We start from the raw sequence: 72,089 nt of genomic DNA, 5'->3' as shown, positions 1-72,089 counted from the left end.
TATTACTGATACCAGGTCACTCGAAAGTGTATCATTATTACGTTTAGTGATCAAAACGTGTAGCATTAGACCATGGTTCAGATCAAAGGAATTCTTCATCTCGTAAAACCTAAAAAAATAAAAATTCAGAATGGGGGAAGAAGACTAGTTCTTTAGGGTCTGCTAGGGAAAGACTCGGATTCCATTCTCGAGAACTACACGAAAACAGAATATCTAACTCTAACAGAAATACATTTTACCCTAAAAAGACTTTGTGATGCCCCGTACTAAATCAACATGTACGGACCATCAACAATAGGATCATTACAAGGTCAAACACTATATGCTGTTTCAAAAGAGTTTGCATTCATAATAAAAGTGATATCTTAACCAACATTAAATGTTTAACAACCCAAAGTATGCTTCTACGAATAGCAAGCATAGGTAATAGTATGTGACCCATAGGTCGTTACAAATATATCGTTTCAAAAGTATCATGTTTGAATGCAAAATAACGTTTCATGCGGTGATATCTCTAATAAGCGCAGCGGGTGTCTACAAAGCATGACTAGTACAGCGGAAGCAAGCAAACCTTAAGCACCTGAGAAAAACATGCTTAAAAACGTCAACACGAATGTTGGTGAGCTATAGTTTAAGTATAACAGTAATGTAAGGTAGGCCACGAGATTTCAGTGCTACAAAGAGCGTTTCAAAACAGTAATCCAAATTCGTATGTTTAAGTATATGCTCAACCGTGGGCACTCGGTAACTAACTTAACGTTTATACCCCCTGAAAGTGCACTTGGCAAGTGCGTATGTTTACGAAGTATTAAACACTCGTTAAATGCTAGCGCTAATAGCCCGAGTGGGGATGTCAAACCCTATGGATCCATATCTAAGATTCTCGTTCACTGGTTCAAAAACCAATGACTAAACGTTACCGAGCTAAAGGGAATGTTTCTGCCGTTATATAACCCACACATATATAAAGTTTAAGTACTCGTGCCTAGTATGTAAAACATAAAATCCGCATGTATTCTCAGTTCCCAAAATAAGTTAAAGTAAAAAGGGAATGCTATAACTCACAATGATTAAGTAGCGGTAAAGTATGACTCGGGAAATGAGCAAGTATGTAGGTTGTCCAAATGGGTCCTCAACCTAAGTCAAATATCACTAAGTCAGTAAATCGTCCCAATAGGTTTATAAGTACGTAAATAAGGTCTTAGGGGTCATCATCATTCATCATCAAACGAAAGTATAAAGTAAGTTTTGTTCAAAGAAAGAGTTTAAAACAAGGGCTGATTTCGGTCAGTCACCACGGCCTCTACACAAACTTAACAGAGGTGAGACCAGTGGCCATGGCTCCGTATAAGAGTCCTTTAAGTGTGGTAAAATTTACAGAAGCAAACTCGTCGTATTTTAACCATGGTGACGGTTTAAGTGCGAGTAGGTCAGAAATTTCTGCACAACGTTAAAAGGACATTGTGACGATCGGAGGGCCATAAATCCTAAACCGTAACTCGGATGAAGACGAGTCTTATATGAAAAGTTATCTAAATGAACTGAGCTATCTGAAAATCAAGGTTACAGTAGCCCAGGTCGTTCTTATCAGACCCAGAATATAGAAAACAGACAGGTCAGTAGGTTCCGGTGGTTCTTGGTGTTCGATGCTTATCACGGTTCTCATCCTTGATGCATATAGCTTCAAGTGTACAACTTTTTGATGTGTTTGCATCATTTTCACCAAGATTTGACCATCATAACCCAAATGCAAGTCTAAGTCATGAAGCACAACTCACTTAAGTGTTGCAAGTGTTTTGATGAACCAAAGTTACATCAAGTCTTAGATTTAACATATACATGAAATATAAAAGTAATTTAGAACTATAAACTTGAAAGTAAACTAACTAATCAAGATTATAAGTTGTAGAACATAGTTCTTAGTTTGATCTTGAAGATCCAAGACTCAAAAGTCTTGATCTAAAGTTATTAAGTTACATCCTAAGTATTAACACATGAATCTTTACTTTAATGAAACCAAAAGTTACAAAACTTAGATTACCATCTTGTAAAGTGTAAGTAAACTTGAAAGCTCCTGTTCATGACAAAATAAGAAGATCATAAGCTATATAACTTAGATCTTACAAAATTATTTGAAGTTATAACTAGTAAGTTAAACTTCTATGTTCTTGAACTCTTAAAGTTAACTTTTAGTTCAAGATTAATGAGATCAAAGTTAACTAGTAACACTTGACCATAATCAACCAAAATCACGACTTGAAAAGTGTAAAGAATGAAGTAATAAACTAATTAAACAAGTAATAAGTTCATGGGTTTAATACTTTTAAAGATTCAAGCCTAAGTCTTGATCTTTAGAAAGTAAACTTTAAGTTTACTTCATGAACACAAGTATGCTTTCAACACATGAACTTTGATCTTTAAGCAAGTATTACGTGTAGATCATAAACTAGAAAGTTAATGTCTTCTATGTCTTGTAAGAACAAGATGATATGAAGAATCAAACTAAAGAGTTTGATTCTTACAACACAACAACAAACTAACAAAGTAAGTGATTAAACAACAACAAGTAATCAAACACAAACAAAGAATGATGATGACGGAGTGTTTTAGGTTCGGTCTTGTTAAAGAAAAGAAGAGAAGAAAAGCTTTAAGTCACTTACAAGAAAGAAGAGAAAATGGGAGAAAAGTTGAGAGGAATTTCAAGTATTTTGTGTGTGTAAATGGGAAATGAGGTTACAAGTGAATATGTTAATCAAATTTGAAAGCAAAAAAATCCATTCCCAAGGCCATATGGTCGACGGCCAACAAGGGAAACAAGGGGAGGGTTTAATCCACTAGATTATGCATGTAAAAGTTTTATAAAGTTGGTTATTAGATGGTTGTTCATGGGGAAGATGTCTAACTAGATTCCAAGTGGCTTAAACTAACTAGTTATGTTCTAAATAATACTTACAAGTGTTAGTGGGCTAACTAGTCCACTAAGAAAGTAGGGTGGGCTTATAAGCCCAAGTATGTATGTAAGTAACAAGTTAAATGAATAAGCCCAAGTCCAAAAATAATAATCCAATAAAAGCCCAAGTAATTAACTAGTAACTTTAGTTAATTAAAATGATTAATAAAACTTAATCATGAATGTAAATAATACTCTAAAAATATTATTCGTGAAAGTTTCGTGTGTCACAAAGACGTTTCGGGCAATTAAAGTTAAGTACGGGCAATCATGGCAACATGTAAATGTAATAACATACATTTGTTTAATCACAAGTATTAATAATAATAATTATTAATAAATGACGTTGAAAAATCCAGGGTCGTTACATTACCCACCTGTTAAAGAAAATTTCGTCCCGAAATTTTAAGGAATGACCAATCAATGGTACCGTATTCGAATAAGAAGGGCGTATCAGAGTTCCGTGAGACCCGTGGGCTCAGAAGTGAGTTATTTACCTTGAAAGGTACTTCGGCGTATGAAAGTGAGAATAGGTATATGCCGTTAATTAAGTCTCTTGTCCGAAGAGATCAACAAATTAATTTCGTTTCTGATTGACATGAGTATGTCATCTGAATGTATATCCACAAAAGGAAAGATGGTGTGTTTAGCCTTACAGGCATCTTCAGTGAGCTGGATGCGTGAAATGCATCATGAATGTTTATAAACTCATTTAAAACATTGAGCGTTTATGTCGTAATAATAATCTGACAGGTAGGATGGAAATCATGGTGATCACAACCATGTGTTTTGAAGTCTGGATAGTGTTAGCCACGGATTGTACTAATCCCTTGATTTTGAAAGGAGGCCAGAGGCATAAAGAACTCGATATTTAAGAATGTTTCATTTGAATAAGTGAATCGAAATTTTAGCTGAAAGTGACCAATCGGACTTGCAAGCCATAATTATTCATAGTGTCTTCAGGACGGTCTGAACGAGCAATGAAAGACATCACCTAATTTACCATACCGCAGGTGAACCTATCCTTGGATGAAATGAAAACACAGTTCTATAATGTAACTTCATCCTTTCAGTTACATGTTGAAGTTAGGGTTAACGTTAACTAGAGCAACATACAGTTGCAACCAAAGAAGGAAGAATTATATAGAGTATTCACATCAGTGTCGTAAATGTGTTAAGCAGTCCTATCCTAAGGGATAACAAGATTCATAGGTTCTCAAAGTATCTTATATTACATTTCTGAAAGAAAGTCGCGCGAAAGGTGTGGTCTTGAACGATAGTGAACTCTTCGAGTGGTTCGTTTTGAATTTATCCGTGTACTTAAGGGGATGTGCGGATGAGGAGATACGTGAACCCTCGGTCCTAAAGAATGGTTTACTCCGAGTGAAAAGTTTCTCCAAAATGATTCTTGTATCTCAACATACTGATTCATAGGGATGATGTTTTACGGGGGTGTTGCGTTTAGCCGTGAAATTTTGAGAGTAGAAGCTCGCCTAATGATTTTTCCTACAATGGGGTGACCAATGAGTGTACTCTGAAAAACTAATTCATCAGTTCGCGTTTTTATCAGGTCTAACTTTAAAAAAAAAAAGAGCATTTTATGGGTGCAAAGATTTTCTAACAGATTTTATAATACCGCCAACCAAAGTGGCTCAAGAGTTTTTAACAAAGTTCTTAATAGTAAGTTTCATCTCTTAACAGAGGGCGAGAAAAAGTGTGGTCCACACATGGTGTAATCTGATACGAAAACCTTTAATAAAATCAACTAAGGGAGTTTTGAAAAACAAAACCTTTAAACGTTTGTTGTGACAACATAAACGGAACGAAATTCCGAGTAAATTTAGAAGTAGGTACAACGTGTACCATTTTGCACAAAACTATTTGACTTAAGTTGAATAACTCGGTAAAGGAGCGGTTTTTAAATAATTTGAAGATATAACTTAGTATCAAAATAAGTAAGTATAAATTTATACATATACGATTTTACAAATCGTATAAGTGACAGAAAAGTTTTTAGTATTTTCATTGTCTGTAAATCTTGTGAGGACCGCACAAATAAACAACGTGTAAAAATTTTGATAAACATAGTTTTTCGTATTTCAAAGGTCATGAGTTGAAAAAGATTGAGTGGAAAAGCTTTGAATCATTGGGTGACCAGTTTCTAGGTAATGAAAACTAATGACATAAATGTAGTTTTGGTAATTATCGGGACACAACTCTTTGGGCCAAAAATATTTACGTGCGAAGCCGTTGCTAAAAGTGAGGTACGAAGGATAGAGCACGAGGATGAGAAGTTAATTGCTTCTTGAATTTGCGAAGTGCCAAACAGGTTATGACTAGTATTAAAGTCAGAATAATGCCGGTATTAATACCACTTAATGAGAATCCCTTGGAATAAGTCAGGACTTAGAGTTATGTAAGAAAGAGCATTTTTTTTTCAACAGGTGTGGTGAAATAAATCCATGGGGTAACGCAATAGTTTTGAATGGCTTAAGTGTTAGCGGATGCCCGAAGGCCTTGCATGACGTGGTAGTCTGTGCCCTTATCACATACGCATGAATCTCTCGATTTCGACGGTTATAAAGCCTTTATGATGACTTGGATACAAATAACACGAAAAGTTTTATACAATAAGCAACGAAGGTTTTATAGAAATTGTTTATGGTGAGAAGAAGAAACGAAGTTCTTAGTAAATTAGGTTTATGTACAACACGTACCGTCAAAGTAAAATATATCTTAAACAAAAGGTTTGATTTGTAAGAGTGAAAGTAAAATTCTACATGTATTTGTCAAAAATAAGGAATCGTTTACTTTATTTTATATAACGTATAGGATTTAAAAAAAAAAATTTGCGCGACTGACGAACAAAATAAATTTATTTTTATAAAGCTTTGAGAGGATAGCATAGTAAAATAATGTGTGTAAAATTTTGGCAAACAAAATTTTTATATTGCGGAGTTTACAAGTTGGAAAAGACTGATGAGAATCTAGTAAAAGACTTTTGAAAATTTCGAGTGATATTTGAGGTAGTAAAAACCATTGAATTTATATGTGATTGATGACTATTAGTAAGGCATAAGTCCTTTGACCAAAAACGCTTAAGTGTGAAGTTGTTGCTAATAGTGAGATACGAATGGAAGAGTATGAGGATGAGAATGAACCACTCATTGATTTTTGGAAAATTTCGAACTGTTATGACTAATATCGAAGTAAAAAGGATGGTGGTGTGGTTATCATCGAATGAGAAATTCCTCATAACAATTTAGGATTTAGAGTTGCGTAAGAATGAGTATCAAATGAGATTCTTGAGTAACCCTCAATATAGAATTTGAATTGCTGAAGTGACGGGATACAATTTCCTTTAAGTATCGTTGTGCAAGTTTGTCCATTGTATCGGTTTCTTTCATGGCTAGAAAGTGAGCAGTTTTGGCGAGATGGTCAATAATAACCCAGATGATGTCCTAACCGCATACCGTCTCTGGTAGTTAATGATGAATTTCTTCCCATTTCCATTGTGGAATTTCGGGTTGTTGTCATGTAACTAATAAGGTCCAGTTTTCGGGCTACATCCCTCCCCATAATAGTTTCACAATTCTTGCGAGGTATACAAATAAATTTTTCCCATTATAAATAAATTCCACTTTCATCCTTGAAAGTCAGTTCGTTCCAACTATTTCATCAAAGCTTCCTAGCTCGATGAGTATTAGGTTAATCTTAAAGTTCATCCCAAATGAAATCTTACTGTACTACTGTGAAAAATTCTATCAATCTTCTCAAATAACATATGTCTGTACGTAGGTAACTAATCCTTTTCAACTACTACATTAAAACTCCTAAGTTTGGTTAATATGAGGTCATCTCCAAATGACCCACCTGTTAATCTTAAAATACTACCTTAAATTATTCCTCTATCTTCCTCAGTTTACCATTTGCTTGTGTCCTATAGAATACTTAATTCCCATGGTTGTTGATGATTTATTATTCATGATAATGCGAAGGTTCTTAGATGTAAGGTTTCTATCATTCTAGTATTAAACAACTCCGAAACAATAAAATGTTGTGCCGAAACATACCCTAACAAGAATCAGGATCCATGCAAGTTTCCATAATGATTTCTTTACCGCAGGTAAGTTTAAAGTTTTTCCTATATGAGAACTTTCTCCTTAAATGTCCAGGGTGTCGATATTTATAACAAATTTTCGGGTTATCAGTTCTGCAATCAAGCCCTTCTTGTATTGTATCTGGGCTACGTGGTTATTCCTTCCCTACTTTTAACAGACTATAATACGTATACTCAAATGATCCCTGCCAAAATTTTCCCTGGATCACCCCATATTCCTCATGTAGTAACATTGGAACTTCTGCATGATTTACTTCAATATAATCACGCTGGCCTGGCGTCATTATATTGTACTAAATCTGTGATGACCCTGGAAATTTCTGACCAAATTTCAACTTAATCTTTAACGTTTCCGACACGATAAGCAAAGTCTATGAAGTTGAATCTCAAAATTTTGAACTGTTCAATTACCCTTCGATTGTTCTCAACGATTCACGAACAATTATATGTAAATAGTGATAATGCTAAAAACGAACATATATTTCATAGCATTATTCCTCAAGAAAGACAAGCTTTTAGTTGCAATAGTTCTATTTACAAGTGATATTCGTTTAAATAATAAAAGGTGAAGACAAAAGACAGATTCGATGAATTGAAGACGCAAAGGTCCAAAAAGCTCAAAAGTACAAATTACAATCAAAGAGGTTCCAATTATTGATAAGAAACGTCTCGAAATTACAAGAGTACAAGATTCAAAACGCAAAGTACAAAATATAAAATTGTACGCAAGGACGTTCGAAAATTCGGAACCGGGACATGAGTCAACTCTCAACGCTCGACGCAATGGACTAAAAATAACGAGTCAACTATGTACATAAATATAATATAATATATAATTAATTCTTAAAATTAATATATATATTATAATATATTTATAAATCGTCGGCAAGAAAGAAGCCAAAGGAGGGTGAGCTGTATTTTCAAACTCCGCGACTCGCGGAGTTTGAAGGCAAAAATTGCCGCGAGTCGCGGAGTACCCCTGAACTCAATTCCCTATAAAGCCAAACGAATTCTGATCATTTTGATCATAAAAAATTCAATCTCTCTCTCTATATATGTATACGTAAATATATTTATATTTATATTTTAATTTTAATTTTAATTATAATTCTAATAATAAGGGTATGTTAGCTAATGTTGTAAGGGTGTAAGTCGAAATTCTGTCCGTGTAACGCTACGCTATTTTTAATCATTGTAAGTTATGTTCAACCTTTTTACATTAATGTCTAGTAGCTAAGTTATTATTATGCTTATTTAATCCGAAGTAATCATGATGTTGGGCTAATTACTAAAATTGGGTAATTGGGCTTTGTACCATAATTGGGGTTTGGACAAAAGAACGACACTTGTGGAAATTAGACTATGGGCTATTAATGGGCTTTATATTTGTTTAACTAAATGATAGTTTGTTAATGTTAATATAAAGATTTACAATTGGGCGTCCCTATAAATTACCATATACACTCGATCGGACACGATGGGCGGGGTATTTATATGTACAAATAATCGTTCATTTAACCGGACACGGGAATGGATTAATAGCCACTAGAATTATTAAAACAGGGGTGAAATTATGTACAAGGACACTTGGCATAATTGATAACAAAGTATTAAAACCTTGGGTTACACTCAGTCGACATTCTGGTGTAATTATTAAACAAAGTAATAAAACGTTGTTACAGTTTAAGTCCCCAATTAGTTGGAATATTTAACTTCGGGTATAAGGATAATTTGACGAGGACACTCGCACTTTATATTTATGACTGATGGACTGTTATGGACAATAACCAGACGGACATATTAAATAATCCAGGACAAAGGACAATTAACCCATGGGCATAAAACTAAAATCAACACGTCAAACATCATGGTTACGGAAGTTTAAATAAGCATAATTCTTTTATTTCATATTTAATTTCCTTTATTTTATATTTAATTGCACTTCTAATTATCGCATTTTTATTGTTATTGTATTTAATTGCACTTTTAATTATCGTACTTTTTAATTATCGCAAGTTTATTTTATCGCACTTTTATTATTCGCAATTTCATTATCGTTATTTACTTTACGCTTTAAATTAAGTCTTGTATTTATTTATTATTTTACATTTGGTTTTAACTGCGACTAAAGTTTTAAAATCGACAAACCGGTCATTAAACGGTAAAAACCCCCCTTTATAATAATAATATTACTTATATATATATTTGTATTTTTATAAAAGTAAACTAATATAGCGTTAAGCTTTGTTTAAAGATTTTCCCTGTGGAACGAACCGGACTTACTAAAAACTACACTACTGTACGATTAGGTACACTGCCTATAAGTGTTGTAGCAAGGTTTAAGTATATCCATTCTCTAAATAAATAAATATCTTGTGTAAAATTGTATCGTATTTAATAGTATTTCCTGCTAAAATATAAAGCTATTTTATATACACCTCGCATAACATCAAGTTATTTTTGGCGCCACTGCCGGGGAACAATCTAGCTTAAAAGCCGGAAGCGCAACGCTACATAAAAAAAAAGCTTTTTTTTAGTTTACTTTTATTAAAATTCACTTTTGTAAAAATACGTTTTTAATTATTCAAAAATATAAAAAGAAAAACAAAAATTTATATATTTTTAAGATTTTATTAAATATTTAAGTTTTATAAAGTTTCTTTATTTTTATTTTATAAAAATATAAGTTTTTATTATATAAATATTTTATATTTTAAAACAGAAAACAGAAAAAAATATAAAATAAAAAAATAAAAAACGCGTCAAATTTTAAACTGTACCTGAGTTTAAAATTGGAACCCCGCGACTCGCGGAGTTTGCTGCTTGGAATACCACAACTCGCGGAGCTACCCTGACACCGACAGAAACCCTAATCAGCATTTATTACGGGTAATTATTAATTATTATTATTAATAAACCCTAATTACTTAATTAATTAGTTTAAGTTTTTAAATTAAATTGTATTTTAAATTTTAATTAGTTTTATTATATATATAAATTAATAGTTTTATAAAATAAATAATATAAAAATAATATTTTTATAAAAATTGTACTTTTTACAACTTTTAGTTTATTTTTATATTTTGTCCCTTTTTAATCGTTTTAGCGTAATATTTGTATTTTTAGCTCATATTTAGTTTTAAACTTAGTTTTTGCCATAGTTATTTTTACTTCTAGATTTTTAGGCTTTGCCATAGAATTCCTTAAGTGCTTTTTCTTTAGACTAAGATTTAGGTATTTTAGAATTTTGCGACGCCTTTTTAAGTTTTAGTTTCTTTTTAAGTTATTTCCATTTGGGATTTAGTTTTTCCTGTAAGCTTTAATATTTTTAGACGACTTTTACCTATGTATCAATTATCATTCCAATTAGTAATCTCAATTTGCGATTATAATTTTAAGTTAGTTGCAGTAATAAGGTTAGGTTAGTCAAGTGTTTTTAAGTGTTATAAGTTTCTTTTATTTTTCCGTCACCTTTTATTTTTCAACCATTTTTCTTTTTCGACCTTTTTCGACGAACTCTTTTTCTTTCTTATTTCTCGCTATTCTAGTTTTAGGACATAGATTTTTATTCTACTTCTTATCTAAATTTCTTAAAATTACGAAAATTTATTTTAAGTGGTTAAATTGATAGACATCAAAATTTTCTGGTTCGTAGTAATAGTTGGATTTGTATGTGGACCGGGTTATTGGAGCCAAACAGTCCTCAATTATATTGAGACCAAACGAATCCTGCCCCTCTGCTGCATCTTTTGGCTATTCGAAACGTGGACAAAATCAGAAAAGTTTATTGATTGGATAACTTATTATAATTTTTCTTTCCTTTTAAAAACTAATAGGATATTCAGTGAATGCACCGAGCAAGACGTTCACCACCTTTTGTACGTTCACCACCTGTAACTAGATCAAGACATTTAGAAAATATTACTGCCGTTGATTTTTCTTTAGAATCGTCATCCAGTCGACCAAGTACTCCAGTTCAAATTTCCGATAATCCATTTTTTGAACCCGACCTCACAATTGAGAATTCGGAGAATATTCAGGGACGATTCATAGATCCTGAACCATTAAATTTTCCTCCGGAACCACCAATCATTCAAACAGAGATTGTTGAGGAACGAACCATTAAATCAGAATCCTCTAGTGATTCCGATTCAACAAATTCAATTATGGAGAATCTGGAACCTTTAAGTATGGAAGACCGAATGAGAGCAAAACGCACTGGCCAAGGTCACGCAATTACTCATCCAGACATTAATGCGCCAGATTATGAAATCAAAGGACAAATTCTACACATGGTGACTAATCAATGCCAATTTAGTGGTGCGCCGAAGGAAGATCCAAATGAACATTTACGTACCTTTAATAGGATCTGCACACTATTTAATATCCGAGAAGTAGAGGATGAACAGATATATCTCATGTTATTTCCCTGGACTTTAAAGGGAGAAGCCAAAGATTGGTTGGAATCGTTGCCTGAAGGGGCGATCGATACATGGGATGTTTTAGTTGAAAAATTTCTTAAACAATTCTTTCCTGCATCTAAAGCCGTAAGACTTCAAGGAGAAATTGTTACATTCACACAGAAGCCAAATGAAACTCTATATGAGGCTTGGACAAGATTTGGAAAGTTATTGAGAGGATGTCCGCAACATGGTTTAGACACCTGTCAAATAGTACAAATATTCTACCAAGGATGCGACATCACTACAAGGAAAGACATAGATATAGCAGCTGGTGGTTCCATTATAAAGAAAACCACAACTGAAGCTTACAAAATAATTGATAACACTGCTTCCCACTCACATGAGTGGCACCAAGAAAAAGATATCGTTAGATCATCTAAAGCAGCTAGAGCCGATTCTAGCCATGACTTAGATTCCATTTCCGCAAAGATAGATGCTGTCGAGAGACGGATGGAAAAGATGACTAAAGATATTCACTCAATACGAATTAGTTGTGAGCAGTGTGGAGGACCACATTTGACAAAATATTGTCTCAGTATTGAATTAACAATGGAACAAAGAGAGAATATTTCATACATAAACCAAAGGCCTGGAAATAATTATCAGAATAATTATCAACCGCCAAGACCGATTTACAATCAAAACCAGAATTATAACCGAAATATTCCATACAACAACCAACAAGGTGCTAGCAATCAACAAGTATCCAATAATACTTACAACCAGCAAAGACCTAATTTTCAAAACAAACCACCACAACAAACTGATGATAAAAAGCCGAATTTAGAAGATATGATGACGAAGCTAGTTGAAACTCAAACGCAGTTTTTCACATCTCAGAAACAAACTAATGAACAAAATGCTCAAGCATTTAGAAATCAACAAGCTTCTATTCAAAATCTGGAATAAGAAGTAAGTAACCTAGCAAGGTTAATAGGTGAAAGAAAACCGGGAAGTCTACCTAGTGATACAAATGCTAACCCCCGGAATGAAACAGCTAAAGCCATTACCACAAGAAGTGGTACAACACTTAAACCACCTGAAATACTTGTAACTTCTGATGAAGCTATTCCTACTCCACAAGAACCACAACCTGAACAAGATAAGGAAAAAGAACCGGTAGTTGAAAAGGTTAATGAAGATAACACAGTTAAGGCTAAACCTTATGTTAAACCATACCAACCACCACTTCCTTACCCGAGTAAAATGAAGAAAGAGAAACTTGAAGCCGAGAAATCCAAATTCTTGGATATGTTTAAACAGATAAATGTAAATCTTCCTTTCATTGATGTGATTTCAGGAATGCCTAGATATGCAAAATTCTTGAAAGATCTGATCACGAATAGAAAGAAAATGGAAGAACTCTCGGTCGTTACTATGAATGCTAATTGTTCAGCAGTACTGTTGAATAAGATACCAGAAAAACTATCTGATCCAGGAAGTTTCACAATTCCATGTTTTCTGGGTAGTCTTAGTTCAATAGAACCATTGGCAGACTTAGGTGCTAGTATAAATTTAATGTCGTATTCACTATACGCTAAACTAGACCTTGGAGAATTGAAACTAACTAGAATAAGTATACAACTAGCTGATCGATCAATAAAATATCCTAGAGGGATAATGGAGAACATGCTAGTTAAAGTTGGTACTTTAGTATTTCCAGTAGATTTTGTTGTTCTGGACATGGAAGAAGATTCTCAAGTTCCTCTCATATTAGGAAGACCATTCTTAAACACGGCTAAAGCAATGATAGACGTATTCGGTAAGAAACTGACCCTAAGTATAGAGGACGAGAGTGTTGCCTTTTCAGTTGATAAAGCAATGCAACACTTATTTACATGGTGAATCTGAATTACCTTATTTACATGGTGATAAAGCCACTTCCAAACCATTTGGAATACGCTTATTTACATGGTGAATCTGAATTACCTGTAATAATATCGTCTTCTCTTACTGAAAATGAGAAATCACAACTCATTTCTGTGTTGAAAGCTCATAAACCAGCCATTGCATGGAAGATTCATGATATTAAAGGAATAAGTCCTTCGTATTGCACACATAAAATCCTTATGGAAGAAGGTCATAAAACGTATGTGCAACGCCAACGAAGACTAAATCCTAATATGCAAGATGTAGTTAAGAAAGAGATTATTAAACTGCTAGATGCAGGTTTGATATATCCAATCTCTGATAGTCCATGGGTAAGCCCAGTTCAATGCGTGCCTAAGAAGGGTGGCATGACTGTCATTACAAATGAGAAAAATGAGCTTATTCCTACTAGGACTGTAACAGGATGGCGTGTGTGTATTGATTATAGAAAATTAAATGACGCCACCAGAAAAGATCACTTTCCCTTACCTTTCATTGATCAAATGTTGGAAAGATTAGCCGGAAATAGTTACTATTGTTTTCTAGATGGATTTTCCGGATATTTTCAAATTCCAATAGCACCCGAAGATCAAGAGAAAACCACATTCACGTGCCCTTATGGTACTTTTGCTTACAAACGCATGCCATTTGGACTTTGCAACGCCCCTGCAACCTTTCAAAGGTGTATGATGGCGATTTTTCATGACATGATAGAAGAATGCATGGAAGTTTTCATGGATGACTTTTTAGTTTTCGGTGATACATTTGAATCATGTCTAGCTAATCTGGAACGAATGCTTATTAGATGCGAACAATCAAATCTAGTACTTAATTGGGAGAAATGCCATTTCATGGTTAAAGAAGGCATCGTTCTTGGACATAAAATTTCAAAAGAAGGAATTGAAGTGGATAGAGCTAAAGTAGATGTAATTGCTAAACTTCCACATCCCACCAATGTTAGAGGAGTTAGGAGTTTTCTAGGGCATGCCGGTTTTTACCGACGTTTCATAAAAGATTTTTCTAAAATTGCCACTCCTATGAATAAACTCCTAGAAAAGGATGCTCCATTCATCTTTTCAGATGAATGTATCAAATCTTTTAATATTCTTAAAGAGAAACTCACTAATGCGCCAATCATGATAACACCAAATTGGAATCTACCATTTGAACTAATGTGCGATGCAAGTGATTTTGCAATGGGAGCCGTTTTAGGACAAAGGATTGAAAAACGATTTCAACCTATATATTATGCTAGTAAGACGTTACAAGGAGCACAAACGAACTATACAACTACTGAAAAAGAACTCCTTGCTATTGTCTTTGCTTTTGACAAATTTTGATCATATCTCGTTCTAGCAAAAACGGTGGTTTATACCGACCATTCTGCTCTTAGATACCTATTTTCGAAACAAGATGCTAAACCAAGATTAATCCGTTGGATCTTACTCTTACAAGAGTTCGATATTGAAATCCGAGATAAAAGAGGAGCAGAAAATCTCGCCGCTGATCATCTTTCTCGACTTGAAAATCCCGCATTAGAAGTTCTAAATGAATCGGCCATACAAGACAACTTTCCTGATGAATATCTATTGAAGATAGATTATAAAGAAATTCCATGGTTTGCAGACTATGCAAATTACTTAGTTTGTGGATTCCTTGAAAAAGGATTATCGTACCAAAAACGAAAAAAATTCTTCAGTGATATAAAACACTATTTCTGGGAAGATCCACATTTGTTTAAAAGTTGTCCAGATGGAATAATACGCCGATGTGTATTCGGAGATGAAGCCAGTAAAATATTAAACCATTGTCACACAGGACCAACAGGAGGGCATTATGGGCCTCAAATAACAGCAAGAAAAGTTTATGATGCTGGATTCTATTGGCCTACAATTTACAAAGTCGCACACCTTCTTTGCAAATCCTGTGATGCTTGTCAAAGGGCCGGAAAAATAAGTCAACGTGATGAAATGCCACAAAATGTCATCCAAGTATGTGAAGTATTTGACATTTGGGGTATTGACTTTATGGGTCCATTTCCAAAATCTCATAATAATCTCTATATTCTCGTAGCCATTGATTATGTATCTAAATGGGCGGAAGCACAAGCTCTCCCAACTAACGATGCACGTGTTGTAGTCAATTTTTTAAAACATCTTTTTGCAAGGTTTGGAACACCGAAAGCTTTAATAAGTGATCGGGGAACTCATTTCTGTAATAATCAACTTGAAAAAGTTTTTAAAAGATATGGAGTAACTCATAAAATCTCCACTGCTTATCATCCACAAATAAGTGGACAAGTTGAAAATACTAACCGAGCTTTAAAACGTATTCTTGAGAAAACCGTAGGATCAAATCCGAAGGAATGGTCCATTAAATTGGATGATGCACTCTGGGCTTTTAGAACAGCCTACAAAACTCCAATTGGAACCACACCTCTTAGACTTGTTTATGGAAAAGCATGTCATCTTCCAGTAGAAATTGAACACAAAGCATTTTGGGCTTTGAAGACATGTAATCTTGATTTACATGAAGCTGGACGTCTATGATTAAATCAATTAAATGAATTAGAAGAATTAAGACATGAAGCATACGAAAATTCGTTGATCTATAAGGAAAGAACGAAGAAATGGCATGATAAAAGAATCAGAACTTCAAAAGAATTTAAGGAAGGAGACAGAGTTCTTCTTTTCAATTCACGATTCAAGCTATTTCCTGGAAAATTGAAATTAAGATGGTCTGGACCATTCATAGTTAAAAGAGTTTTTCCATACGGAACAGTAGAATTGATAAATTCAAATGGGATTGAATTTAAAGTTAATGGTCACAGAGTTAAACACTACATAGATAGTCCGATGGAAGTCGACAACGAAGTTAATCACAATTTCGACACCACAGCTAACTAAGTGTGGGGAGAATCAAGTCTTTAAAGGATAATATGTATTTCTGTTAGAGTTAGATTGTCTGTTTTCGTGTAGTTCTCGAAAATGGAACCCGAATGGTCTTTCCCTAGCAGACCCTAAAGAACTAGTCTTCTCCCCCCATTCTGAATTTTTATTTTTTTAGGTTTTTACAAAATGAAGACTGCCTGTGAACTAAACCATGGTCTAATGCTACACGCTTTGATCACTAAACGTAATAATGACACACTACCAAGTGAAATAGTATCAGTAATCAGAGAAAGATTGGACGGAGTAAGAAAAGAATCCAGATGCGAAGATAATAAGTTACAATTTGGTAAAGGAAAATCAAAATCCGCAGCGAAAAGAAGAGCACGACACCTAGAAAGATGTCACAAATGCGGAAAATGGTCACATGGAGGTAAATGTTCAAATAATCAAACCTATTCAAATACCGAATTTGTTACTTTATGCAGAGACGGACCGTTCATATGTTTAGAAGAAAAAACACTGAATGCTCGAGGTTACACCTATGTAGCCATGGAAAACTAATTAAACCTACTATCTTATGAATGGGATAGATCGTATAACTAAGAATACTATCTCACAGGTAAGTCTGTACAGTTTTTATTTTTAATTTTTTTTTAACCTTTTGATAATAAACGCTAATTTGTTCGCTAAAAAGTATTAAATTGGTATTGAATAAAATTAGGTTTGGCGACCGAAATTATTGATATCATTCAAAAATTTATTACATCACTGCGAAATTTAACGTTTATTCTTAAGGTATAAATATCTTTAATCAATCAACCCAAAATATTTCAAAAATTCGTCATGAGTTAAATTTGGTCATGGAACCGAAATTACTTTACTGAAAAGAGGGGCGTATATTTTTGATAATATTTGATTGATTAAAGTGGGATAAAAAGCCAAAAAGATTTTTAATTTTATTTTTACCATGTTTTTAAAATTAATATATAAATTTTAAATTAATATTGTACACTTTGTAAAATCAATATATTTAAAATTGTAAATATTCGAAAAATTAATATAAGTTTGGTGTGAATTTATAATATAAAAATTTAAATTAAGTTTGGTGTGAATTTTATTTTTATGAATTTTTAAATTTAAGTTTGGTATGAATTTTTAATATTAATTTTGAATTTTATGCATTTTAAATTTAAGTTGTGTGAATTTAAAAACAAAAATTTACTTTATTTCGCTAAGTTAAAAATATGAGTTTTAAAATTCGTCGTAAGTTGAAGACTAGGTCTCTAAACTGAAATTGCTTTAACCGAGGGAGGGACGAGAACTTTTATTATCATTATTTTTAATCTTATTGAATTAAAGTATGCCAAAAACATTAAAAAACCCAAAAATCTAAGCTTTAAAAACAATCGCTTGAAAAAAACAAATTTTAAAATTTTGTCGAAGGACGGACTAGGACATCGATCCGAAACGACCTCGTCCTAAACAACAAAGGAAAACAAAATTTTAAATTTATTTTATATTTGTTTATTAAGTTAAGATTTTATATATAAAAAAAAAAAACCAAACACCGCGACTCACGTTGTTTGAGGCTACCAAACCCCGCGACTCGCGGGAGGACCAAAATACAGAAAAAAAATAAAATCGAGCTGAACTGATCAGTCCACACCACAACTCAAACATACAGCGAAAATAAACCCGAAAAAACCCGAGAAAACACCCCCAAAATCACAATTTTTAACCGTTAATCATCAAATCTTTTACTAAAATCATGTTAAGAAGGATGCTATCAAGGAATTACTCAAGAAAAACGGTAAATTTCTACACCTAAACACCATTTAATCCGAAAATTAGTGTTCTTGAGCAATTTTATACCCAATTCGATTTTGATGCTTTTTAGTGTAATTATGCTTCAATTGCTTATGTATTATGCTTGTATAACCTAGATTGATGCTATTTAACATGATTAGAAGCCTTAAACTTCAAATTTTGAGTAATCTAGGGTTTGTGTTCTTGAGCAAATTTGGGGCTTTTTGATATAAACAGGTTATGACCGATTTTTGTCATGAATTGTTGCTAAATTAAGTAGTGTAACATGTTTAGGTAGTTAAATGATCCAAACTTTGAGCCTAAACATGATTTTGAGAATTAAAGTGGACTTTTTCAAGTCTAAAATTCATGAACTTGATTTTTGAGAGATAATGCCATTTGAAACTTGTTTAATTGCTAGTAATGATTATTTTGACATGTTATTTGAGTTGAATGCTTATGAACTTGACGAACATTTTCGTATATGCTTATTTGAAAAAGTGTAGATTTGATGAAAATATGAAAATGAGCTTAAGTTTGATATAAATTGATCATGTCATTGTAATTATTTTGATTGATGATTTTGCTGACACTAATGCATATTTGGATGCACAAAAATTGTGTTTGATGTGTTTTGCAGACTGAAAGGGGTGAATCTTCATCCTAAACTCGCAATGCTCCTGCTGAGAATGCGGAACAACAGGAGGTGGATAACTACTACAAACAAGATATACCTCATCCAGTCATGACATTTTCTGATATGCACTTGGAAGATTTTCACCCGAACCTGAGATTTGACAGACTTTGGATAGATTATCCAAAATACCAAAGGGGTTTGCATACTCTTCATTCTAAAGTTGTTGAGGTACCTAGGGTCATAGAATGGGGACCATTAGAAGCTGTAGAATTGGCCGGGCCAATTAGGGAATTACTTGCACAGAGGTATGGTAATTCTACTTTTAACGACTGGGTACGTTTATTCACCATGCGTAGACCTGTATATAAAGTATGGTGTGAAGAATTGTTGTGTAGTATAGAATTAAATGATCGGGTAGCTAGTTTAACCGATCGATCTTTTATTAGATTTTTGTTAGGAGGTTCGATGCGCCACATGTCTTTACTAGACATGGCTCAGGCTTTACGTATATATACGCCTGAGGAGTTAGCATCTGCCGATTGTAGAGGGTTGATACTAAATGGTAGATAGATAGATGAAAATTTTGATACACATGGTGTATGGAGTCAAATGACAAGCCATCACCGATTCAAAGGGGGAAATTACTCTTATTTGGATATAGATAGAGTAGAGTTAAGAGTAATTCATAGGTTTTTAGCTAATTCGATTACACAAAGAGGTAAGAATAAGGAAAAGGTAAATGAATAGGATTTGTTTTACCATATGTGTATTCGAGACCCACAAAGCGCTGTAAGTATACCTTATTGTGTGGGTTATTATTTATCAGCTATGGTTAGGGGGATGAGACCACATAGCATAATAGGAGGTGGTATATTTATTACTTTGATTGCTGAATATCTCGGTGTGGATATAAGTCGGGGGGGATTATTAGTCGAAGAACCGGAACCCCGAGATACAATAGGTTTAAATGTATACCATGGTGCGAAAGTTTTGAAGAGGCGAAATAACGCCGCAGTACAATACCATGGTAGACATCCACAGGTTGAGAGAAACCAACAGCAAGGTAATGTAGGAGGGGGAAATGAAATGGCAGAAATGCAAAGGTTTATAGCTTCACAAGAGTATGAAAATGCTAGACATAGAGCATTTGAAGATTGGCAAGTTCATCAAAACCAAATCACAGCTTATTGCTAACATATAGGTAGAAACTATATTCCTACTCCATCGCCCATATTCCCTCCCTGGTCTATAGAGATTCAACCACCGTATTCTACGTATAACCCAGGCGAAGCATTTTATAGCACCTATGGTTATGCATGGAACCCCTACTGGTATCAGTATCATCCCTAGTCTACTTAGTTTTATTTATTTTGTAATTTGTAATGTTGATACGTTTAATACTTATGTTAATATTGTAATAGTTTTTATAATTTTCTATCTTTTATTCTTAGATTTTAATAATTTTTGAATGTGGGGTAATATACCAAACTTCAAAAATATGTATATATGGTTGCAGTTTATCTTATGTACACAACAGGGTAAAACAACGCATTTTCAAAGACTGGCATTAAGTTCAGCAAAAGCAACTAATTTTGATGACAAGATGCAAAATATATGTGAAATAACAACAAGACGGAATGAACAAATGATATGCACCATTTATCATTCAGCAAGCAAACACAAATATGTTTGGAAACTTTGGTAAAATTTAATCATTTTCACACAAATCACCCTCAATAATTTAAATTGTTACTGATTTCTTGCAAATGAGGGCATTGCAAGATCTTAAGTGTGGGAAGGGGTTAAATTCCTTCGGATTTTAAAATTTTTACTTTATACACTTGGTTACCATTAGAAATACTAGTAAAGTAGTAGTTGTATTAGAATCTAGTGCTCTCTGATAATAAAGAACAGCCCTAGTCTTATATACTGACTAACCAATTCTAGTAAAATTTTTCAAAATTTTCAACTAAATGAACTCAAAATCATGTTTATACATATTTATGAACGATAAAACTAGGTGTTAACACCGAAATTATTGTTACCTCGAAAAGGACATAAATTGAGAAATAAACCAAAATGTTAAAATTCATTTAAAATGGAATAGAGGACAATAAAAAGGAAAATAAAAGCCAAGTGTGGGAAAATTCTCCAAGTTATTCAAAACATATGTCACATATTTTTGTACAAATAACTGAAAATACTTTTGCTTTGGACTAAACTAAAATTTTTTACCTGATTTACTGTAAGAAAGATGGATCTACACGATGAATCAATTCCATCATTAAAAGGAAGTAAAGTCTTCCGAAAAAGACACGTGCTTCTTGATTTAGGTCAAGAAGTTGTCGTCCAGACCAGCTGTAGGTTGACGAAAAATCTAGAAAAGTCATCACTAAAATCAGCAGGAAATCCACGGACCTCAGCATTAAATAGGGTCGCCAAGTGGTCAGATTTATCCTAACCATGAAAAGGATTTATCTCGTAAAATGGGGGGCACCATGCAAATTAGCTGGATAAGACTAATGAATCAAATCCCCAGAAAGGAGAATCTCCTTAAAAGATCAAAAATCAGCTTTTAAGACTGATATTACTCAATCCTTGAGATTGACCTTAAAGATTGAGAATTCAAACTCATGAAATTCAATGATATCTAAACTCGAGCTTGAACGAGAAAATATTTTGATCAAAATTACAAACCGATTTGTTTTCTGAAAAACCATTTTCAATGCGTTCATTACCATTGAACGTAAAATCCTAGGAATTCACCTGGAATTCATTAGGTCACCTGAACCAAATCGGGTGTCAACCGTAAGAACGGTGGTTGCATAGCATGGTTAAAGACAGGACCTTGTGCCAGACCGACAAATTAAAAGGGTGAGCTTTACTATTGCTCCTACAAAGGATAGTAATTGTGTCCGACACGTTATAGACCATAATTAAAAGCATGTCAGGGGACATTGCCTTAACAGTTGCTTGTTCAACGCTTTCCTTTACAACCGGACGGTAGTTTACCGAAAGGTAATATACGGAGCAAGTATACTGGACGTGTTGCTTTCCTAATACAAGGTTAGCAAGTGGGTGACACAAAACCGCAAGTTTTGAACTAAAATTTTCAAATCTGAAACCCACCAAACCCACAAAAATAATTTGCAAACACCGGTGAAGGGTTATTCCGGAAAACTTATCTAGGGTAAAAGCTAGATTTAATTTTCAAAAGATCAAATGTTTTCATAAAGATCCAATTTCCTTAATGGATCTAAATTTTATAGTCATGTGGGACTGTAAACCATATTGTTACTACCATTGTTTATACCGCCGTAAAGAAATCACTGATGTACAAAGTGTGAAGAATAAAGAAGTGATTCTAGTATTTCAAGACTATATTGCTTGAGGACAAGCAACGCTCAAGTGTGGGAATATTTGATAATGTTAAAAACGAACATATATTTCATAGCATTATTCCTCAAGAAAGACAAGATTTTAGTTGCAATTGTTCTATTTACAAATGATATTCGTTTAAATAATAAAAGGTGAAGACGAAAGACAGATTCAATGAATTAAAGACGCAAAGGTCCAAAAAGCTCAAAAGTACAAAATACAATCAAAGAGGTTCCAATTATTGATAAGAAACGTCTCGAAATTACAAGAGTACAAGATTCAAAACGCAAAGTACAAAATATAAAATTGTACGCAAGGACGTTCGAAAATCCAGAACCGGGACATGAGTCAACTCTCAACGCTCGACGCAATGGACTAAAAATTACGAGTCAACTATGTACATAAATATAATATAATATATAATTAATTCTTAAAATTAATATATATATTATAATATATTTATAAATCGTCGGCAAGAAAGAAGCCAAAGGAGGGTGAGCTGTATTTTTAAACTCCGCGACTCGCGGAGTTTGAAGGCAAAAATTGCCGCGAGTCGCAGAATACCCCTGAACTCAATTCCCTATAAAGCCAAACGAATTCTGATCATTTTGATCATAAAAAATTCAATCTCTCTCTATATATGTATACGTAAATATATTTATATTTATATTTTAATTTTAATTTTAATTATAATTCTAATAATAAGGGTATGTTAGCGAATGTTGTAAGGATGTAAGTCGAAATTCTGTCCGTGTAACGCTACACTATTTTTAATCATTGTAAGTTATGTTCAACCTTTTTACATTAATGTCTCGTAGCTAAGTTATTATTATGCTTATTTAATCCGAAGTAATCATGATGTTGGGCTAATTACTAAAATTGGGTAATTGGGCTTTGTACCATAATTGGGGTTTGGACAAAAGAACGACACTTGTGGAAATTAGACTATGGACTATTAATGGGCTTTATATTTGTTTAACTAAATGATAGTTTGTTAATGTTAATATAAAGATTTACAATTGGGCGTCCCTATAAATTACCATATACACTCGATCGGACACGATGGGCGGGGTATTTATATGTACAAATAATTGTTCATTTAACCGAACACGGGAATGGATTAATAGCCACTAGAATTATTAAAACAGGGTTGAAATTATGTACAAGGACACTTGGTATAATTGATAACAAAGTATTAAAACCTTGGGTTACACTCAGTCGACATTCTGGTGTAATTATTAAACAAAGTAATAAAACCTTGTTACAGTTTAAGTCCCCAATTAGTTGGAATATTTAACTTCGGGTATAAGGATAATTTGACGAGGACACTCGCACTTTATATTTATGACTGATGGACTGTTATGGACAAAAACCAGACGGACATATTAAATAATCCAGGACAAAGGACAATTAACCCATGGGCATAAAACTAAAATCAACACGTCAAACATCATGGTTACGGAAGTTTAAATAAGCATAATTCTTTTATTTCATATTTAATTTCCTTTATTTTATATTTAATTGCACTTCTAATTATCGCATTTTTATTGTTATTGTATTTAATTGCACTTTTAATTATCGTACTTTTTAATTATCGCAAGTTTATTTTATCGCACTTTTATTATTCGCAATTTCATTATCATTATTTACTTTACGCTTTAAATTAAGTCTTGTATTTATTTATTATTTTACATTTGGTTTTAACTGCGACTAAAGTTTTAAAATCGACAAACCGGTCATTAAACGGTAAAAACCCCCCTTTATAATAATAATATTACTTATATATATATTTGTATTTTTATAAAAGTAAACTAATATAGCGTTAAGCTTTGTTTAAAAATTTTCCCTGTGGAACGAACCGGACTTACTAAAAACTACACTACTGTACGATTAGGTACACTGCCTATAAGTGTTGTAGCAAGGTTTAAGTATATCCATTCTCTAAGTAAATAAATATCTTGTGTAAAATTGTATCGTATTTAATAGTATTTCCTGCTAAAATATAAAGCTATTTTATATACACCTCGCATAACATCAAATAGATATACATACTATAACCTGAAAACGTAACTAAGTGTTGGGTATATGATACTGTGCATTAAACTTATTTGATTGATTACCTGATTGATATATTTAACTACGGAGTTAAAAGATTATGCCAAACGATTCAAGTAAAATATATTTACTGGGTCTCTTAAGGATTATGATATTATTACGGGTCTCTGTTGAGAAGTCCATGTTGATTTGAGAAATCATTCATGATTAACGGTATTCGGAATAAATGAAAATTGTTAGAACTATATATATATATATATATATATATATATATATATATATATATATATATATATATATATATATATATATATATATATATATATATATATATATATATATATATATATATATATATATATATATATATATTTATATTGTGTATTTAAAACGTATATATGACTATTGAATATATGTGATTTCAAAATTTGTTGATAAACGATAGTAACATTTGGTTGTTCGATTCGATAGATTTATAGAACGTTTGAGAAATTAAAATAAACGTTGACGTATAAATAAATTATATCAAATTAAATTCTAAAGCACAAACGTTAGGTGTTATGATAATATCTATTATTTAAACTATTTTAAATTATATATACATATTTTGCAATGTGATTAATTATAATGTTAACTAGATATGAAACGTTTTGATTAAACATATATACTTTATTAACGAGACGATGATTTATAGAAGTAAATGACCAAAACACTCAAATGCATAAGTTATATCTGGAGTGGTTTAGTTTATAGATAATTTAAGACTATACTTTGGCAAAAGTACGAGTCACTAAACGTAAAGTACTAGTTTTCTCAGCGTACGAAAATGCGTTCGAAAAACCGAAACCGGGACTTAAGTCGAGTGACGACGTACGACTTATCGGGACAAAAATTACAAGTCAACTATGCACATGAATTTAATATAATATATAATTAATTATATAAATTATATATATTATATATATAATTAAATATTATGTCGACAAACAAGAAAACAAAAGTTTGTGAGCTGGATCAGAGGGCCATGCGATCGCATGGCATATAGGCACAAAACCCATGCAATCGCATGGGGGTCAGAAATCAGAATTCTTCTATAAATAGCCCAGGTTTCTGGCCGAATTTATCCATCTTTCTCTCTATCCTCTCTATTATTATTATTATTATTATTATTATTATTATTATTATTATTATTATTATTATTATTATTATTATTATTATTATTATTACTATTATTATTATTATTATTATTATTATTATTATTATTATTAAAATTAATATTATTATTAATAATCTTATGATTATTATTATTAGTATTATTTATACATAAAATATTACGACGGAGTGATATTCAAATGATTTCAAAACGAGTTTTCGAGCAAGCTAGAGCTAAGGAAATAATGGGTTATGCCAAGGAGGTTATGGGTAATGTTCGGGGGTATATTTGTGAATCAAACCTAGTGTTTATCATCTCTGTTGCGTCTACGTACTTTCCTACAATATTGAATCTCAATATTGATACGTAAGCACTCATATTTTATCTTTTATATATTAATTGTGTATCCATGTCTAGTGCTCGAGTATATATATATTTATATATGCTTGTATGCTAAATTTCGTCGTTAAACAGTTTTTAATGAATCACGAATTAAATACATATATTACTAGTAAAAGGTATATGATATACATGTTTTTGGAAAGCTAGCGAAAAATCAATAACTTTTCATTTAGATATCGAATAGTTTCGATGAACGGATTAAAAGTTATGATCAACTGAATTATGATTAATAATAATTGGAATTGCTTTTGAAGCCGCAATTAAGATTTAAACAACCTGTTTATGAGATTGATAAATTGTATTTTTGAATACTACTAGCCGGGTAAATGAATCCTTATATAAGGCACGTCTCGTTAAACTATTATCAAAATTGACTTTTTGAAACGACTTTGGATAACTTTTGTTTATCGATCTCGAGCATTAGGATTGTGATACACTATGACCTGACCTAGCTTGATAGACATATATTGACCAACATATGTTCTCTAGGTTGAGGACTACAGTTATTTGATATTCCGTGTTTCGATCACATTTTGGTGAACGACTTTATATGCTGCTAAGGTGAGTTTCATTTGCTCTCTTTTTAAATGCTTTTGCATTATATATTTTTGGGCTGAGAATACATGCACTTTATTTTAAAAACAATGGATACAAGTACATACTAAATTCTACACTGAGTTTGAACCGAAAATCCCTTAGCTTTGGTAACTAGTAACTGCCAGTTATAAGAACTGGTGGGCCCGAGTAGTAGTATATGGATCCATAGGGTTTGACATCCCCGTCTGTTCCAGGTATAGAAAGAAACTCTAGCCTGAAATATAAAACAGACGTATGCTATTTGAAGTTAGTACACGTTGGATTGCGTGTATTGTACATGTTGGTTGCATGTTAAACGAGGGGTACTTATTATAGACGTTAAGGCTTGGTTACCAGGGTGCTCATTCTTGTAGAATATTTTGATAAACGTTTCTGGATGAAACAACTGAAATCTTGTGATCCATCTTTATATACATATTATGCGAAACATACAAACTATGAACTCACCAACCTTTGTGTTGACACTTGTTAGCATGTTTATTCTCAGGTTCCCTAGAAGTCTTCCGCTGTTTGCTTATATGATAGACAAGCTATGTGCATGGAGTCTTACATGGCATATTTTTCAAGAAAACGTTGCATTCACCAATTCATCACCATGTACCTTATTTTGACTGCATTGTCAACGAAAGCACTATTGTAAACTATTATATACGATGATTGTCTATATGTAGGAATCATCAAATGTCGAAAACCTTTGATTTAAATATACATTTATGGTGTGCCTTTTCAAAAGAATGCAATGTTTACAAAACGTATCATATAGAGGTCAAATACCTCCAATGTAATCAATGAATGACGTGTTCGTCCATATAGATTTGGAGTGATCGTCACAGTTGGTATCAGAGCATTGGTCTTAGCGAATCAGGTCTTGCATTAATGTGTCTAACTGATAGATGTTAGGATGCATCCGTAAGTCTGGACTTCGACCGTGTCTGCATGTCAATAGTTTTGCTTATCATTTCTTGTCGGAAATTACCTGTTTATCAATCTTACGTCTTGACACGTGTTTTTGCATTTATTGCATACACGGTGAATAGACAAATCATATCCTATCATATCTACTACAGTGAATCTTATTTGGCGTTTTTCGAATTTCCCTCCGTAAATTACGGAATATTTTTACTATATATATACGTATACGAGAAGACGGAGATATCTTCCAGTTTTCAACCCTCAATTCATACCAAGAATCATTTCATAACTTTCTGCGAACACGTAAGATGGCCTCCTCGAATAGACCAAGTCCCTCCAACTCCGAAGACAGCGTGACGGGACCGCACCGACCGATCAACTACCGTGATTTCTTTAGAAAATGGGGATGGGTTCGCGAAATACTTACTCTATGGAGAAATGAAGAAGGTACTCCATACCATGAGCCGAAATTACCGCCTAATACTCGATCCGCTTACCGGTGAACCTGTTCGTAACACCGTTTATACTCTTTTTGCGAGAATTTTTCATCTTGAAGCTGCCATTAACGGAACTGGAAAAGATATCCGACCTCTACATCATGCCGATAACCAACCAGGGTTAGTAGAAAAAGTTAAAGAACTTCGAGCTCGAGTGTTAACTTTAGAGAGCACGGTACACAATTTACAAACACCAGCAGTATCACCAACACCAGTAACATCACCATCCTCAGCACCAACAACACTAGTACCACTGACAACAACACCAACAGTACCATTACCACCACCAACAACATCCACATCACACGCCTCAACATCACGATCTGTACCTCGAACATCAACATCATACGCACCATAGATACCAAGGAGTATCAACAATAATAAACAATGAAGTATGGATTCATAACTTCATAGGAGAAACATTCTACGGAGATTATGTAATTTCTAAAGTTTAGAGATTATCTATTCTAGCCTTAACCATAAATCAGATAGAGTAGAAACCTTGATCAGAATAATGTATGATTTACAAGCTACACTTGTTATATCACAACATCAACAATATCCTTAGCCTCACCAACACAGTCAGTGCTGTCAACATCATTAGAATCGTCAGCACCTCTAACATCACAAGCTCCGCTAGTTCAAGAATTACTGTGGACATCATTACGAATCAATAACGCGTATATTGAATCAACGAGTTATGAAATAATAACTCATTCCCTCCGAAGAATTTATATGTATATCTTATATATATAAATTTTAAACCCTAATAAATCTTTTTGTACTAAGCTATTATGTAAGGAACTTAACTACTCGGTTATTTATATTACTAATATGCTATGATGTACAACCTTCGTTAACTACAATCTTTGTTTCAATTCAACGAATTTCGTTTCATAATAAACCAAGTGTATTATTCAATAACATGGTTGATTTTACACTTTCATCTTCGATGCACTCGAAACTTTCTAGAAAACATCATTTGCACCTTGCGAAGTTAGCTAGAATCCCACGAATATCAACATCCTTTATCGAGGAATATCAATAAGAATATTGATTTCATTAGTGAAATACTCCGCGAAGATTATGCAATCTCTAATGTTTTAGAGATTATTCATTTCTAATTCAAGCCAAAAATCAAATGAGCTTAATATGATATTAACTCATTAAATCAGTATTACATCTGAAGAAAATATACATACATATATTTTCATAAAGACTGTAATGAAAATTCTTTTGTACAAAATATTAATTGTGAAATCTTTAACGGGTAGGTAATACTCGGGAAATATATAAGTTCACAATTAATATGTTAGATTGTACATTCTTCAACTTTGATTCACAAATCTATTAATCATGCTCACAATGATACACAATCATCTCATACAAATTCAATTACACATTCTGATATTGACGGATCAGAATCTAATTCATAACTCTGAACCGGTGACATCATTCCTAGATCTCTATATCTTTCAAAGCTATACTTTGACTTCAAAACCGTGCAAGATCCTTTAGCGTTGTTTTTACCGAAAATAATCTTGCAATTCCTTTTCAAAGTATCCAGTATTATCAACCATTTAACCAGTCAATGACGACCTTTCAGACCGGTAACTTTGGCATATACGGTTTTGTTACCAGGGAACCTTTCATGTTCCACCACATTAGCGGTAAATTTACCAACAACTTCATTTATCCATGATCTTCCAAAAAATCCTTATACTCATCGAAACTCTATCGTGTACTCATCCGCATCTTGTAACAAGAATTGCTATACCAATTACCGAGAATTAGCAATCAGTATTTTGAATCTCGCAGCAATTCTACGCCAACAGTTATATATATACATATAATGTCTATCTCCTAGACTTACTTACTTTGAATGTGAAGTTTCTGAAAAACACCCCAAAATGTGAAAATAGTTCTCCGAATTTTGGAACAATGCTGATGAAGCAGCAAAAACTGTAAACGGCCTTAACAGTCAAAAGTTTGATGATCAGGAATAGTATGGTGGTAAAGCTGAGAAAAAGAGAAGGTTTGGAACTGGAAAACGGATTGGGTAAAGTATGAAGGAGGCTGTGGATAAATCACAAAGACTGAACCTGCCTTCAAAGAATCCAAATGATTTAGTATCTGTTGAAGCCATTAACGAATACCTTACTCCTTACTCTAAAACCCTTACGGATAATATTCTTCATCATCATCTAATCTTGAATATTCTAAGATATTATCGTATCTTTCATTTTAAATATCCTCAATATTTCTGAGGCTAATTTCGTGACTATCTGAAATTATTCATTCCTTCACGCTATCTGTGTTACATCTTAAAAGAAACTGTGTTAGTTTCTAAATTCTGAAAAATTCAAGTTTAAAATATGAATGTTTTGAAGTAGTGTTGGGAACTGAAGCATGAATTAGTATAATATAATGACGTCAGGCCAACGTAATTATATTATAGTAAGTCATGCTGAGTTTCTAATGGAACGTGATGAAGGTTCACAGATCCCACCCTCATCATGAACCATGTTACATAACTCTTTCATTCTATATACTCTCTAAATATATCAAGAAAATATATTTCTTGATGATTCGGTCTTTTCAGAATATTCTGGTAATTTGACAAATCAAGATTATGTTATTACAATTTCTTTCTTAGAACATTAACTATGTTCATTCTGAAATCCATACCTACGAATTCCGGACCATTATCCGCTTACCTTAAGGTCGAGAAGAGAAAACAATAACACAGCTTCTAAATATAAAGTGGAGTATAAATCACAGCAAATAGAAGAGATCATTAACCGTAGATGTCAATAATTATGGAAAGACAAATGCAAGGAAGGATTATGAAAACCACTACCCCAAGAGCGAAGTAAAGGTAAACAGATTCCTCCGGTGGGAGTTGGAATAGAAGGATGATTGTGGTGGTAGTCAGAATAATATCAAGAATCAGAACTGGATGAAGCATTTTCACAATCTTGTGAAAGTATGAAGCAAGGAAGAAGATGTAGGAGTGGTGAAAATAATGAAACGGAAGAGGTCAATTTATAGCAAAAGATCAGACATAGCAATCGAGGCAGATTACGCAAAATCTCCTTAATTCCCGAAGAATCAAATCTTATTTAGATTATGAAGATTTTCTATTCCTTAAATTCCGGAAATCAATCGTTACTACATTAAAAGTTAAGACGAATCTCTATTCCTTTAAATTCACTATTATGCGATAACTTCTCTCTTACGCTTCGAGTAATCGGATTGTTATATCCATATTATTCAACGGTGATAAAACTCTATTTATCGACTCATATACGTCATGAAAACATTTTTATTGTTAGCCATTACGACCTCACTCAAATTTCGGGACGAAATTTCTTTAACGGGGGGATACTGTGATGACCCTGGAAATTTCTGACCAAATTTCAACTTAATCTTTAACGTTTCCGACACGATAAGCAAAGTCTATGAAGTTGAATCTCAAAATTTTGAACTGTTCAATTACCCTTCGATTGTTCCCAACGCTTCGCGAACAATTATATGTAAATAGAAATACATACTATAACCTGAAAACGTAACTAAGTGTTGGGTATATGATACTGTGTATTAAACTTATTTGATTGATTACCTGATTGATATATTTAACTACGGAGTTAAAAGATTATGCCAAACGATTCAAGTAAAATATATTTACTGGGTCTCTTAAGGATTATGATATTATTACGGGTCTCTGTTGAGAAGTCCATGTTGATTTGAGAAATCATTCATGATTAACGGTATTCGGAATAAATGAAAATTGTTAGAACTATATATATATATATATATATATATATATATATATATATATAAATAATTTATATTGTGTATTTAAAACGTATATATGACTATTGAATATATGTGATTTCAAAATTTGTTGATAAACGATAGTAACATTTGGTTGTTCGATTCGATAGATTTATAGAACGTTTGAGAAATTAAAATAAACGTTGACGTATAAATAAATTATATCAAATTAAATTCTAAAGCACAAACGTTAGGTGTTATGATAATATCTATTATTTAAACTATTTTAAATTATATATACATATTTTGCAATGTGATTAATTATAATGTTAACTAGATATGAAACGTTTTGATTAAACATATATACTTTATTAACGAGACGATGATTTATAGAAGTAAATGACCAAAACACTCAAATGCATAAGTTATATCTGGAGTGGTTTAGTTTATAGATAATTTAAGACTATACTTTGGCAAAAGTACGAGTCACTAAACGTAAAGTACTAGTTTTCTCAGCGTACGAAAATGCGTTCGAAAAACCGAAACCGGGACTTAAGTCGAGTGACGACGTACGACTTATCGGGACAAAAATTACAAGTCAACTATGCACATGAATTTAATATAATATATAATTAATTATATAAATTATATATATTATATATATAATTAAATATTATGTCGACAAACAAGAAAACAAAAGTTTGTGAGCTGGATCAGAGGGCCATGCGATCGCATGGCATATAGGCACAAAACCCATGCAATCGCATGGGGGTCAGAAATCAGAATTCTTCTATAAATAGCCCAGGTTTCTGGCCGAATTTATCCATCTTTCTCTCTATCCTCTCTATTATTATTATTATTATTATTATTATTATTATTATTATTATTATTATTATTATTATTATTATTATTATTATTATTATTATTATTATTATTATTATTATTATTATTATTATTAAAATTAATATTATTATTAATAATCTTATGATTATTATTATTAGTATTATTTATACATAAAATATTACGACGGAGTGATATTCAAATGATTTCAAAACGAGTTTTCGAGCAAGCTAGAGCTAAGGAAATAATGGGTTATGCCAAGGAGGTTATGGGTAATGTTCGGGGGTATATTTGTGAATCAAACCTAGTGTTTATCATCTCTGTTGCGTCTACGTACTTTCCTACAATATTGAATCTCAATATTGATACGTAAGCACTCATATTTTATCTTTTATATATTAATTGTGTATCCATGTCTAGTGCTCGAGTATATATATATATTTATATATGCTTGTATGCTAAATTTCGTCGTTAAACAGTTTTTAATGAATCACGAATTAAATACATATATTACTAGTAAAAGGTATATGATATACATGTTTTTGGAAAGCTAGCGAAAAATCAATAACTTTTCATTTAGATATCGAATAGTTTCGATGAACGGATTAAAAGTTATGATCAACTGAATTATGATTAATAATAATTGGAATTGCTTTTGAAGCAGCAATTAAGATTTAAACAACCTGTTTATGAGATTGATAAATTGGATTTTTGAATACTACTAGCCGGGTAAATGAATCCTTATATAAGGCACGTCTCGTTAAACTATTATCAAAATTGACTTTTTGAAACGACTTTGGATAACTTTTGTTTATCGATCTCGAGCATTAGGATTGTGATACACTATGACCTGACCTAGCTTGATAGACATATATTGACCAACATATGTTCTCTAGGTTGAGGACTACGGTTATTTGATATTCCGTGTTTCGATCACATTTTGGTGAACGACTTTATATGCTGCTAAGGTGAGTTTCATTTGCTCCCTTTTTAAATGCCTTTGCATTATATATTTTTGGGCTGAGAATACATGCACTTTATTTTAAAAACAATGGATACAAGTACATACTAAATTCTACACTGAGTTTGAACCGAAAATCCCTTAGCTTTGGTAACTAGTAAATGCCAGTTATAAGAACTGGTGGGCGCGAGTAGTAGTATATGGATCCATAGGGTTTGACATCCCCGTCTGTTCCAGGTATAGAAAGAAACTCTAGCCTGAACTATAAAACAGACGTATGCTATTTGAAGTTAGTACACGTTGGATTGCGTGTATTGTACATGTTGGTTGCATGTTAAACGAGGGGTACTTATTATAGACGTTAAGGCTTGGTTACCAGGGTGCTCATTCTTGTAGAATATTTTGATAAACGTTTCTGGATGAAACAACTGAAATCTTGTGATCCATCTTTATATACAGATTATGCGAAACATACAAACTATGAACTCACCAACTTTTGTGTTGACACTTGTTAGCATGTTTATTCTCAGGTTCCCTAGAAGTCTTCCGCTGTTTGCTTATATGATTGACAAGCTATGTGCATGGAGTCTTACATGGCATATTTTTCAAGAAAACGTTGCATTCAGCAATTCATCACCATGTACCTTATTTTAACTGCATTGTCAACGAAAGCACTATTGTAAACTATTATATACGATGATTGTCTATATGTAGGAATCATCAAATGTCGAAAACCTTTGATTTAAATATACATTTATGGTGTGCCTTTTCAAAAGAATGCAATGTTTACAAAACGTATCATATAGAGGTCAAATACCTCCAATGTAATCAATGAATGACGTGTTCGTCCATATGGATTTGGAGCGATCGTCACAAAATCGTACGTTCATTCCAATATCATTTCATATGGTCAATGTAACGTGATCACTTCCAATTATACACAATTTCATCTAACGGTGCTTTATCTATGCCATCTCAAAATGGAATCGACATAACTAATCTCACAGTTTCTCGATGTGGGTGCGTAGGTTCCATAGATCATGTATTAATGCCTAAGTGTCCCGAAGTTTCTTCAAAGGTTCGGATTCAGGTAATGTTGTTAGGTTCCTTCTAGATATTCATTCCGGGTCTCGCGTCGGGTTGTACGTGTAGCAAGTAGTGATACGATATGTCTCGAGGCTACTCGCAAGTCTTTGGGTATGGCTGAGTATTAGTAGAAGACACTACGACCATGTTAAAGGGAATACCTCCCCGACTTCTCCAATGTCTAGGAGTGTTAGGGACCTAAGTCCAGATGTGTCGTTAGATCGTCGAGCAGTGGTGAAGAATGAAAGAGTTAAGTGACGGTCATGAAAGCGTACAGGATATGTGTCAACTGAACAATCTTCTAGATTGCGTGAAGTAATGCTTCGATCTCTAGAACGGTGGAGCAGTAGTAACAGGTGGATTACACTACTAGTTCTTAGGGTTAGACGAGCAGGAAAAGTAGTTCAGGTAAGCATCTGAACTGGGAAGGATAAGTTCTCCACGTCGGTATAGCGAATAATAGACATGTAGCAAGTGCGTAATCAGGCATCACAACTACAGCAGCCTAGATCGTTTACAACAGCACGTAGCATGGCAATAGTAATAGTATCATACCAAAGTAACATGTTAAAAGCAGATAGCAGCATGCAGTGGCGAGAGTAAACAAAAGCATACAGCGAGTTTACATAGTAGTAAAAGGAAATGGTAGCATGCAGTAAGTTCATACAGCAGTAGAAGTAAGCAGTGGCATGCAGTAGTATAACAGTAGCATGTAGCAGGTTCCGCAGAAACAAGTAAACTAGCAAGTTGTAGATTAGTCCTATTAGTGAATCCTACTCGGGTCGGTCTTAGACTCACTAATGCATCCTAATTCCCTACAACCAATGCTCTAATACCAAATGTGATGCCCCGTACTAAATCAACATGTACGGACCATCAACAACAGGATCATTACAAGGTCAAACACTATATGCTGTTTCAAAAGAGTTTGCATTCATAATAAAAGTGATATCTTAACCAACATCAAATGTTTAATAACCCAAAGTATGCTTCTACGAATAACAACCATAGGTAATAGTATGTGACCCATAGGTCGTTACAAATATATCGTTTCAAAAGTATCATGTTTGAATGCAAAATAACGTTTCATGCGGTGATATCTCTAATAAGTGCAGCGGGTGTCTACAAAGCATGACTAGTACAGCGAAAGCAAGGAAACCTTAAGCACCTGAGAAAAACATGCTTAAAAACGTCAACACGAATGTTAGTGAGCTATAGTTTAAGTATAAAAGTAATGTAAGGTAGGCCACGAGATTTCAGTGCTACAAAGAGCGTTTCAAAACAGTAATCCAAATTCATATGTTTAAGTATATGCTCAACCGTGGGCACTCGGTAACTAACTTAACGTTTATACCCCCTAAAAGTACACTTGGCAAGTTCGTATGTTTACGAAGTATTAAACACTCGTTAAATGCTAGCGCTACTAGCCCGAGTGGGGATGTCAAACCCTATGGATCCATATCTAAGATTCGCGTTCACCGGTTCAAAAACCAATGACTAAACTTTACCGAGCTAAAGGGAATGTTTCTGCCGTTATATAACCCACACATATATAATGTTTAAGTACTCGTGCCTAGTATGTAAAACATAAAATCCGCATGTATTCTCAGTTCCCAAAATAAGTTAAAGTAAAAAGGGAATGCTATAACTCATAATGATTAAGTAGCGGTAAAGTATGACTCGGGAAATGAGCAAGTATGTAGGTTGTCCAAATGGGTCCTCAACCTAAGTCAAATATCACTAAGTCAGTAAATCGTCCCAATAGGTTTATAAGTATGTAAATAAGGTCTTAGGGGTCATCATCATTCATCATCAAACGAAAGTATAAAGTAAGTTTTGTTCAAAGAAAGAGTTTAAAACAAGGGCTGATTTCGGTCAGTCACCACGGCCTCTACACAAACTGAACAGAGGTGAGACCAGTGGACATGGCTCCGTCTAAGAGTCCTTTAAGTGTGGTAAAATTTACAGAAGCAAACTCGTCTTCTTTTAACCGTGGTGATGGTTTAAGTGCGAGTAGGTCAGAAATTTCTGCACAACGTTAAAAGGACATAGTGACGATCGGAGGGCCATAAATCCTAAACTGTAACTCGGATGAAGACGAGTCTTATATGAAAAGTTATCTACACAAACTGAGATATCTGAAAATCAAGGTTACAGTAGCCCAGGTCGTTCTGATCAGACCCAGAATACAGAAAACAGACAGGTCAGTAGGTTCCGGTGGTTCTTGGTGTTCGATGCTTATCACGGTTCTCATCCTTGATGCATATAGCTTCAAGTGTACAACTCGTTGATGTGTTTTCATCATTTTCACCAAGTTTTGACCATCATAACCCAAATGCAAGTCTAAGTCATGAAGCACAACTCACTTAAGTGTTGCAAGTGTTTTGATGAACTAAAGTTACATCAAGTCTTAGATTTAACATATACATGAAATATAAAAGTAATTTAGAACTATAAAGTTGAAAGTAAACTAACTAATCAAGATCATAAGTTGTAGAACATAGTTCTTAGTTTGATCTTGAAGATCCAAGACTCAAAAGTCTTGATCTAAAGTTATTAAGTTACATCCTAAGTATTAACACATGAATCTTTACTTTAATGAAACCAAAAGTTACAAAACTTAGATTACCATCTTGTATAGTGTATGTAAACTTGAAAGCTCTTGTTCATGACAAAATAAGAAGATCATAAGCTATATAACTTAGATCCTACAAAATTATTTGAAGTTATAACTAGTAAGTTAAACTTCTATGTTCTTGAACTCTTAAAGTTAACTTTTAGTTCAAGATTAATGAGATCAAAGTTAACTAGTAACACTTGACCATAATCAACCAAAATCACGACTTGAAAAGTGTAAAGAATGAAGTAATAAACTAATTAAACAAGTAATAAGTTCATGGGTTTAATACTTTTAAAGATTCAAGCCTAAGTCTTGATCTTTAGAAAGTAAACTTTAAGTTTACTTCATGAACACAAGTATGATTTCAACACATGAACTTTGATCTTTAAACAAGTATTATGTGTAGATCATAAACTAGAAAGTTTATGTCTTGTATGTCTTGTAAGAACAAGATGATATGAAGAATCAAACTAAAGAGTTTGATTCTTACAACATAACAACAAACTAACAAAGTAAGTGATTAAACAACAACAAGTAATCAAACACAAACAAAGAATGATGATGATGGAGTGTTTTAGGTTCGGTCTTGTTAAAGAAAAGAAGAAAAGAAAAGCTTTAAGTCACTTACAAGGAAGAAGAGAAAATGGGAGAAAAGTTGAGAGGAATTTCATGTATTTTGTGTGTGTAAATGGGAAATGAGGTTACAAGTGAATATGTTAATCAAATTTGAAAGCAAAAAAATCCATTCCCAAGGCCATATGGCCGACGGCCAACAAGGGAAACAAGGGGAGGGTTTAATCCACTAGATTATGCATGTAAAAGTTTTATAAAGTTGGTTATTAGATGGTTGTTCATGGGGAAGATGTCTAACTAGATTCCAAGTGGCTTAAACTAACTAGTTATGTTCTAAATAATACTTACAAGTATTAGTGGGCTAACTAGTCCACTAAGGAAGTAGGGTGGGCTTATAAGCCCAAGTATGTATGTAAGTAACAAGTTAAATGAATAAGCCCAAGTCCAAATATAATAATCCAATAAAAGCCCAAGTAATTAACTAGTAACTTTAGTTAATTAAAATGATTAATAAAACTTAATCATGAATGTAAATAATACTCTAAAAATATTATTCGTGAATGTTTCGTGTGTCACAAAGACGTTTCGGGCAATTAAAGTCAAGTACGGGCAATCATGGCAACATGTAAATGTAATAACATACATTTGTTTAATCACAAGTATTAATAATAATAATTATTAATAAATGACGTTGGAAAATCCAGGGTCGTTACAGACTTGATCCTTCCCACACTTAATTAGCTGTGGTGTCAAAATTGTGATTAACTTCGTTGTCAACTTCCATCGGATTATCTATGTAATGTTTAACTCTGTGACCATTAACTTTAAATTCAATCCCATTTGAATTTATTAACTCTATTGTTCCATATGGGAAAACTCTTTTGACTATGAATGGTCCAGACCATCTTGATTTCAATTTTCCAGGAAATAGCTTGAATCGTGAATTGAAAAGAAGAACTCGGTCTCCTTCCTTAAATTCTTTTGAACTTCAGATTCTTTTATCATGCCATTTCTTCGTTCTTTCTTTATAGATTAACGAATTTTCGTATGCTTCATGTCTTAATTCTTCTAATTCGTTTAGTTGACTTAATCGTAGACGTCCGGCTTCATGTAAATCAAGATTACATGTCTTCAAAGCCCAAAATGCTTTGTGTTCTATTTCTACTGGAAGATGACATGCTTTTCCGTAAACGAGTTTAAAAGGTGTGGTTCCAATTGAAGTTTTGTAGGCTGTTCTAAAAGCCCAGAGTGCATCCTCCAATTTCATGGACCATTCCTTTGGATTTGATCCTACGGTTTTCTCTAGAATACGTTTTAATGCTCGATTGGTATTTTCAACTTGTCCACTTGTTTATGGATGATAAGCAGTAGAGATTTTATGAGTTACTCCATATCTTTTAAGAACTTTCTCAAGTTAATTGTTACAAAAATGAGTACCCCGATCACTTATTAAAGCTTCCAGTGTTCCGAACCTTGCAAAAAGACATTTTAAAAAGTTGACTACAACTCGTGCATCGTTAGTTGGGAGAGCTTGTGCTTCCGCCCATTTAGATACATAATCAATGGCAACAAGAATGTATAGATTATTATGAGATTTTGGAAATGGACCCATAAAGTCAATACCCCAAATGTCAAATACTTCACATACTTGAATGACATTTTGTGGCATTTCATCATGTTGACTTATTTTTCCGGCCCTTTGACAAGCATCACAAGATTTGCAAAGAAGGTGTGCGTCTTTGAAAATTGTAGGCCAATAGAATCCAACATCGTAAACTTTTCTTGCTGTGAGTTGAGGCCCATAATGCCCTCCTGTTGGTTCTGTGCGACAATGGTTTAATATTTGACTAGCTTCATCTCCGAATACACATCGGCGTATTATTCCATCGGGACAACTTTTAAACAAATGTGGATCTTCCCAGAAATAGTGTTTTATATCACCAAAGAATTTCTTTCATTTTTGGTACGACAATCCTTTTTCAAGGAATCCACATACTAAATAGTTTGCATAGTCTTCAAACTATGGAATTTCATTATAATCTATCTTCAATAGATATTCATCAGGAAAGGTGTCTTGTATGGCCGATTCATTCAGAACTTCTAATTCGGGATTTTCAAGACGAGAAAGATGATCAGCGGCGAGATTTTCTGCTCCCTTTTTATCTCAGATTTCAATATCGGACTCTTGTAAGAGTAAGATCCAACAGATTAATCTTGGTTTGGCATCTTGTTTCGAAAATAGGTATCTAAGAGCAGAATGGTCAGTATAGACCACCGTTTTAGCTAGAACGAGATATGAACGAAATTTGTCAAAAGCAAAGACAATAGCAAGGAGTTCTTTTTCAATAGTTGTGTAGTTCATTTGTGCTCTTGTAACGTCTTACTAGCATAATATATAGGTTGAAATCGTTTTTCAATCCTTTGTCCTAAAACGGCTCCCATTGCAAAATCACTTGCATCGCACATTAGTTCAAACGGTAGATTACAATTTGGAGTTATCATGATCGGCACACTAGTGAGTTTTTCTTTAAGAATATTAAAAGATTTGATACATTCATCTGAAAAGATGAATGGAGCATCCTTTTCTAGGAGTTTATTCATAGGAGTGGCAATTTTAGAAAAATCTTTTATGAAATGTCGGTAAAAACCGGCATGCCCTAGAAAACTCCTAACTCCTCTAACATTGGTGGGATGTGAAAGTTTAGCAATTACATCTACTTTAGCTCTATCCACTTCAATTCCTTCCTTTGAAATTTTATGACCAAGAACGATGCCTTCTTTAACCATGAAATGGAATTTCTCCCAATTAAGAACTAGATTTGATTGTTCGCATCTAATAAGCATTCGTTCAAGATTAACTAGACATGATTCAAATGTATCACCGAAGACTGAAAAGTCATCCATGAAAACTTCCATGCATTCTTCTATCATGTCGTGAAAAATCGCCATCATGCACCTTTGAAAGGTTGCAGGGGCATTGCAAAGTCCAATGGCATGCGTTTATAAGCAAAAGTACCATAAGGGCACGTGAATGTGGTTTTCTCTTGATCCTCGGCTGCTATTGGAATTCGAAAATATCCGGAAAAACCGTCAAAAAAACAATAGTAACTATTTTCGGCTAATTTTTCCAACATTTGATCAATAAAGAGTAAGGGAAAGTGATCTTTTCTGGTGGCGTCATTTAATTTTCTATAATCAATACAAACACGCCATCCTGTTACAGTCCTAGTAGGAATAAGCTCATTTTTCTCATTTGTGATGACAGTCATGCCACCTTTCTTAGGTACGCATTGAACTGGGCTTACCCATGGACTATCAGAGATTGGATAAATTAAACCTGCATCTAGCAGTTTAATAATTTCTTTCTTAACAACATCTTGCATGTTTGGATTAGTCTTCATTGGCGTTGCACATACATTTTATGACCTTCTTCCATAAGGATTTTATGTGTGCAATACGAAGGACTTATTCATTTAATATCATGAATTTTCCATGCAATAGCTGGTATATGAGCTTTTAGCACAGAAATGAGTTGAGATTTTTCATTTTCAGTAAGAGAAGATGATATTATTACAGGTAATTCAGATTCACCATGTAAATAAGCGTATTCCAAAAGGTTTGGAAGTGGCTTTAACTCTAATGTCGGTGGTTCTTCTATCGATGATTTATATCGATATCTGTCTTCTTCTTTTAGCATTTGAATTTCTTCTGTTGTTGGTTCATATCCATTAGCCATAAGTGTAGCTAACATTTCAGTTTCATCAATTGGTTCAGAACTTTCTCCTAAAGAACATTCTCCTGTTCCTTGTAATTCTGGAAATTCTTCTAACAATTCTGCATGTGAATCTATAGTTTGAATATAATAACATGTATCATCTGCAGATTGCGGTTGTTGCATGGCTCTATCAACAGAAAAGGTAACACTCTCGTCCTCTATACTTAGGGTCAATTTCTTACCAAACACGTCTATTATTACTTTAGCCGTGTTTAAGAATGGTCTTCCTAATATGAGAGGAACTCGAGAATCTTCTTCCATGTCCAGAATAATAAAATCTACTGGAAATACTAAAGTACCAACTTTAACTAGCATGTTCTCCATTATCCCTCTAGGATATTTTACTGATCGATCGGCTAGTTGTATAATTATTCGTGTTGGTTTCAATTCTCCAAGGTCTAGTTTAGCGTATAGTGAATACGGCATGAGATTTATACTAGCACCTAAGTCTGCCAATGCTTCTATTGAACTAAGACTACCCAGAAAACATGAAATTGTAAAACTTCCTGGATCTGATAATTTTTCTGGTATCTTATTCAACAGTACTGCAGAACAATTAGCATTCATAGTAACAGCCGAGAGTTCTTCCATTTTCTTTCTATTAGTGATTAGATCTTTCAGAAATTTAGCATATCTAGGCATTCCTGAAATCACATCAATGAAAGGAAGATTGACATTTATTTGTTTAAACATATCCAAAAATTTGGATTGCTCGGCTTCAAGTCTCTCTTTTCTCATTTTACTCGGGTAAGGAAGTGGTGGTTGGTATGGTTTAACATAAGGTTTAGCCTTAACTGTGTTATCTTCATTAACCTTTTCAACTACCGGTTCTGTTTTGTTATCTTGCTCAGGTTGTAGTTCTTGTGGAGTAGGAATAGCATCATCAGAAATTACAGGTATTTCAGGTGCTTTAAGTGTGATACCACTTCTTGTGGTAATGGATTTAGCTGTTTCATTCTGGGGGTTTGCATTTGTATCACTAGGTAAACTTCTCGGTTTTCTTTCACCTATTAACCTTGCTAGGTTACTTACTTCTTGTTCCAAATTTTGAATAGAAGCTTATTGATTTCTAAATGCTTGAGCATTTTGTTCATTGGTTTGTTTCTGAGATGTGAAAAACTGAGTTTGAGATTCAACTAGCTTCGACATCATGTCATCTAAATTTGGCTTTTTATCATCTGTTTGTGGTGGTTTATTTTGAAAAATAGGTATTTGCTGATTGTAAGTATTGTTAGATACTTGTTGATTACTAAGACCTTTTTGGTTGTTGTATGGAACATTTCGGTTATAGTTCTGATTTTGATTGTAGATTGGTCTTGGCGGTTGATAATCATTCTGATAATTATTTCCAGGCCTTTGGTTTATGTATGAAACATTCTCTCTTTATTCCATTGTTAGTTCAATACTGAGACAATCTTTTGTTAAATGTGGTCCTCCACACTGCTCACAACTAATTCGTATTGAGTGTATATCCTTAGTCATCTTTTCCATTCATCTCTTGACAGCATCTATCTTTGCAGAAATGGAATCTAAGTCATGGCTAGAATCAGCTTTAGCTGCTTTAGATGATCTAACGATATCTTTTTCTTGGTGCCACTCATGTGAGTGGGAAGCAGTGTTATCAATAATTTTGTAAGCTTCAGTTGTGGTTTTCTTTATAATGGAACCACCAGCTGCTATATCTATGTCTTTCCTTGTAGTGATGTCGCATCCTTGGTAGAATATTTGTACTATTTGACAGGTGTCTAAACCATGTTGCGGACATCCTCTTAATAACTTTCCAAATCTTGTCCACGCTTCATATAGAGTTTCGTTTGGCTTTTGTGTGAACGTAACTATTTCTCCTTGAAGTCCCACGGCTTTAGATGCCGGAAAGAATTGTTTAAGAAATTTTTCAACTAAGACGTCCCATGTATCAATCGCCCCTTCAGGTAACGATTCTAACCAATCTTTGGTTTCTCCCTTTAAAGTCCAGGGAAATAACATGAGATATATCTGTTCATCCTCAACTTCTCGGATTTTAAATAGTGTACAGATCCTATTAAAGGTACGAAGATGTTCATTTGGATCTTCCTTCGGCGCACCACTAATTTGGCATTGATTAGTTACCATGTGTAGGATTTGTCCTTTGATTTCATAATCTGGCACATTTATGTCTGGTTGAGTAATTGCGTGACCTTGGCCAGTGCGTTTAGCTCTCATTCGGTCTTCCATACTTAGAGGTTCCAGGTTCTCCATAATTGAATTTGTTGAATCTAAATCACTATAGGATTCTGATTTAATGGTTGGTTCCTCTACAATCTCTGTTTGAATGATTGGTGGTTCCGGAGGAAAGATTAGTGGTTCAGGATCTCTGAATTGTCCCTGAATATCCTCCGGATTCTCAATTGTGAGGTCGGGTTCAAAAAACGGATTATCGGAAATTTGAATTGGAGTACTTGGTCGACTGGATGACGATTCTAAAGAAAAATCAACGGCGACAATATTTGCTAGATGTCTTGATCGAGTTACAGGTGGTGAACGTACATAAGGTGGTGAACGTTTTGCTCGGTGCATTCACTGAATATCCTATTAGTTATAAAAATAAAAATTATATAAGTTATCAAATTAATAGACTTTTCTGCTTTTGCCCACGTTTTGAATAGCCAAAAGATGTAGCAGGGAGCCAGAACCTTTTAAATCGGAAGCTCACAACTCAGCCACTAACAAACCCAACTATTACTACAAAGCAGAAAATTTAGGATGTCTATCAATTTAACCGCTTAAAATAATTTTTCGTTGAAATTTAAAGAAATTTTAGAGAAGAAATAAAAAATTCCATGTCCTAAAAATATAGAGCGGCGAAAAATAAGAAAGAAAAAAAAGCGTCGAAAAACGTCAAAAAATAAAAATCGAAAAATAATAAAAAGAACGTAGCGCGTCGAAACTTAAAAATCTAAAAACTAGGAATTAAAAGTTACGTCTAAAGGTATTAAAAGTTACGTCTAAAGGTATTAAAAATCTAAAATGGCAATAACTTAAAAAGGTACTAAAAACTTAAAACGGCGTCGCAAAATTCTAAAGCACCTAAATCTTAGTCTAAAGGAAAAGCACTTAAGGGATTTTACGGCAAAACCTAAAAATCTAGAAATAAAAATAACTACGGCAAAAACTATGACTTAAAACTAAATACGAGCGAAAAATACAAATATTATGAATAAACGATTAAAAGGGTACAAAATATAAAAATATACTTAAATTTGTAAAAATACAATTTTAAAAAAAAAATATTATTTTTATATTATTTATTTTATAAAAGTATTAATTTTATAATTTATTAAAACTAATTAATACTTAAAATATAAATTAAAACTAAAAACTAAAACAAAAACTAAATTAATTATTTAATTAACTAACCCTAATTAGGGTTTAGAATAATAATAATAATAAATACTCCGTAATTAATGCAGGAATCAGTCAACTGTGGCGTGTCAGGTATGTTCATGCGATCGTATGGACTTTTGCCTTCGGGCTCATGCGGTCGCATGAGCTAGGGTTTCGGGCCAGGTTCTGGGCTGCTACAGTTCCAGGCCGAATGTTTTTATTAATTTTTTTTATTAATTTTCTGTTTTTAAAATTTATAAAAAGTATTTATATAAATTAAATAAAACTTATATTTTTATAAACTAAAAATAGAAATAGAGAAACTTTATAAAACTTATATATTTAACAAACTATTAAAAATATATAATTTTTGTTTTTCTTTTTATATTTTTGTATATATTTTTTTCTAGCGTTTTGCTTCCGGCGTTTAACTCTCCCCGGCAGCGGCTCCAAAAATACTTGATGTGTGCGAGGTGGTGTATAAAATAGTAGTATTTTTACAAGGAAATACTATTAAATACGATACAATTTTACACAAGTTATTTATTTATTTATAGAGTGGATATACCTAAACCTTGCTACAACACTTATAGACAGTGTACCTAATCGTACAGTAGTGTAGTTTTTAGTAAGTCCGGTTCATTCCACAGGGAGACTTAGCCAAGTTTAACGCTATATTTTTAACTTATAATTGTAAAAATACAAAAATATATATAAGTAGTATTATTATTATTATTATAAAAGGGGTTTTTACCGTTTAATGACCGGTTTGTCAATTTTAAAACTTTAGTCGCAGTTAAAACCTAATGTAAAATATTAAATATATAAAAGACTTAATTTAAAGTGTAAAGTAAATAACGATAATGAAATTGCGATAAATAAAAGTGCGATAAAATAAAATTGCGATAATTAAAGATAACGATAATTAAAAGTGCAATTAAATAAAATGACAATAAATAAAAGTGCGATAATTAAAAGTGCAATTAAATATGAAATATATAAATTATGCTTATTTAAACTTCCGTAATCATGATGTTCGACGTGTTGTTTTTAGTTTATTCCCATGGGTTAATTGTCCTTTGTCCTGGATTATTCGATATGTCCATACGGATTTGTCCATAATAGTCCATCAGTCATAATCATAAAGTGCGAAAGTCTTCGTCAAATTATTGTTATTCCCGAAGTCAAATATTCCAACTAATTGGGGATTCGAATTGTAACAAGGTCTTAATACTTTGTTTAATGAATACACCAGGTTATCGACTGCGTGTAAACCAAGATTTTACTACTTTGTTAACAATTACACCAATTACCCTTGAATGTAATCCACCCCTATTTCAACAAGTCTATTAACTATTAATCCAGTTCCGTATCCGGTAAAATGAACAATTATTGGTATTTATAGATATCCCGCTCACCGTGCCCAGTTAAGCGTATGTGGTTATATATAAATACGTCAAATTATAAGTCTATATATTAAATTAACGAGGTATCGTTTAGTTAATATAAAACCCATTAATAGCCCATAGTCTAATTTCCACAAGTGTCATTCTTTTATTCAAACCCCAATTATGGTACAAAGCCTAATTACCCAATTTTAATATTTAGACCAACATCACGATTACTTCGGCATTAAATAAGCATAATAATAACTTATCTACAAGACATTAAATTAAAAAGGTTGAACATAACTTACAATGATTAAAAATAGCGTGGCGTTACACGGACAGAATTTCGACTTACACCCTTACAACATTCGCTAACGTACCCTTATTATTAGAATTTAAAATTAAAATTAAAATTATAATATATATATTATACGTGAGAGAGATGGAAGAGAAAAAGATGATAATATTCGACCAAAAACTACAAAATTTATATATGTGGCCTGGTACCTACTGAAAGGATCCGAAACTAATCATCCGGACGATGTCCATATTGATTACAAACGAATTACAACAGTTGATAACATCGCGAGGTACTTGACCTCTATATGATACATTTTACAAAACGTTGCATTTACTCTTAAAAGGCAATCTATCATTACATCAGAAATTGATATATTCGTCTAGCATTTCACAATATCCAAAAGACCTATGTTGTCATTTACTTAATAATAGTCTTTAATGATCTTCAATGACTCATATGCAACGTTCTTGTATCATGGCTTAAAAGGTTCCAACTAGCATCCTTAATATGAGCTAATGCACAGCGGAAGACTTAATTCGTACCTGAGAATAACATGCTTTAAAACGTCAACATAAAGTTGGTGAGGTATATAGGTTTGATGCTAGCAGCGTTATAACAATGGACCACAAGATTTCATATGTAAACATTTTAATAAAAATATTCTAAGTGGTTGAGCACTTGGTAACCATACTTAACATTTAATCGCGTCGCATATTCCCTTTATTATGAAATCTTACTACACCGTACCAAGTGTAGTCACGAAACGAAGTACTGTGCAACCGTTGAATACTGGTCGTCCAGTCCGGTTGGGGTTGTCAGGCCCGATAGATCTATCAACAGGATTCGCGTTTACAATACCGCTGTAAATATTAGTTACCAAGCTACAGGGAAGTATGCCAGTGGTACAACTCAACGTAGAATATATTTTTCAGTTACTTGTGTCCATAACGTAAAACATAAAATACATGTATTCTCATCCCGAAATATTTAGAGTTTAAAAGTGGGACTATATACTCACCTAATGTATTTTGTAGTAAAAATACATATAACACCATTGATAACTTATAAGGTTGGCCTTCGATTCACGAACCTAATTAATTATATATTTATATATCGATTAATATCTAAATAACAAATAAATTCAATTTATAGTGTACCAATCCTAATGCTCGAGACTAATATGTAAAAGTTTACAGAAATTCATTTGACTCAAAATGATTTTCCCAAAAATTTATACTTGAATAAATATAGTCATTTTATATTTTTAAATATTTAACAAAATTTATTTATAATAAATAACAATATAATTCACTTGTTAATAAATAATATCTTATATACAGAAATATATTAAAACGATGAATTAATATTTTATAATAATAATATTTCCCTTAAGGATAATATATTTATTTAAAATGATAATTTTATTAATAAATTGATAATTTACATAATAATAATAATCATAATGATAATAATAACAAAATAATATATATTTTTTTTATAAAGATAATAATTAGTAATTTAATAATAATACAATTAAAATAATAATTTTACATTTGTTGGTAAAAATGATAATAAAAATTATAATAACCTTGATGATAGTAATTATGATAATTTTAACGACAACGTAAAAATAAAAATATTCATTTTTTTTAACAATCTGTACAAAAGTTTAATTGACTATATCTCCAAATCCGTCCGTCGAATTCGTTCGACATCTAAATGAAAAGTTTATAGTTTTTCGCCACCTTTCTGAAAACATATAATTCATATATCTTATCCTGACCGCAAGAGTAACTAATTCAGATTCTGTCCTAAAACATATTTTGTCAAAAATAGATAAAATAGCATGCATGATCCTAATTTCTCGAGCACTAGTCAGGGACACACTAAAAGTAAATAAAAGTTAAGTTTAGAGTGCTCACGTATCAATATTGAGATTCAATATTGCAGGATAGTATTTGGACAAAACGGAGTTGACAAACACTAGTTTATTTCACGAGCAAAACCCCCGATCCATACCCATAACTTTCATAGCTATGACCCATAATCTCCTTAATTTTATCCCACTCATGACACCAGTTTTGGAACACTTGGGCAGAACCCCGTCATAATATTCTAGAGAATTTCAATACTAGTGACATCCTTATTCTTAAGATTAATAATAATATTAATCTTTAATCTAAAATTTAATAATAATATTAAGATCTTAATAATAATATTAATAATAATAATAAAGTAAATAATTAATACGTAGTACTTAAGTTTATAAGTGCAAGTGTGTGCGTTGTGTTTGATAAAATGAATTCTAAATTTGATAAATTGAGTGAGCTTTTAAAGACCCACTTGGTGGCCACAAAAGACAGCTGTATCCCAAGATCTTTTAATATTGCCGACATCACTTAATTTATATATATTTATTTATTTTAATTATTTAATTTATATAATTAATTATATATTATATTTTATTTACGTTTTGGGTAAAAATATAATTTTTACAAAAATTACTTTTATGTTGTCACCCAACTAAAATCCCGGACCGTTAACATTAACAATTTGTCAAAAGGTTTCTAGAAAAACTACGACTTTTAGAATAACGTTAAAACCTTTATTTTATTAAAACGACTCATTAATATTTTATCAAAGACAAATTCAGATGTTTGTAAAATCTTATTATCTTTTACCCTCACCGTTAAATATAATATTCTTATATCAAAACCTATTATATCTAGTACTTTGTTATCGTTAACTATAAATAAATATATAACATATAAACACATAAACGTTCGTGAATCGTCAGGCTTGGTCAAAGGGTAACTAATTATCCAAATGAAAATTTCAACATTCTAGACTCAACATTAGGGTTTTTGCTTATCGTGTCGGAAACATATAGAGTTTAGGGTTTAAATTTGGTCGGAAATTTCTGGGTCGTTACAGTACCCACCCGTTAAAGAAATTTCGTCCCCGAAATTTGTTAGAGGTCGTCATGGATAACAATAGGATTGCTTTCATGACGAATATAAGGTGATAACGGAGTTTTATCATTATTGATAGATATAGACAAAACATTTCGATTATGTGAAGCGTACTAGCGAAGCTATCACAAAAGAGAGTGAAATGAGTAAATATAGAATTGTTGTAACCGATGACGTGATTATGATCGATTTCCGGAATTTAAGGGTTTCGAGGAAAAATCTTATGTAATAAGATTTAGTTTTGCGGCGATCAGGATCTTCTTTGATTTAACGCAGCAATCTGTTTTGATTTCTTTGTCGAATATTTTACTATAAATTTACCTCCTTCCCTTTCTTACTTCCCACACCTTCTATTCTTTCTCTTTTGTTCCTACTTTAAGACATTCGCTAAAATGCTCCATCCCATTCTAATCCTTGTTATATTTCTAACTTTCATATCTTTCATTCTTCTTTTTCATCTATCACCAGAAGAATCTATTCTCTTTTATCCTTTCCTTGGAATTATAATGTTTTTAATTCTCCCGTGCCTTTACGTTGCAATACGCATTGATATACACGGTTTGTAGTTTCAAGGTTGTTGTTAGGTTTTATATCTTCCCATATATTTCGATGTTCCTACTCCTGTCCCTTAAAATCATTGTCATCTACAGTTAATGCTCTCTCTTATTTGCTGTGGTTTATGTTCCTATTTCTATTCTGAGGTTTTGTCCCTTCGTTTTTTTTTTCTTCCCGTCCTCGAATCAAGCGAGTAATGGTTCAGAGTTCGTATGTATAAAATTTGGAATGAACATAGCTAATGTTATCAGAAAGAAATGGTAATGGCACGATTTTGATTGATCAAATTACCAGGATATTTCGGAAAATTAGAACTATCAGGGTGATAAGTTCTAATATGTTTGAAGATTGGATAGAATGTAAGAGCCGTGTAACATGGCACATGATGATGGTACTGTGAATCATCACGTTCCATTAAAACTTAACATGAGTTACTGTAATATAATGAAGTTGATCAAGTTTCATTATATTATACTAATATATATATCAGTTCCCCAACACTACTTCAAAACATTCATATTTTAATTTCGAAGGTTTCAGAATTTAGAAACTAACACAGTTTCTTTTATATTATAACGCAGATATTACGGAGAGATACATGATCTCGGATAAGAATAGTTGTGAAAATATCTTCAGAAATATTGAGGATATTTATAATGAAAGATATGATAATATCTTGGAATTTCTAATGTCGAAGGATGATGATGAAGATTGACCCGTAAAGGTTTAGATTCAGAAGCAAGGTGTTTGCTACAGGATTGTCATGATTCTTTATGTACAAGTTTAGTCCTTGAAATTTGTTCAGAGTCTCCTTCACGGTTTGCTCAATCCGGTTTTTAGTACCAAATTTTCTATCGAGCGTTTCTAACACTTCCTCATTTTGTCATCAACTTTTGGTCATTAAGATCGTCTTCAACATGCTGCTTTGTCAGCATTTCAAGAATCACTTCATAGTTCAAGACGTTTTTCAGAAACTTCACATTTAAAGATAGACGTCATATGTATAGTTGAAGAAATTCTGTCAGATTTTCAAAATACGACTTGCGGATTTCGCCAAAAAGATAACAAGTTGCTGGTACATCTGCTGATGATGTTATGAAATATAAAAGGTTCTCCGGTAACGACGGCGGAAGGACAAAGTATAAATTTCGAGATTCTTAAGAAAAGTAGTCTTTCTAGGGAGTCGAAGTGGAGCTATGACAAAATTAGCTTCTTGGAAAGGAATTGTAGGGTTGTTTTTGCTAATAAATGGCAAAGGATTCAACACGGTATGTGTTAAACTATGAATTTGGATTCGAGAGTTTTTCAGGTGCGTAAATCTTTCTTCCGTAGATGAAGTGCGGTAGGTTCAACTTCTCAATCGAGGTGTTTTCAAGAATCATGAAAAGTTGTGAATGCGAATTGTAATTGTCAAGATTCGAATGAGGTTTAGGATGAAATCAAGTGGCAAACTTGAAGAATTGTTTAGTTTCATATATGATAATCGATATTTTAATTCATTTTAATTGTCCAAAGTTAGCAGTTCAATAGTCCAAATGTCCAATGGTTCAATAGATTCATATATAAGTTAGATATATATAATATTCGAATTAAATAATACGTATCGCGACCCATGTACCGGTCTCGGTGTCGATCACAACTCAAAGTATATATATATTTTGGAATCAACTCCGACCCTGTATAGCCAACTCCCTCCTTCACATATAGAGTGTCTATGGTTGTTCTGAAATATATATATATAGATGGGTCAATATGATAAGTCGAAACCTTGTATACGTGTCCCGTTATTTAAATGCGTAAATTAAATAAATAAATATCATGACCCATGCACCGTGTTGTCTCAGAATTAATCCGACGTATTGCGTACATGTGTCCCGACTTAAAAATGCATAAAAGTAAATAACAGAAATTAAATGGCGATAAATAAAAGTGCGAGAATGTAAATTGCGATAAATTAAATGTTAATTAGTTAGCTGGGAACAGTTAGCCGGAACAGTTAGCGTGAAATCCTATCACAATTTCAATTAATTAAATCGTTTGTTTCTAACACTTTTTATTTTTGTCCAATGTTTTCTTCGTTTTGCCTCTTGTTGGATTCTGATGGTTCAAAATCCAAATGTGAAATTTGAATAGAAATGGTTATTCTGTGGTGAACGAATACGTATATCGGTAGTTGTAAGTAGGATAGTAAATGATCGTTGAATCAGATTCGAAGAATGTACAGTGTAACTTATTAATGTGAATTCTAAATATTCCTCGGGTACTACCCACCCGTTAAAATATTTTCATCATTAACAGTTTGTACGAGAGAATTTTTAATTACATTCTTTATGAAAATATACTTGCATATATATTTCCATCGAATGTAATCATGGATTTAATGAGTCAATAAGATATTAAACTCATTTGATTTATCGTGAGTACCAGATTACATGATCTCTAAAACATTAGAGATTACGAGATTGCCATGTCGAACGAAGATATATGAGGTAAAACGTAAAGCGAAGGTAATTGATACAGAACGGTATGTCGAACAAAAATTTAGTAGATAGAACGATACGTAGAACGGTGACTATACTCAAGGTATAGTTTATGACGTTGAGGTTTACGACGCGGTTGTGGCTGCTGCTGGTGTTTGCAGCCGTCGCACCATATTTTCCATAGCCGTCACACGAACGCGAAGTTTGTTAACTTATGCTTGTACACCGGAATGATTGGCGATTGAAGCGAGCGGATGTATAAAATTCGGAATATGAAATGGTATGTAATTATGATGAGATATCCGTAAAAAGGGGAAAAGAAATGATTTCTCGAACATGTTCGTCGGTAAGTGTTTCAGGTTTATCGCCAAAAGGATAATCTAGTGGATGGAAAGGTTCCTCGATGTGAAATGATTTTTGGATGTCGTATGATATTCTAACTATATAGAATATCTATATATATTACCAAAGATTTCATAGACTTTAAAGGAATTTATGGCATATGTCAGGCAATTCTAGGATACGCTAAGATATGAATTTTTGTCTATACACTATCGATGCACTAAATGCAGTAAGACGTGTCTAGACTAAAGAATGATAGGCAGGCAATTCCCTAAGGATGATAAGCACATGATTTCCGACTAAATATGATAAGCAAAACTTTTGACATATAGACACGGTCAAAGTCCAGACTCATTAATGTATTCTAACAACTACTAGTCAGACACACTAATGCAAGACCTGGTTCACTAAGACCAACGCTCTGATACCAACTGAAAGGATCCGAAACTAATCATCCGGACGATGTCCATATTGATTACAAACGAATTACAACAGTTGATAACATCGCGAGGTACTTGACCTCTATATGATACATTTTACAAAACGTTGCATTTACTCTTAAAAGGCAATCTATCATTACATCAGAAATTGATATATTCGTCTAGCATTTCACAATATCCAAAAGACCTATGTTGTCATTTACTTAATAATAGTCTTTAATGATCTTCAATGACTCATATGCAACGTTCTTGTATCATGGCTTAAAAGGTTCCAACTAGCATCCTTAATATGAGCTAATGCACAGCGGAAGACTTAATTCGTACCTGAGAATAACATGCTTTAAAACGTCAACATAAAGTTGGTGAGGTATATAGGTTTGATGCTAGCAGCGTTATAACAATGGACCACAAGATTTCATATGTAAACATTTTAATAAAAATATTCTAAGTGGTTGAGCACTTGGTAACCATACTTAACATTTAATCGCGTCGCATATTCCCTTTATTATGAAATCTTACTACACCGTACCAAGTGTAGTCACGAAACGAAGTACTGTGCAACCGTTGAATACTGGTCGTCCAGTCCGGTTGGGGTTGTCAGGCCCGATAGATCTATCAACAGGATTCGCGTTTACAATACCGCTGTAAATATTAGTTACCAAGCTACAGGGAAGTATGCCAGTGGTACAACTCAACGTAGAATATATTTTTCAGTTACTTGTGTCCATAACGTAAAACATAAAATACATGTATTCTCATCCCGAAATATTTAGAGTTTAAAAGTGGGACTATATACTCACCTAATGTATTTTGTAGTAAAAATACATATAACACCATTGATAACTTATAAGGTTGGCCTTCGATTCACGAACCTAATTAATTATATATTTATATATCGATTAATATCTAAATAACAAATAAATTCAATTTATAGTGTACCAATCCTAATGCTCGAGACTAATATGTAAAAGTTTACAGAAATTCATTTGACTCAAAATGATTTTCCCAAAAATTTATACTTGAATAAATATAGTCATTTTATATTTTTAAATATTTAACAAAATTTATTTATAATAAATAACAATATAATTCACTTGTTAATAAATAATATCTTATATACAGAAATATATTAAAACGATGAATTAATATTTTATAATAATAATATTTCCCTTAAGGATAATATATTTATTTAAAATGATAATTTTATTAATAAATTGATAATTTACATAATAATAATAATCATAATGATAATAATAACAAAATAATATATATTTTTTTTATAAAGATAATAATTAGTAATTTAATAATAATACAATTAAAATAATAATTTTACATTTGTTGGTAAAAATGATAATAAAAATTATAATAACCTTGATGATAGTAATTATGATAATTTTAACGACAACGTAAAAATAAAAATATTCATTTTTTTTAACAATCTGTACAAAAGTTTAATTGACTATATCTCCAAATCCGTCCGTCGAATTCGTTCGACATCTAAATGAAAAGTTTATAGTTTTTCGCCACCTTTCTGAAAACATATAATTCATATATCTTATCCTGACCGCAAGAGTAACTAATTCAGATTCTGTCCTAAAACATATTTTGTCAAAAATAGATAAAATAGCATGCATGATCCTAATTTCTCGAGCACTAGTCAGGGACACACTAAAAGTAAATAAAAGTTAAGTTTAGAGTGCTCACGTATCAATATTGAGATTCAATATTGCAGGATAGTATTTGGACAAAACGGAGTTGACAAACACTAGTTTATTTCACGAGCAAAACCCCCGATCCATACCCATAACTTTCATAGCTATGACCCATAATCTCCTTAATTTTATCCCACTCATGACACCAGTTTTGGAACACTTGGGCAGAACCCCGTCATAATATTCTAGAGAATTTCAATACTAGTGACATCCTTATTCTTAAGATTAATAATAATATTAATCTTTAATCTAAAATTTAATAATAATATTAAGATCTTAATAATAATATTAATAATAATAATAAAGTAAATAATTAATACGTAGTACTTAAGTTTATAAGTGCAAGTGTGTGCGTTGTGTTTGATAAAATGAATTCTAAATTTGATAAATTGAGTGAGCTTTTAAAGACCCACTTGGTGGCCACAAAAGACAGCTGTATCCCAAGATCTTTTAATATTGCCGACATCACTTAATTTATATATATTTATTTATTTTAATTATTTAATTTATATAATTAATTATATAATATATTTTATTTACGTTTTGGGTAAAAATATAATTTTTACAAAAATTACTTTTATGTTGTCACCCAACTAAAATCCCGGACCGTTAACATTAACAATTTGTCAAAAGGTTTCTAGAAAAACTACGACTTTTAGAATAACGTTAAAACCTTTATTTTATTAAAACGACTCATTAATATTTTATCAAAGACAAATTCAGATGTTTGTAAAATCTTATTATCTTTTACCCTCACCGTTAAATATAATATTCTTATATCAAAACCTATTATATCTAGTACTTTGTTATCGTTAACTATAAATAAATATATAACATATAAACACATAAACGTTCGTGAATCGTCAGGCTTGGTCAAAGGGTAACTAATTATCCAAATGAAAATTTCAACATTCTAGACTCAACATTAGGGTTTTTGCTTATCGTGTCGGAAACATATAGAGTTTAGGGTTTAAATTTGGTCGGAAATTTCTGGGTCGTTACACCTACTGCCATGCGATCGCATGGAATTTGCTCTTCGATCGCATGGCCACTTTTTCCAGCTCATGTGACTTTGTTTCCTAGCTTGCCGACGGATTAATAAATAAATATAATATATAAATAATTTTAAGAATTATTTAAATATTATATTATATTTATGTGCATAGTTAACTTGTAATTTTTAGTCCGTTGCGTCGAGCGTTGAGAGTTGACTCTGGTCCCGGTTCCGGTTTTTCGAACGTCCTTGAGTATAATTTAATATCTTGTATTTTGCGTTTTGCGTCTTGTACTCTTGTAATTTCGAGACGTTTCTCACCAATAATTTGAACCACTTTGATTGTACTTTGTACTTTTGAGCTTTTTGATCATTTGCGTCTTCAATTCGTCGAATCTGTCTTTTGTCTTCACCTTTTATTATTTAAACGAATATCACTTGTAAATAGAATAATTGCAACTAAAAGCTTGTCTTTCTTGAGGGATAATGCTATGAAATATATGTTCGTTTTTAGCATTACCAATTTCATTATGAAGTTACCAAAGACGGTCGGCGGATACGATACTATCTGGGTTATCGTTGACCGTCTTACCAAATTTGCACACTTGGAAAGGTGTGATCCGTTTTGGAAAACGTGGGAAGTTAAACCCACGATACATTGGTCCTTTTGAAATCTTGGAGCGTGTTGGACCCGTTGCTTACCATCTGGATCTTCCGACTCAATTGAGCTCCGTTCATCCTACCTTTCATGTATCGAATTTGAAGAAGTGTCTTGCTGAACCAGAACAGGTTATACCTTTGGAGGAACTTACAATTGACGAAAAACTCCACCTCGTGGAAGAGCCTGTCGAAATTATGGACCGTGAGGTCAAAACTTTGAAACACAACAAGATTCCGATCGTTCGAGTACGATGGAATGATAAACGAGGACCTGAGTTTACCTGGGAACGAGAGGATCAAATGATGCTGAAGTATCCTCACCTTTTCCCGACTCCTCCATCTACCTCAGCTTAAAATTTTGGGACAAAATTTTCTTTAACAGGTGGGTAATGTAACGACCCTAGATTTTCCAACGTTTAATTAATAATATTTATTATTAATGCTTGTGTTTAATGAATGTATTTTTATACATTTACTTGTTACCGTACTTGACTTTACATGCCCGACTCGTCTTTATGACACACGTACTTTTAACGAATAATATTTTCGAATATTATTTACATTCATTATTAATTATTATTAATCATTTTAATTAACTAATGCAAGTGGTTAATTACTTGGGCTTTATTTATTTAATTGCATACTTACTTGGACTTGGGCTTTTATTAATATACATGGACTTGGAAGCCCACCCTACATACTTAATGGACTAGTAAGCCCATCTTTTAAGCTTGTGATTTATTTATGAAAGCATGGATTAATTAACATAAGTAAGGAATGTAGTTACAAGTTTACTTACACCATTTTCCCATAACATTTAGCTTTAATGCCATTCCAAGCTCTCACCATTCTCCAACACAAGAAAGTAGATTTGGACCCTTCCCTTTTGAGCTACAAAAACCGTGGGTTTTGATGGGGTGGGAGGGAGTTCATTTTTCAATTTTTCTTGATACTTATTTGCTAGTTCACTTCACTTTTACACACACATACTTACTTGCACTCTTTTTCTCTCTTTTTTCTCTCAAAACTTTGTAAGTAATAAACTTATTTTCTTTCTTTTCTTTGCTTTAAATTCAAGTTCCATCATCATCATTTACTAGTTACTTGTTGTTGTGTTGATTAAAGATCAAACTTGTTAGTTTGTATCTTCATAAATCTTGTTTTCTTCCATCTTTTGTTTGATGAAGAACCAAGAACAAGAACCTAAACTTGTTAGTTTATGGTTCTACATTTAAATATTTTCAAGATTTAAAGTTTATAAGTAAGTTTATAAGTTTCATTATCATACTTGTGTTCATGTTTGTAGAATTAAATCCTAAGATTCAAACTTTGATTTGAATCTTCCTAAGTATGAAACAAAACATGAACATAATACTTGTACTTTAGTTTATTTCCTTCTTTTGTAAGTACTTTAAAGTTTGTGATTTTGTTAAATTGGTCAAGTATTACTAGTTAGTCTTGATCTCATATTTCTTGAAATTAAAAGTTTACTTTATAAGTTCAAGAACATGGAAGTATAACTTTCTAGTTATAACTTCATATACTTATGTTGGATCTAAGTTTTTATAGCTTATGGTCTTCTAATTTTGTTGTAAATAAGAGCTTACAAGCTTACATACATTTTTCAAGTTGAAAATCTAAGTTTCATAACTTATGGTTTCATTAAAGTGTAGATCCAAGTTTTGTAACTTAGGATCTAACTTAAGAACACTAGATCTAGACTTTCTAGTCTAGGATCTTTAAGATCTAGCTAAGATCTAAGTTCTACAACTTAAGATCTTGATTATTTAGTTTACTTTCAAGTTTGTAGCTTAATATTACTTTTGTAACTCATGTATGTGTCGGATCTAAGATCTTGATGTAATTTTGGTTCATCAAACTACATGCAACTCTTAAGTGAGTTGTGCAACTTATCTTAGACTTACACTAGTGTTATGATAGTCAAACCTTGGTTAAGATGATGCAAACCCATCAACGAGTTGTACACTTGAAGCTATACGCATCAAGGATGAGAACCGTGATGAGCATCAAGCACCAAGAACCCACCGGAACACCTTTCTTACTGTTTTCTAGAACTAATCTTACTACCTGGGCTACTGTAAAGTTGATTTTCAATTAGTTCGGTTTGAGTAGATGATTTTCTGTTTAGACCTTGTCTTAATCCGAGTTACGGTTTAGGATCTATGGCCTCCCGAAAGTAACTACACCCTATTAACGTTGTGCTAAAATTTCTGACCTACTCGCACTTAAATCATCACCACGTTCAAACAAAGACGAGTTAAGTTCTGGAAATTGGTCAGCCTCTAGGGGACTCATATACGGAGCCATGGCCACTAGTCTCACCTGATTTCATTTTGTATAGAGGTCGTGGTGACTGAACTAAATCAGCCTTTATTTCAAACCCTAGTATTGACTTGAAACTTACTTTACACTTTTTGTTTAATGATGAATGATGATGGTACTTAAGACCTAATTTACATAATTTTAAACCTTTGGGAACGATTTACTGACTTAGTAACTTTTGACTTAGGTTGAGGACCTTCCGGACCAACCACCTGCTTACTATTCCCGCGTATCGACTTTTACTACTTTCCACTGTAAGTTATAGCATCCATTTTTACTTTAACTATTTTGAGAACTGAGAATACATGCGCATTTTACATTTTACATACTAGGCACGAGTACTTAAACTTTATATATGTGTGGGTTATACAACGGCATAAACTTTCCCCTTAGCTCGGTAACGTTTAGTCATTGGTCTTTGAACCAGTGAACGCGAATCTTAGATATGGATCCATAGTGTTTGACATCCCCACTCGGGCTAGTAGTGCTAGCATTTAATGGGTGTTTAATACAAACATACGCACTCGCCAAGTATACTTTTAGGGGGTGATAAATGTTAAGTTAGTTACCAAGTGCCCGCGGTTATACATATAACTTTCATACTGTTTTGAAACGCTGTTGAAGCACTGAAATCTAGTGGCCTACCTTACATTACAGTAGCTCGAGCTCCATTTCCCACTCTTACGTCTAGTGTGTCTTTCTTCAGTCTCTTACTTCTTCTCATTCCCTGCATATTGTTATAGATGTGAGTACCACAATCAGTATCAAAAATTCAGGAATCACTAGAAAAAGTATATAACTGTATATGAAATATACCTGATTTGCTGGTCTGGCCAGCTTTACCTTTTCTTAACTCAGATAGGTAGGAAGGACAATTCCTTCTCCAGTGGCCAACTTTTCCACAGTGGAAATATTCGGCGTCTTTCGCTGGGTTTTCTTTCTTGGGAGGTGGTGGAATTTTCTTCTTAGCAATTGACTTGCCTTTTCCTTTTCCCCAAGTTTTCAGTTTATTCTTTTTCACCTTACCATCCCTAATCATCAGGACACCTGGATTGGAAACCTTATATGGAATATCCTGTTCAGCAGTTTTAAGCATCGAGTGCACCTCTGCCAGAGATTTCTCCCAACCTTGCATATTGTAATTCATCACAAACTGGTGATATGATTTTGGTAGTGAAACCAAAACCGTATTCACAGCCAAGTTAGGTGGCAAGGTAGTTCCAAGTTTTTCCAATCGGTCAATGTAGTTTTTCATTTTTAAGACATGAGAGCTCACTGATTGACCCTCCTCCATTTTGCATGTTTGAAGAAGCTTATAAGTTTCATATAACTCTTGACTAGCCTGTTTCTGAAACATATTTTTCAGCTCAGTCATCATATCATATGCTGTACGATCTTCCATTTTCTTTTGAAGGTCAGAAGTCATACTAGCAAGCATGATTAAAGCTATATTCTCTTGCTTATCAAACAACTTCTGATAAGCATTCTTTTGAGCAGCAGTAGCTGTCTCAGGAGGAGCTTCGGGTAAGGGTTCTTCAATTTTGTTCAACTTTCCTTCATATTTGAGAACATTTCTCAGGTTGCGGTACCAATCGAGGAAGTTTGAACCATTGAGTTTCTCCTTCTCCAACAAAGAACGGAGGGTGTTTTGGTTTACGTTTTGATTGTTTGACATCTACAAAAGAACAAGTTTCAATTTTAGTATTTGAGATATAATACTTTAATAAATTAATTACCCAAGTTTTAATATATTTAAAAATAATTAATTTACGAAAGCCTAAGATCCACATAGAGGTTCCATAACTACATCTGTTGAACAGCTAGCAGTTATAGAGTCTACTGGTAGGTAGTGAGTACCAATTGCATCACAGGTGCAACTCTTAGATCTTTATGGGACCTTGAAATATGTGTAGTCTAACAAACCACTATTATCTATTGGCATGTTTTTCCCATCCTTGCCTCGAACTCCGGTCTCACCGTGAATACGATTAAGTCGTCCAATATGAAACAGTGGAAATTCAGCCTAGTCTCACTCGTAATTGAAAATCCACCTCGTGGCTATAATTCGATTAGGTCTCACCGTAATCAAAAAATAACGAGGAGTGTTTGCAAGCTCATTGGATGGCATGACTTAAATTTGACGGGTATTTTTAAAAAGTTTGTGTTAACGAATAATGCATGCACACAAGATTCGCTACATTATTTGTTAAAAATCATTTTAACCAGTTTTATGTATGTCGATCGTGTTTATGCGTCTAGTTGTTGTTTTATTTTATATATAAAAGTAACAAATACACAAACGTGTATCATTTTAAAACAGTTTTAAAAGATGTCGCCCATATATATATATATATATATATATATATATATATATATATATATATATATATATATATATATATATATATATATATATATATATTATTTGAGTTTCAAAAAAAATATTTAAATTTAAACTCATTAGAGTTTAACTTTTTAAAATCATCAATTTTAACCTTTGAAACTCGTTATTAGTTTTATTTGATGTTTTCATCAAAAACAATTAGCATATATTATAATCAACAATTAAATATAAATGCGTAAAAATAAAACACAACCATACCATGCATCACACACACATAGCCTAGCCCAAAAATCCTATGCTTGATCCCATGAGCCGACATGGGATCAAGAGGTCAAACTAAGGGTAATATCGTAGCTCCCACTGAAGGTATTTCGTATGCCCGAGAGACATATTAAATTAATGTGGACATTATGTTTTGATCCAAGTCGGGTCATACCCAATAACAAGCTTACCGACACCTTAATCGTATTTTGATCTTAACGATTGAATCGTTGATTAAATTACGCAACACTTGAAATTTAAGAAAAATGGTTTTCTTAAATAATATTACTTGATGTGTATATATATATATAAATTATGGAATAATTTATATAATAAGAATTTAATTATTTATAGGTTAAATAATTAATAAAGTTATGTTACATTTTATAAAATAATGTTAACATAACTTGCAATATGGAATTCATAAAAAATGAGTTTTATGAATAAGTATACATAATTTATAAAATGCAAGTTTATATAAATATGTTTTATAAAATCAATTTTATTAAAACAAGTTTATTAAATAAGCAAGTTTATAAAATATGTCTTGTTATATAAAATCATATTTTATAAAAACCATTTTAATTAAATGTTTGGAAGTGGCATGGGAGTCTTCACAAGCATGCCTTTCTTTACTTGGTTACTTGCATTCAAAGTGCATATTAACCAAGGTATTATTGGAGACCAAAAACACATGAATTTACACATCAAAGACTAGCAAAAAAACTGCAAAAACTCTCCTAAAAACTGCTGTATTGCCGTGGCCTTTTGGAAGGTTTAAGGGGTTCATAATTTGTGTTTTTGCAAGCAATTTCAAGTGTCCACAAATCCTAACCAAAGTACAAGGTGTTGGTGATAAGCTTGGGGTATTACAACTTGAGGTTTCATTGTTTTGGAGCTCCATTCATCATCATCATCTTCTTCATTTACTAGCAAGCTTGGAGTAGGTATAATCTCTTTACTTGCTTATAGTTTGTAAGTATATATCACAACTTGATCCTAATTGGGATTTAACTTTAATTGGTTAAAGATTAACAAGTTCTAAATGGTAATTCATACATGCTTCCGCTTTAATTTGATTCTTAAAAGATTTTAAATATTATGGAACTTGTTAAATCGCAACAATGGTATCTAGAGCCGAGGTTGTTGAAATATGCTTCGAGATGGTTATTAAACTCACTATATATTTTTCATTTTATGTACATGCATGATTGTAAAATGCAAAAATTATATGTTTTGGATGGGGGTACTTTTTTGGCCGAATTAAAGGGCTTCCAAAATGGGTTTGGAGCTTCAAGTTTGGCCAAGATTTGTTGTTGTTTTGGTTCACAATCATGCCTTGACCTTGTGGTTGGATTTGTGTGTGATTTGGTTGATTATTCATTCTTATGGTTTGTAATAATTATTCATTCATTTTGGTTTGTAATAAGTTGTAATTAATTTTGTAATTTCTTGATGTAATTTATTCTATTTGGTTTGTAAAATAGAATAGGTTGTTATTTCCTTTTCTTAGAGAAAATGTATTAGGTTATATATTTTTTGTAAAAGAAAAGTGAAGATTCATGAAGAAGATTACAAGATGGAACTTTGAAGATTACAAGATTTAGTGGGAGATTTTGTTTAAAATCTCTTACTTGTTTAACCCTTTAGGTAACACTTGTTTTGGCTAAACAAGTGCTTACCACTTTGGCATGATTGTGGACTTTTATTTTGCATGCTTGTATGTTTTTTGTATGTGTTTGGTTGATACAAAATCTCTTGAAACAACTTGCAAAAATGACATTATAATTGGTTATAATTATAACAACATGACACTAATAAATGGTTATTAGGTACTAGATGAAAATGTAAATAAAATGGTAATGAATTGGTAATTGGTTTACTAAAAGGATATGAAATAGGTTTTTCATAAAACACTACACACCAAATGCATGTTGGTGTATAGCATTTTTCTAAAACTAGAATGTAGAAAACATAAAATCCCTTTAACTAATACAAGGTAAACAAGTTAAACGCCATCCTTTTGTGGAAACACTTAGACATATTAGGAATCTCTTGATGGGATAAAGGTCACCTAACCGTCATGAGTGAACTAATATGAATAAGGTACACTTCGCATACATGTGGGATAAAGGTCACCTAACCACTTGTATGTTAAGTCTACATGTTTACACAAGTAGGACGACTTGATTTGGGAATCATGAACTTAGGGTCACCGAAGCATGAGGAACAAATAGGCGTTGATGGGATTAATATGCCATGCAAAAGGATTGCATGATCCCATAAAATTAGAAGTTGCAAAAGGATTGCAATTGTCATTATGACTACCTAACTAAATCAAATGACGGGATAAAGGTCACCTAACCGAAATTTGATTTACCGATGGATTCTAATATTTAATAAAACAAATTAAAAGGGTATTGTTTATTAAATCTAAAATCGATACTTAAAATGAACTTTGTTGAATTTTGTAGATGGCCGCTAATAACAACAACAACATGCAAAACGCACCACTTAACATGAACAACCTATCGTTACGATCTCTCCTCGAGAAAGACAAACTTAACCATACCAACTTTATGGATTGGTTCGGCAATCTTCGGATTGTCCTCAAACAAGAGGATAAAGCGTATGTACTTGAGGACCCCATTCCCAATCAACCGGATGAGAATGATGTGGAAGCAATGGCCTCTTATGATAAGTATTGCCACGACTCCCTTCAAGTCTCATGCTTAATGCTTGGGACTATGATACCCGAACTCCAAAAGGATTTCGAGCATCATAGTGCATACGACATGATAACGCAATTGAAGGAGATGTTCCTCCAACAAGCGCGTGTCGAGCGTTTCGAAATGGTTCGGGCGCTACATGCTTGTCGTATGGACGATACCCAATCGGTTTCATCTTATGTACTTAAGATGAAAAGCCTTATCGATCGTGCTAACCGTCTTAAACTAAACATATCAAATGAGTTAGCCACCGATCTTATCCTTAACTCCCTATCAAAAAGGTTTGATCAATTTGTAATTAATTACAATATGAATGGGATGGATAAGAGCATAGGTGAGCTTCACGGTATGCTTAGAACGGCGGAAACTAGCATGGGTAAAAGGGCTTTACCCGTGTTAGAAATCGATCAAGGTGGGTCAAAAGGTAACACCTCTAAGCCAAAGGTGGCCAAGAGAAAAGGACCCGCCCATCAAGGCAAAGGGATAGGGAAGATGGTTACCCCAACCATCAACAAGGCTAAGAAGCAAAAGGTAGCCGAGAAGGCAAACCCCAAAGAAGACCCATGTTTCGGTTGCGGTGAGATGGGTCATTGGAAACGAAACTGTCCGGTCTATCTTAAGGAGTTGAAGGACAAGAGGGATGCAGGGCAAACCTCAGGTAATATATATATGGTATATATGGAGCTTAGTATTACTTCTTCTAATACATGGGTATTAGACACGGGATGTGGAACTCATATTTTCAATTCTTTGCAGGGGTTCAAAAGAAGTGATCATAAGGCGGGAACATCAAGTCTCTATATGGGCAATGGTGCAAAGGTGCATGTTAAAGCTCAAGGAGATTTTATTTTGAAGCTTCCAAGCGGATTGGAACTTATTTTAGAAAATGTTTTGTATGCTCCGGATTTGTGTAGAAACATTATTTCTATTTCTCGCTTAAAACAATGTGGTTACGTTGTTAATTTTATTGATGATGATATTCATGTTTCTAAAGATAATGTATTCTATTTCAAGGCTTCGCCTTCAAATGGAATTTATGAATTGGTTCATGATGACACATCATCGAGCTCTATATACCATACTAGCACCAAGAAACTCAAAAGGGATTTGAGTGATTCCTACTTATGGCATTGTCGCCTTGGTCACATAAACAAGAACCGAATGCATACACTTCAAAAGAATGGACTCTTGAAATCAAATGAGATGGACTCGTTTGATGTGTGTGAATCTTGTTTACAAGGCAAAATGACTAAAGCACCTTTCAAAGGGACCTATGAAAGGGCTAAGGACTTATTGGGATTAATACATTCGGATGTATGTGGACCCTTTAAGCCCATAGCTAGGAATGGTGAAAGATACTTCGTTACTTTCATTGATGACTTCAGTCGTTTTGGATATGTCTACTTGTTAAGACATAAGGACGAAACTTTTGAAGCATTCAAAGAATATCAAAGCGAAGTACAAAATCAACTCAATAAGACAATCAAGGTACTTCGTACCGATAGAGGAGGTGAATACCTAAGCGATGCTTTCCAAGATCATCTTAGGAGTTGTGGGATTATCTCACAACTTACTCCACCTGGAACACCCCAACTTAATGGAGTTTCCGAAAGGAAGAACCGAACCCTAATGGATATGGTTCGATCTATGATGGCTAGAAGCACATTACCTCTATCATTCTGGGGTTATTGTCTATGCTCCGCGGCTCGTATTTTAAATATGGCCCCAACCAAGAAAGTGGAACGAACTCCTCATGAGATGTGGTTTGGAAAACCTCCATCTCTATCATACTTAAAGGTATGGGGATGTGAAGCTTATCCTAAGCGTTACGTCCCTAATAAGTTGAATGTTCGATCCACGAAGTGTATCTTCATAGGATATCCCAAGGATGATATGGGATACTATTTCTATGATCCAACCGAGCAAAATGTATTTGTTGCTCGAAAGGCTGAATTCCTTGAAACTAAGTTCCTATTAGAAGGAAATAGTGAAAGGAAGATAGATCTTGAAGAGGTTCAAGATCAAGTAGATGATACACAATTGGTTGACACTAGCACTCAACATGAAAATGTCGAGAATGATCAGATGGATGATCAAAGTATACAAGACGTTCGCAGATCTGGTAGGATTAGTAATCCTCCTGAGAGATATGGGTTTCTCATGGATGATTGCTATGTGGTTGATTTGGATGAACCAACAAACTACCAAGATGCTTTATCAAGGATTGATAAAGATAAATGGCAGGAAGCCATGAACGCTGAGATGCAATCCATGTATGACAACCAAGTTTGGGAACTAGTTATACAACCTACTAGCTCCAAGTTAGTTGATTGTAAATGGATTTTCAAGATGAAAACCGACATGCATGGAAACTTAAATACATATAAAGCTAGACTTGTAGCAAAAGGTTTCACTCAAACTCAAAAGATTGACTATGATGAAACCTTTTCGCCTGTGGCAATGCTAAAGTCTATTAGGATATTATTTGCCATTGCTGCTCATTATGATTATGAAATATGGCAAATGGATGTCAAGACCGCTTTCCTAAATGGATATCTTGAGGAAGATGTCTATATGGTTCAACCTGAAGGTTTTGTCGATCCAAAACATCCTAACAAAGTATGTAAGTTAAAGAAGTCAATCTACGGATTGAAACAAGCATCTAGAATGTGGAATCATCGTTTTAATGAGGAAGCCAAGAAATTTGGCTTCATTAAAAATGGTGATGAAGCTTGTGTATACAAGAAAGCTAGTGGGAGCACTATCATATTCCTTGTATTATATGTGGATGATATATTATTATTTGGGAATGATATCCCGACAATGCAAGGAGTTAAAACTTGGCTAAAAGGCTGCTTCTCCATTAAGGATCTTGAAGAAGTACAATACATTTTGGGGATTAGGATCTACAGGGATAGATCCAAGAAATTGATAGGTTTGAATCAATGTGCATACATTGAAAAGATCTTGAAAAGGTTCAAGATGGAGAACTCTAAAAAAGGTTTGGTACCTATTCAAAGAGGAACGCTCCTTAGTTCATCTCAGTGCCCCACCACGAAAGATGAACAGGAGAGAATGAAGAAAGTCCCATATGCGTCTGCCATTGGGTCAATCATGTATGCAATGATATGCACTAGACCAGATGTGTCATGCGCTCTTAGCTTGACAAGTAGATACCAGAATAACCCAGGTAACAGTCATTGGATTGCTGTCAAATGTATATTGAAATACCTTAGGAGGACTAAGGATATGTTTCTAATATATGGGTCTGGTGAAGAGGAACTTGCTGTAAAAGGTTACGTGGATGCGAGTTTCCAAACTGATCGAGATGATTCTCGATCACAATCCGGTTATGTCTTCATACTAAATGGGGGTGCAGTCTCTTGGAAGAGTTCAAAACAGGATGTTGTTGCTTTATCCACTACAGAGTCGGAGTACATCGCCGCATCATTGGCAGCTCAGGAAGCTGCATGGATGAAGAAGTTCATCGACGACTTAGGAGTAGTCCCTTCCATTCAGGACCCTCTTGAGATCTTTTGTGACAACGAGGGTGCGATTGCTCAAATCAAAGAACCTCGTGCTCACCAAAAGACCCGTCACATTGAGCGGAGATTCAACTACATAAGGGATGAAGTTGAAAAGGGAAATATATGTATTCGCAAAGTTCACACAGATCTTAATATAGTGGATCCTCTCACGAAGCTCTTACATGGAGCAAAACATGCAGGACATGTTTGTGCGTTAGGGCTTCGATATTCTAGTGATTGGTCATGATATGTTTTAAGTATTGTAATGGAACGAAATTTGTTCAAACTCATTAATATAATTATGGTGTTAATTTATTAATCCTGAGTCAGGTTCCTATTTTGCATATTTTATCCCTGAATAAGCTCTTATTCTAAATTCCGTAGTCGATCACATTTGTGGGAGCAAGTGTGAGGTTTAGACTATTATGAACTTGGATTGGTATACATTCATGGACTGAATGTGGGGCAAGGTTGCTACCAAGGTTCATAGATATTTGTGGGATACAAATATTGGAAGACCCGCCCTCAAGATTCACTAAATAGAGCCTTTGTGGTTGATCACATGTAATCTTGAGTAAAGGCGAATATCATTGTATCCTCTGACCTGAGATACATATCGGGTTCGAATATTTACCAAGCATTCTACCTTGATTCTTTCCTTCGCTATTCTGAAATATGGTAGTCCATAAGGAAGGACTCAGGTGTGATGCAAAGTACATATCTAGGACGTATGTTGTCAAAATGGAATTTGTCCCTCTTATTCGTTGAGAGTCAGATGTCTAAGGCCTGATAAAGTTAAATCTAGAAGAGAGTGATCACTCTGTGTCTCTTGGATTTAACATGACATCTAGGATGAAAGGATATAATGAAAGATTCACCTATTCATATTCGAGATGGGGACTCGAAAGGGATGATGTTATTGAATGGCACAAAGTCATAACATATTGGGGGTGATGGACGGTCGTTAGGTGGTATCCATCACTTACATTAATTTCTCATGTTTCTCGTGCAAGTGGGAGATTGAAGGTATTTCGTATGCCCGAGAGACATATTAAATTAATGTGGCCATTATGTTTTGATCCAAGTCGGGTCATACCCAATAACAAGCATACTGACACCTTAATCGTATTTTGATCTTAACGATTGAATCGTTGATTAAATTACGCAACACTTGAAATTTAAGAAAAATGGTTTTCTTAAATAATATTACATGATGTGTATATATATATATAAATTATGGAATAATTTATATAATAAGAATTTAATTATTTATAGGTTAAATAATTAATAAAGTTATGTTACATTTTATAAAATTGGTTTTATAAAATAATGTTAACATAACTTGCAATATGGAATTCATAAAAAATGAGTTTTATGAATAAGTATACATAATTTATAAAATGCAAGTTTATATAAATATGTTTTATAAAATCAATTTTATAAAAACAAGTTTATTAAATAAGCAAGTTTATAAAATATGTCTTGTTATATAAAATCATATTTTATAAAAACCATTTTAATTAAATGTTTGGAAGTGGCATGGGAGTCTTCACAAGCATGTCTTTCTTTACTTGGTTACTTGCATTCAAAGTGCATATTAACCAAGGTATTATTGGAGACCAAAAACACATGAATTTACACATCAAAGACTAGCAAAAAAACTGCAAAAACTCTCCTAAAAACTGCTGTATTGCCGTGGCCTTTTGGAAGGTTTAAGGGGTTCATAATTTGTGTTTTTGCAAGCAATTTCAAGTGTCCACAAATCCTAACCAAAGTACAAGGTGTTGGTGATAAGCTTGGGGTATTACAACTTGAGGTTTCATTGTTTTGGAGCTCCATTCATCATCATCATCTTCTTCATTTACTAGCAAGCTTGGAGTAGGTATAATCTCTTTACTTGCTTGTAGTTTGTAAGTATATATCACAACTTGATCCTAATTGGGATTTAACTTTAATTGGTTAAAGATTAACAAGTTCTAAATGGTAATTCATACATGCTTCCGCTTTAATTTGATTCTTAAAAGATTTTAAATATTATGGAACTTGTTAAATCGCAACAATGGTATCTAGAGCCGAGGTTGTTGAAATATGCTTCGAGATGGTTATTAAACTCACTATATATTTTGCATTTTATGTACATGCATGATTGTAAAATGCAAAAATTATATGTTTTGGATGGGGGTATTTTTTTGGCCGAATTAAAGGGCTTCCAAAATGGGTTTGGAGCTTCAAGTTTGGCCAAGATTTGTTGTTGTTTTGGTTCACAATCATGCCTTGACCTTGTGGTTGGATTTGTGTGTGATTTGGTTGATTATTCATTCTTATGGTTTGTAATAATTATTCATTCATTTTGGTTTGTAATAAGTTGTAATTAATTTTGTAATTTCTTGATGTAATTTATTCTATTTGGTTTGTAAAATAGAATAGGTTGTTATTTCCTTTTCTTAGAGAAAATGTATTAGGTTATATATTTTTTGTAAAAGAAAAGTGAAGATTCATGAAGAAGATTACAAGATGAAACTTTGAAGATTACAAGATTTAGTGGGAGATTTTGTTTAAAATCTCTTACTTGTTTAACCCTTTAGGTAACACTTGTTTTGGCTAAACAAGTGCTTACCACTTTGGCATGATTGTGGACTTTTATTTTGCATGCTTGTATGTTTTTTTGTATGTGTTTGGTTGATACAAAATCTCTTGAAACAACTTGCAAAAATGACATTATAATTGGTTATAATTATAACAACATGACACTAATAAATGGTTATTAGGTACTAGATGAAAATGTAAATAAAATGGTAATGAATTGGTAATTGGTTTACTAAAAGGATATGAAATAGGTTTTTCATAAAACACTACACACCAAATGCATGTTGGTGTATAGCATTTTTCTAAAACTAGAATGTAGAAAACATAAAATCCCTTTAACTAATACAAGGTAAACAAGTTAAACGCCATCCTTTTGTGGAAACACTTAGACATATTAGGAATCTCTTGATGGGATAAAGGTCACCTAACCGTCATGAGTGAACTAATATGAATAAGGTACACTTCGCATACATGTGGGATAAAGGTCACCTAACCACTTGTATGTTAAGTCTACATGTTTACACAAGTAGGACGACTTGATTTGGGAATCATGAACTTAGGGTCACCGAAGCATGAGGAACAAATAGGCGTTGATGGGATTAATATGCCATGAAAAAGGATTGCATGATCCCATAAAATTAGAAGTTGCAAAAGGATTGCAATTGTCATTATGACTACCTAGCTAAATCAAATGACGGGATAAAGGTCACCTAACCGAAATTTGATTTACCGATGGATTCTAATATTTAATAAAACAAGTTAAAAGGGTATTGTTTATTAAATCTAAAATCGATACTTAAAATGAACTTTGTTGAATTTTGTAGATGGCCGCTAATAACAACAACAACATGCAAAACGCACCACTTAACATGAACAACCTATCGTTACGGTCTCTCCTCGAGAAAGACAAACTTAACCATACCAACTTTATGGATTGGTTCCGCAATCTTCGGATTGTCCTCAAACAAGAGGATAAAGCGTATGTACTTGAGGACCCCATTCCCGATCAACCGGATGAGAATGATGTGGAAGCAATGGCCTCTTATGATAAGTATTGCCACGACTCCCTTCAAGTCTCATGCTTAATGCTTGGGACTATGATACCTGAACTCCAAAAGGATTTCGAGCATCATAGTGCATACGACATGATAACGCAATTGAAGGAGATGTTCCTCTAACAAGTGCGTGTCGAGCGTTTCGAAATAGTTCGGGCGCTACATGCTTGTCGTATGGACGATACCCAATCGGTTTCATCTTATGTACTTAAGATGAAAAGCCTTATCGATCGTGCTAACCGTCTTAAACTAAACATATCAAATGAGTTAGCCACCGATCTTATCCTTAACTCCCTATCAAAAAGGTTTGATCAATTTGTAATTAATTACAATATGAATGGGATGGATAAGAGCATAGGTGAGCTTCACGGTATGCTTAGAACGGCGGAAACTAGCATGGGTAAAAGGGCTTTACCCGTGTTAGCAATCGATCAAGGTGGGTCAAAAGGTAACACCTCTAAGCCAAAGGTGGCCAAGAGAAAAGGACCCGCCCATCAAGGCAAAGGGAAAGGGAAGATGGTTACCCCAACCATCAACAAGGCTAAGAAGCAAAAGGTAGCCGAGAAGGCAAACCCCAAAGAAGACCCATGTTACCCCAACCATCAACATGATAACGCAATTGAAGGAGATGTTCCTCCAACAAGCGCGTGTCGAGCGTTTCGAAACGGTTCGGGC

This window comes from Rutidosis leptorrhynchoides, chromosome 4 (genome assembly GCF_046630445.1).
Source record: "Rutidosis leptorrhynchoides isolate AG116_Rl617_1_P2 chromosome 4, CSIRO_AGI_Rlap_v1, whole genome shotgun sequence".
Taxonomy (NCBI): domain Eukaryota; kingdom Viridiplantae; phylum Streptophyta; class Magnoliopsida; order Asterales; family Asteraceae; genus Rutidosis; species Rutidosis leptorrhynchoides.
The sequence above is the reverse complement of the archived record's forward strand: the minus strand, read 5'-3'. Positions refer to the sequence as shown.